The sequence below is a fragment of the Elaeis guineensis genome, chromosome 14 (assembly GCF_000442705.2).
Source record: "Elaeis guineensis isolate ETL-2024a chromosome 14, EG11, whole genome shotgun sequence".
NCBI classification, from domain to species: Eukaryota; Viridiplantae; Streptophyta; class Magnoliopsida; order Arecales; family Arecaceae; genus Elaeis; species Elaeis guineensis.
This window is the reverse complement of record NC_026006.2, coordinates 68,850,083-68,922,171: the sequence shown is the minus strand read 5'-3', so window position 1 is coordinate 68,922,171 and position 72,089 is coordinate 68,850,083. Positions and strand designations below refer to the sequence as shown.

The following is a 72,089-nucleotide window of genomic DNA, read 5'->3' as shown; positions in this document are numbered from 1 at the left end:
CGGAATCTTCCTGCAATTAAAATCAGGGGCGAAGTCCGGCTCCCATAGGAGTCCGGACGGAGCTTACCAGCAGTTGAAGTTGGGGACGGAGCCCGGCTCTCGTAGGAGTCCGGGCGGAGTCCACTTGCAGTTGAAGTCGTGGGTGGAGTCCGGCTCCCGTAGGAGTCCAGGCGAAGTCTGTCTGCAGCCATTGGAGTCGAGGACGGAGCCCGACTTCCGTAGGAATCCGGACAGAGTCTTCCTGCAATTAAAATCAGGGGCGAAGTCCGGCTCCCGTAGGAGTCCAGACGGAGCTTACCAGCAGTTGAAGTTGGGGATGGAGCCCGACTCCTGTAGGAGTCCGGGCGGAGTCCACTTGCAGTTGAAGTCGTGGGCGGAGTCCGGCTCCCGTAGGAGTCCGGACGCAGTCTGTCTGCAGTCGTTGGAGTCGAGGATGGAGCCCGGCTCCCGTAGGAATCCGGGCAAAGTCTTCCTGCAATTAAAATCAGGGGCGAAGTCTGGCTCCCGTAGGAGTTCGGACGGAGCTTACCAGCAGTTGAAGTTGGGGACGGAGCCCGGCTCCCGTAGGAGTCCGGACAGAGTCCACTTGCAGTTGAAGTCATGGGCGGAGTCCGGCTCCCATAGGAGTCCGGGCGAAGTCTGTCTGCAGTCGTTGGAGTCGAGGATGGAGCCCGGCTCCCGTGGAAATTCGGGCGGAGTCTTCCTGCAATTAAAATCAGGGGCGAAGTCTGGCTCCCGTAGGAGTCCGGACGAAGCTTACCAGCAGTTGAAGTTGGGGACGGAGTCCGGCTCCCGTAGGAGTCTGGGCGGAGTCCACTTGCAGTTGAAGTCGTGGGCGGAGTCCGGCTCCCGTAGGAGTCTGGGCGAAGTCTGTCTGTAGCCGTTGGAGTCGAGGATGGAGCCCGGCTCCCGTAGGAATCCGGGCGGAGTCTTCCTGCAATTAAAGTCAGGGGCGAAGTTCGGCTCCCGTAGGAATTCGGATGAAGTTTACCAGCAGTTGAAGTTGGGGACGGAGCCCGGCTCCCGTAGGAGTCCGGGCGAAGTCCACTTGCAGTTGAAGTCGTGGGCGGAGTCCGGCTCCCGTAGGAGTCCGGACGAAGTCTGTCTGCAGTCGTTGGAGTCGAGGACGGAGCCCGGCTCCCATAGGAATCCGGGTGGAGCGATGGGAGTTCACCAACAGCAGTCGAAAGTCGAAAGAAACTTGCGAGGGTCAATCCCATCAAGAACTTCGGTCGAGGGTATTTTATACCTAACACCAGTCCCCCTATTTTCGAGTTTGAATTTTGAATGAAGGAAGTACAGAGAGGTCGTCGCAGCCGAAGTTCTCCCCCTGACGCCCGCGCTCAACCGTCCTCAGATATGTTGGCATTTAATGCACGCATGCTGGAGCCCTTTTTTCGATTAGGATGATCCGAAGAGTCTTTTCAGAACTCCCACCGGGATGTGATCCCAAGCATCGCGCCATGAAAGTTTGCAAACAGTCAATCCCAGGTAGCAGCGAATGGGACACGCAGGACACGTGGTGAGCGCCGGTTGGCCTAGGGACACCCACCACCATAATTGCGCTAGGCTCCGTTGCCTATTTAAACCCCCCATCCTTCCTCGAGGGGCTTCACTTCGCCTGAGGGACGACATCTTCCTTTCACCTGAGAGCTTAGCCACTCAGCCACTCCATCGGTGCCCCTTCCGACTCCGAGCGTCCTTTGCATCGGTTTTTGCCATCTCCGCCGGCTCTCCGCCATTTCTAGTCCCCCGATTCTCTTTAAGGGGTTCCCCCGCCAGGACCTCCGCCCTGGAGGCCAATCTCAAGAGGATGCCACGGTCTTGGAAGGGTGCAAGAAGGAGAACAGCAGTCTGCGAGCTCTCCGGTCGTGCCGCCGTGGGTTCCCGTCGTTTTGAAGGGGGCTCGAGGGAGAATCTCTTCAACAACAGGGGTTTAATAACGAGGACAACCGGTGAAGGCGTTCCGCCTGAGAATTTCAGAGTAGCTGATCGGGGCGACACCGGTAAAGGAGGCAGAGTTGTCGTCACAAGTCATGACAGGATCCTTGATGTCGTCGGAGCCGAGGGACCAAAAGCGGTCGGCGCCGACGGTGGGGCAGTAAAACTTATTGTGGGGACGGTGGAAGTAGCGCACGCCGACCTTGCCGGATCGTCTAGGACGGCGGTTGTCCTGGGGCATTCGGTGATGGCGCATATCTCCGACGCCATTGCTGCCCCCGGGGTAACCTCGGTTCTTCTTGAAACAGGTCGTCGTCGCCGCTGCCGTTGCCGTTGCCTTTGCTGCCTCCTGAACTCTATCCCATTCTTTTCCCCCTAGGGTTGGGGTTCTGGAGATGGAGCGGGAGAAAGCCGAGCATGTTTATCACATGCACTGAAAAATGCGGTTGGACAGAACCGGGAAGAGAAGTTTACAGCCTGAAGTGGCCTCTGGTGTATCTCTTCCGAGTCGTGTATCCGAGCCTTGTAATAATGTATTCTTTTCTGACTCTCCGGATCTTGTAACGTACATCTTGTTGATTGAAAAATGAGAAGGAGATTTTGTTACCTCGTCCACGCTTTGCGTCGAATTGTTGTCTGCCGAACTTCTTTCCTTTGTCATTGTCGTTGTTGTATTCCCTTCTTTCCTTTTCTCTTCTTTTCTTTTTCTTCTTCTCTCTTTTTTTTTTTTTTAGCATCGTCCTTAGGTTACCGGTGGTTGCCACACCGGTTCGCCTTTTAGTTATCCCTTTCCTTCAACCTTAATGGCTCTATAATGCATACGAGAAGGTAATTTTTCACTACCTCTTTTACTCATATGTCGAATTGTCGTTTGCCGAGCTTCTTTTCGGCCTTTGTGTCGTTCGAAGGTACCCAGTTGCTATCGTATCGACCCATCTTTTTCGTCTGTGGCCGTAGAGTCGTCTGGGGCCACTCGGGTTTGGTGCCCCCATCAGAGCTCGAGCTCGGAGGTCTGAGCTTCTGTCACCCTGAGGAAGTTGTCTTATCTTGGACTTGCGTTGAAAGCTTCCTTGAAAGTCGGGGTTCTTGATGAGAGCCACAATCCTTGCTGAGACAGGGTTCTCTGCATCTTGGACGCTGTTTGTTTTTCATTCGTTGCTGATGTGGTCCATCGCCTTCCTTTTTCTTTTTCGCTTGGAATTTTTCCTCCGCTCTTGGTTAGGTTACGGGAGTTCGGCTCCCGTAAGCGAAGTCGGGGCGAAGTCCGGCTCCCGTGGGAGTCCGGGCGAAGCCTTTTGGCAGTTGAGGTTGGGAACGGAGTTCGGCTCCCGTAGGAGTCCGGTCGAAGTCCACCTGCAGTCAAGGTCAGGGACGAAGTCCGGCTCCCGTAGGAGTCCGGACGGAATTTTATTGCGAGGGGGCCATTGGGGAAGGTCCCCCCCTTTCTCTCTTCTGGTCTTTGAACGATCAGACTTTAATTGATGCCGGAACGAGGTTCTTCCCCCATTCCTGTCGTAACAGGTTTCAGCTCTGGTTAGGACGAGGTCCTCCTCTTGTCTCTAACGCGGCCGTGGGCGTACATATGGGCGTTGCTGGGCCCTTCCCACCTTCCGGCCTAAAGAGAGCCGGGCCTTCGACTTTGCTCGAGTTAGGGCGAGGTTCTCTTTCTGTCCGTAACAGGGCTGTGGGGGCGCATATGGACGTTGCAGGACCTCTCCCCCCATCCGATCTAAAGGGAACCGGGCCTTCGACTTTGCTCAAGTTAGGGTGAGGTTCTCCTCCTGTCCCTAACAGGACTGTGGGGGTGCATATGGGCGTTGCAGGGCCTCTCCCCCCATCCGGTCTAAAGGGAACCGGGCCTTCGACTTTGCTCAAATTAGGGCGAGGTTCTCCTCCTGTCCCTAACAGGGCTGTGGGGGCGCATATGGGTGTTGTAGGGCCTCTCCCCCCATCCGGTCTAAAGGGAACCGGGCCTTTGACTTTGCTCAAGTTAAGGCGAGGTTCTCCTCCTGTCCCTAACAGGGCTGTGGGGGCGCATATGGGCGTTGTAGGGCCTCTCCCCCCATTCGGTCTAAAGGAAATCGGACCTTTGATTTTGTCGAGATGAGGTTCCCCTCTCGCTTCTGATACAATTTGTTTGGATTGTCCTGTAGATGTAGGATAGTGCCAAAGACATGCAGATATACAACTTTTAATTAAAATGAAGTTATTGGTAGTACATCCGTAAGTTTTTCGAGCTCCATGATCGCGGGAGGTCAGCTCCTCCTTGAAGCCCTCTGGTGATGGAGTCGATGGTCCCGATTGGAGGCCGATCCCCGGGCTGCTCCTCCCTCCTTGGCGGTTCAGGTTGCGGCAGGGCCCTTGGCCGATCTTCTCTACCCTCAGACCGGCGTCGGATGAACCTGTCGAGTCGACCTCGCCGGATGAGCTCCTCGATCTCGTCTCAGAGCTGGATGCATTCCTCCGTGTCGTGGCCGTGGTCGCAGTGATAGAGACAGAACTTGTTGGGGTTGCGCTTCCCGGGGTGTGTGCGCATCCTTTCTGGCCTAGGGAGCTGCTTCCTGACCTCCATCAGTACTTGGGTCTTCGACGCATTGAGGAGGGCGTAGTTGCAGAATCTTCTCGGTGGAGAACCCCGCCGAACCCCACGATCCGGACTTCTCTGCCTACGTACTCGGGGTGGAGTATGGGCGCGCTTGTGCCCAGGAGGGGATCGAGAACGCGGCCGAGCTTCTCTCGACCTTTTTTCGACTGCGGGCCTACTCGAGTCTCCCGTCTGCCGCTCTCCCATGGTCTCCTCATCCTTCATTTTGAAAGTTTCTTCTGCTCGGGCGTACCCTTCAGCCCGAGCCAACAAATCAGCAAAATCTCTGGGGTACTTCTTCTCCAGGGAGAACAAAAGGTCATTCTTCTGAAGGCCGCCCTTCAGAGCGACCATTGCTACCGATTGGTCTAAATTCCGGACCTCCAGCGCTGCGACATTGAAGCGGTTGATGTAGGCCCGAATGGACTCCCCCTTCCTTTGCCTGATATTCATGAGGGATTCCGAGCCCTTCCGGGGGCGCCGGCTGCTGACAAAATGGGCCACGAATTGGTGGCTCATCTGATCGAAGGAAAAGATGGTACCCGACTTCAGCGTCGAGTATCAATTTCTCGCCGCTCCCTTCAAGGTGGATGGGAAGGCCCAGCACAAGATGGCGTCGGGTGCGCCATGAAGCAGTATCATCGTCCGAAAGGCTTCCAGATGATCGACTGGGTCCGAAGTCCCGTCATAGCTTTCAAACTGGGGGAGTTTGAAGTTTGGCGGGATCGGTTCCTGCATGATCATTTGAGAAAAGGGGGGGTCAGTGCAAATATCCTCACCATAAGTGGGGGGAGCATGGCGGAGTTCTTCGATTCGCCGGTTCATTTCCTGGAGCCTCCGGTCCAGGAAATTCTCTCGACTTCGGGTCTCGAGGGTCCTCTGGCAGAATGGGGGCAGGGATCTTCCAGGGGTAGAGTTATGATCCGATTGAGGGCTCTCCACCCTCGAGTTCGTCTTCCTGGGAAAGACGGAGCGGCTGGCCCAAGTGGCCCGCCCCACTGCCAGATTCTGACGTTCCGGTGACATCCTTTCCAGGCGCACTGATGCTTGCGGCTGCTGCTGCTGCTGCATGGCCTGTACGGCCTCAGTGAGACCTCTGACCTGCTACGCCAGCAGATCAAATTGCTCCGTGCCGACTGCCGTCGTCGTCGGAGGAGGAGGAGGCTGGAAAACTGGAGGTGAGGCCGGAGCTTGAGATCTGACCGCGGAGGCCGTGGATCGTCATGTGGATGCCTTGCGGGGAGGCATCGGGCAAAGACCAAGTAGTGGAGGGAGGAGCGGACGCCGGAAAAGATGCCCGGGGGCGGTCCCGTTGAGCGCCCCTTTAAGAACAAGGGTACTGCGAAGGTTCAACCCCTTCCTCTGGCGCCAATCCTGTTGGTGCAAAAATCCACTTACATCGGAGAAGCTGGAGTCGCGGTCGCCGCCGGGACCTGCAAAAGAAGTCTAAACCGAAGGTGGGGTTGCTCCGGCAAGACCCTCCGATGCTCAAGTCAGTTCTCTGCCTCAACAAGAATGGAGTGCTCGAACGAAAATTTTAGCAGAGTTTCTAAGTAAAAACGAGAGCTTATAGAATAACGTATCTGGGGTTCCCCCTTTTATAGGCGGAGGAGGCAACAAACTGATGGTGATGCTTGTAACCGTCTGGCAGTGGGCCGCCCATAGTCAGGAGAAGTTTGTTGCGGAGAGTAGTGGGGTGGACCCGTGGCTATTACCGGGGCGTGCCACGTGGAGTCTGCCACGAGGAGCGGAGCGGCGTCCGTTGTCGCGACTTGCCAGAGGATAGAAGAATCGCGCGGTATCCATCGCAGGAAGTGGAGCATGACCGTGGCCATTATTACGGCCTGCCAGGGAGTGATGGAACCGCGTGGAATCCGTCGCAGGAGGTGGAGCAGGGTCGTGGAGTGATGGAGCCGCGTGAAATCTGCCGCAGGGAATGGAGCAGAATCGTGGCTGTTACTGCGGCGCGCCAGGGGGTGAAGGTCTGCCGGCTGAAGTCCGGCTGGAGTGTCTGGCGGAGAGAGGTAGTTAGCCATCTGTCCGAGATGAGCTCGGAATCCGACTTTCGTAGGAGTTCGGATGGAGTCTTCCTTCAGTCACGCCGGGAGTAGAGTCCGGCTCCCGTAGAGGTCTGGACAGAGTTTCCTTGCTGCTGGAGTCGTGGGCGGAGTCCTGGCGAAGTCTGTCTGCAGCCGTTGGAGTCGAGGACGGAGCCCGGCTCCCGTAGGAATCCGGACGGAGTCTTCCTGCAATTAAAGTCAGGGGCGAAGTCCGACTCCCGTAGGAATCCGGACGAAGCTTACCAGCAGTTGAAGTTGGGGACGGAGCCCGGCTCCCGTAGGAGTCCGGGCGGAGTCCACTTGCAGTTGAAGTCGTGGGCAGAGTCCGACTCCCGTAGGAGTCCGGACGAAGTCTGTCTGCAGCCGTTGGAGTCGAGGACGGAGCCCGGCTCTCGTAGGAATCCGGGCGGAGCGATGGGAGTTCACCAACAGCAGTCGAAAGTCGGAAGAGACTTGCGAGGGTCAATCCTGTCAAGAACTTCGGTCGAGGGTATTTTATACCCAACAGAAGTAATCTGATTTCACTGAACAGACTGGATTCGAGCAGTTACAGATAGAGAGCTGATGATGGAATCCTGAAGGTTGTGTGTGGCAGTAGAATTATTATGAAGAGGAAGAAGTATGGAGGACACTATCTCTTGACAGAAAGCTCAGTGCGAACTGGAGCTTCAAGTGCCAGTGGAAGCTCAGTATGAGGTAGAACTCTAGGTATAGATAGATTGGGCACGAAACAGAAGACTCGAGAGGATGACAAGCGACGTCATAGGATGAAGTTCCTATTGCCACAAGAGGCTATCCCGAGTAGGTCTCAAGTCAGATTGGTCATAGTATATGATGGAGATGGAATCTGAGCAGTCTAGCTCGACTCTTATATTTGTCCATTCATGAGCAGCCAGATATATGCCCTAAGGCATAGGGACAAGATCATACAGAAGCTCTCAAAGTTATGTGGAGCCGAATATTGAGTCGAGATAAATATTATTAAATTTTAACGTCTCGAATTCGATCCACAGCAATGAAACCCACAGCAGCGAATCTCATGACGGAGAAGCCCACGGTGCAGGCCCACAAGGCACATGCCTGCTTGTGTGGCTTACAGCATGTAGTCCAGATGAGATGCACAGACCACCATGTGGTCTAGGAGAGGGGGCAATGCGGTCCAGCACGCGGTCCACTGCGTAGGAGCACCGCGCAAGCACCACGCAGTCCAGGAGGTGGCCCCATGCAGTCCAGGGCCGCGGTCCATGCATGCGTGCACGAGATCAAGTTGCCTCAGGTGTATACGGACGTGATCCAACGGCCAAAAAGATTTTTGAAGCCCTAACAAGAGTCAATTTTAGGATTTTTTAAACGGTCTGACGGCTTATGGAACTTAGAACAATAGAGAGAAAGTATAGCGGCAAAGAGTCTCCTAGGAGGTTTTTTTTTAAAAGCTTTGTGAGTTTTCTTTTATGCTTCTTGTTGAGGGAGAGATTGATGTATGGGATTGAGAAGGTATGATCTCATTTTGTATTTATTTTTTTATCTCATAATGAAGCTTGTTTGTCCCATAAAAATAAGCTTAATCTGATCCACATTATTTGATTGTATCTTTTGTATATCTCTCTTCTTTCTTCATCCTGTAGTATTTACATCTATCACCTGCATTTATGATTTTGGACAGAGATCCATATTTCATGCCCGTGAGGGCTGCTCCCAACCAACAGAGCAAATTATGACTGTTGAATTGCAATCAGAGAAAGCCGCTGCATCGCAATGAAAATCCGTTAAGACCAGTCAAAATATGCTGCTTTAATGCCAACAGAGTGCATAGATATGGATGCTCGACGTTTGAACAGTCTTTTGGGATGCAGAGGGTAGAGCAGTACTGAGTCCATGAATTAATCGAGCTGTAGAGGCGTGGGACTACTCTTACGATATCATTGGTCGGCCGCAAGAGATGAGAGCAGATCTTTATTTTCACCTAGAGTCGCGCGAATCCAGGCAAGTCTGTCTGGTTGCATGACAGAGACCAACCAAAACAAACAGGGGAAATTATTCTCTAGACCCCATCAACGGCCGGCTCGGATGTAGAGCAGGACTACAGCATTTGTTCAAGAAAACTCTTGAATTCTTCTCTTTCCAAGTAAACCCAAGACACTGTCAAGATAAAAATGAGGACCGCTGCAAGCATTTCTTTAGGAAATTGTTGCAACCTCTATGTGGAGAAGAGATCTGTGGATGAGTTTTGCTTCTTTTTGTGAAAGAACTACTAGAGATCATCCCAAACCTCTGGAGCATATGTGGCACCTCCAGCCAGATCCTTGGATGGAGAGCTAAGAATACCCGATATATATGCACGGTTCATAATCTGGATCACCGCTTGGAGGCTTAGGGATAGAACCATCAACGAAGCTGGACTTATTTTTGGTACTTAAGGCCATCAACATGGCACGGCTCCATGTTGCATATTCCGCACTACTAAGTGGTTGAGACACACAGACTGCCTGGATTGGCCGAACGATGGAGATGGAAGGGACACTATTAATTGCATCTCATGCTCACGTCTGAAGGCCAGGTTTTTGATATCAAATACTTTTGACTCAGATGAAATTTACGGAATAAAGGACTCATGATAAGACTTCTCGGCTAGAAATGTGCATCGAGAGGACCATCATCCCACACTAGCAAGATCGTAAAGTGTTGAGTTTGATGAGAAGCAGGCTCTAGATATTTATTTATTTATTTTAATAGGAGGAAGTGCAACCCGTATGATGGTAAGGGCTGTTGATTTCTTTTGATGGTAAAGGAGGCAAATAGCCACCCGGAGGCCTCTAGATTTCTAATTACATCGACATGACATGTGGACTAACTCGCGAGAGTTCAAGGGCTCTGCTTTGCATTTGATGTATCCTATTTATCTGTGCTCATGTAGCCGTTACCGTCTTCCTTTACACATTCTGTGGGATCTCCTCTCTCTCTCTCTCTCTCTCTTCTCTCTCTCTTGTTTGATGTGAAATGAAGTGAGAAACTTTCCCCGATTTATTGATCAAAATAATGTACAAAGAGTTTTTCTTTCTGATACTAAAGATTGCAGAGCAGAGGTTCTTCCAAAGCCGGAAAGAGTTTAGGATCTTTTGTAGAGGCGAATATAAAGCTCTTCTTCTTGAGTGATCGCATTATCATTTCAATCGACATCAAGTTTTGTGCAGACCATCTCTTTCCAGCTCTCTGCTCACCTATTTCGACAATTACTCCACTCTTATTATCTGAAGCTGTTTGGCAATTCACTCAATCTTTTCCATGATGCCCTACTACACAATATTTACACCATTCGGAAACAAGCAAAATCCATGACCACTCCAAATCCGATGTTTTTGACTGGTAAACCTAGCAATAATTCCCATCAATTGAAAATGGGGATAACTTGTCGCTCATCAATCTGAAACTACTCGCGGTCATTTTACGAATAAATAATTAAAAATTACACTTCTTTCAGAAAAAAAAAATAAAATAAAAGTAAAACCACAAACTAGTACACCCTTTCTCCGTTCACAATTGAATCCTCATACAACGCACAAAGACTATTTTTACATATATTTACATTTGCTTATCCACCTTCCTCAACACATTCATAATTACCACAACGGATAGCAGAGCGCCTTTGGCAGCCCTTCATACCTTATTGAACAGAAAAGTGAAGATTTAAAAGTCCCCATAATTGCGATCCACAAGTCACCAAAACCACAACACTCAAATTCGGTACCATATATAGTAAGAGAATTATGAAGCCAATCAGCAACCCTGCCCTTCCACTCGCGTCAGGAAAGATAGGACATGATCAGCTTTGATCGCTTTCGTGGTCATTAGGCTTGCCGGCGGGAGGTGGACCGCCGGAGAGGAGACTGCTTCACAGAGGTGGTGGCAGGTGTGGAGGAGGGTGCCGACGAGGTGAAGAATTGGATCTCCGAGGACCGGAACCTCCCGGAGTCACCACTCGGTAGACGCATATACTGAGCCGAAGGCGACTCATCGAACCATGAATTCCTGAGAGGAGCTTGGTCGCCGTTCCTGTACTGGACTATGGCCTTGTAGATAAATGGAATGAGGCCTTCCATTGTGGGGATGGTAAAAGAAGAGGGATCCTTTTGATTCTTGCTTGCTTTGCTTGGGAGGAGGGGGTTGTTGTTGAGGATGAGAGGGAGGTGCGGGGGAAGAGGAAGAGGAACTGCTTTAAAAAGAGGGGAGTTTGAGGCAAGGTGACGTGGAGTGCCGGGTGGAATCCAGCTCCTTGGAGGAAGCTACGCAATTGGGCAGAAGGACGACTTCAACGCAAAAATTTGCTTGGTGTGGGGAGAAAGAGCCAACCGGAAAGCCTATCCACAAAGAGAAGTCGCAATCCACCTATAACATCTCACCAAATCCTGTGAATATGATGTTATATGTACAGGCTAATCGGCAGATTTTTCTCTCCTTATAATCCCATACTTAAAACGGGGCTTCCATGCAATTTCCACTGCCTCCTCCATCACCACTAACTCCCATCATTAGATTAATTACGATCAAATCACGACTCATCCATTGTTGGTAAAATGTTGCTTTCGACAGCAGCGGAGGGAAAAAGCCTTGGGATGATATGGAGATATCCGAAGGATTTTGATTCGTACACACTCGATCTGGTCGGAAATTCTTAGCTCGGCAGTATTACATGACTTCTAGAATAAAATACAGAAATTGAACTGCGCAAGCAACTGGTTTAGAAATTATAACAATTTTGAATAATTCAGAAAAGGTACGTAGTATTGTGTCAGGAAAGATTTCTGCAGCAGATCAAATGTGGGCAAAGGATAATGAAAATATTGATTATATATTATCATTCTATTGTTTTTAAAGTTTCTATAATTTTTGAATAAACATAAACTGGAGACAGCTAATCATTCATATAGAAAAACAATTAATATAAAGGAGAAGTCATCGTATCGTATGCCTTTCTCAAGATGAGCACGCGTTGTTCCGAAACCTTTGTCGGCCACGCCCATCGAGGGAGACCGTTTGAATTTTCTTGACCATGGAGAGAACGTGGGAAATGCAAATACCGCGGGCTAAATACCGCAGCGTGTAGGACGTCACGGAAGTCATCAGTTACGTCATCTCATCGTACACTTTTTGACCAAAAGTGGGACCGAAAGAAGAGGTTGATGAGCTTGCGAGTGTTTAATCCAGCTTGTTCCACAATAGTGGTCAAGGAAAGATGCGAACCGTTTTGATGACAAAAGTAGAGTTAGGAATTGTTTTAAGGAAAGTTATAAGGGAATTGTTAAGGCGAATCATTTAGATGCATGCTTTTGAAGGAAAGTTAAAAAGAAAACGTAAAGACCACCGAATGTGACTCTCAACATAGACCCAATCTATTGTGAACTTTGATCTATTTAGGTATTTTGATTTTTTCTTGTTGTTTTAGAAGTTTATATATATATATATATATATATATATATATATATATATATATATATATATATCGAGCAATCATATTTTTTATTATTGGAGGATCATTTTTTGTTATTTGAGGTACCGCACACTTTTTGTATTTTTTTTTTCTTTTGATATAGTGAATCTATCACATCTTTTATTATTGAAGGGTGTCTTTCATTATTTGAGGCATCGCATACTCTTTATATATATATATATATATATATATATATATATATATTTTTTTTTTTTTTTTTTTTTTTTTTATATAATGAAATCTTTCTCCATCTTCGCCAACAGACATAGCCAAAGGCTAAGTAAATTGTTGTGCCTATTTTTTCTATATGTGATTGTTTGTTATTATTGAGATTTCACACTAATCAATAGATAATCTTGCAACAAAGACAAATACATGCCATTGATCGTGTGTATGAGAGATTGTAATCGAATAGAGGTGGGCTTGTGTTTTTCATGTACTCGCATGAAATGACACATATAAGATCCATAGGAGAAGATGGTCGGCAAAAGATATCATGAGAATTTTTGAAGAAGAAAATATTGCATGATGGAAATCTTAAAAGCATAAGCTCTTTTTTTCCTAGTTTCAACCATTGCTGTAGATCACAATTAGGCTTTTATTTGAGAGTGTACATTTTCTCTTCACACCATCAAAGATAACTGAATTCTCCAGCAATTGATCATGCTCAAGATGGATTATTATCTGAATTTTAAAATTTTATTTTCAAAATTGAAGAATGATTATTATTTGTATGGAGGGAGTTTAAAATTTTAAATTTTAAATTTTAAATTTCATCTGCAACAATAGATAGAAATAAAGGAATTTTTTTTCTTTTTTTGTATTCTTTTCTCATTTATATTTTTTTAATCTTGTAGGGTGGATCCTCCCTTTTTTGCCATCAAAAAAACATCATCAAAGATCTCCTTCTATGTGAAAAGTCAAATTTCTTAATAAGAATTTAAAAAATAGAAAGAGAAAAGCTAAACTTCAAGATGAAGTAAAATTTCTAATGTCTAATATATGTATATGAAAATAAAAATTGAAAGAAAGTGGAGTGGTCAATTAAGCTATCCATGTAAGTAGCAAATTTTCATCTATGAATGATATGTAAATCAAAACTAATTTTCAATATGCTACGTATTTGACCTCTCTTACCTAACAATCCTTCCTGTGTTAAATGAAAGTATTATATTATTAATGGATGGAATTGAAATCTACTTATATATATTTAATTATGCTATTAAAGTCCACTGTTATTGATATTAAGAATATAAATGGACATGCTGTTACTATTTATAAAAAATATTTTTTAATAAATAATCAATTCTATGATGTAGAATTTGCACGCAACATGTGAGCTCACAACTAGTTTATTTTATAAGATTTTTTACATATATACCCTCCCAAACATTCAAATTTACATAATTATCCTTTCAAAATTGATATCTGTATATATATCCTTATAAAATACTTTTTTTGCATATGTACCAATATAATCTAACACCATTAAAAATTAATGATTTAAAATTAAAATGATTAAAATATCCTTATGGATAGATGTACAAAAAAAAAATTTAAAAGGATATATATACAAATAGTAATTTTATGAAGATATTCACGTAAATTTGAATATTTGGAAGGGTATACATGCAAAAAATCTTTACATAAATATACCTCTCTCAGTTTGTTAATTCTTTTTTATTCTAATAAAAAAATTAATATATATATAACTAAAATAATAAATTTACTTAATTTATTAATTTATATAGATAAAATAATTTTTTTATCAAATAATAGATTAAAATTATTTTATCTAAAAAATAAACAGTTGTAACCATTCATGTTTCCTCTAATATATAATAATATACTTCTAAGAAAGTATCTAAACTTAATATTAGATGAATAGTTTATATATTTATATCGAATAGATATAATTATGGATTTAGATATTATGTAACAATAAAAATTTATAATTTTATTATATTTTATTTTTAAAATTTTTATCAAAAATATCTTTGTGAAGTATATAAATATATCATATTATTATAAGATGGACATAATCATCCTTTCTTGCATAAAAATAAAATAAAATATAATATTTTATTATATAAAATATTATATAATATCGTCATCATATTTTTATATTATATAATATGTTACTACATTATAGAGTAAAAGGACTTGGATCCATATAGATAAAATATAAAAAAATTAAATTAAAATTTTTTGTGTGTATATCCTTTTAAGCATTCAAATTTGATGAATATCCTCATGAAATTGCTATTTATATATATACCCTTATAAATTTTTTTTTGCGCATATATCCATAAAATATTTTATTCATTTAAATTTTAAACCATTAATTTTTTAACGACATTAAATGATATAGATACATATACAAAAAAAAAGATATACATGCAAAATAAATATTTTATAAGAATATACATACAAATATGAATTTTGAAAGGATATTCCTATAAACTTAAAAGTTTAGGAGGATGTACATGTAAAAAACTTTATTTTATAATAATAGAAATAAAGCGGCGTAAGTGGTTGGAACAAAACGATATTTTTCCTCGAGGAACAAAACTATAACTTATTGAATTTTTAACTTCTAACAAGCATGGCGGAGAGAACTCATGAGAGTTATATTTTTAAATCCTTTCATCACCAAATACCCTTCGAGTGGCGTCAAATTTCGTTGATAAAAAAGATAATAAAAAAGTGGAGCTGAAGCAGAGTCTAACCTCATAGCTCGTAGAGGTGAAACAATGCAAGTGCTTGGAATACAACTATATTGTGTTGAATTCTTAATTTTTACGAGAAGGGGAAGGAGGAAGTAAATGATACAAGAACAAATATTTTTATGCACATATTAGGACTTAAAAGAGGGGGAAAAACAAGTACACACCGCAGAGCATGTGAGACCTGGAAAAGAGTTAACAACATGCATGTGCATACGCACATGCATATATTGAGCAACAGAAAAATATTTTGTTTTGGGTGAAATCTATGTACTCTTAACAAAATCTGTGAAGGAAACAAATCCTTGAGAGAATCAGACAAGTATGAGATTCAGCTAGCACCAACGTATATGTCTGGTACCAGAGAGGAGAATTTTCTGTCAATTGCATCTCCCAACTCCCAAGCCAACCTGTGCCAAAAAAGAAACATTTAAATCTCTGGACACTGTAAGAGGACACAGATGATTGTGATAACCAAGATGTTACCGGGCCATACTCGTTCCAACCCCAGCAAAACAACTCCCATCCTCTGCAAAAAATGGAAACCATGTCACTTGGGTTTTGGCAAGGTTCCAAAAATATCAAGAATGGTAAGAATGGCACCAGCCGTATTGAATGGCTGCCCCATCGATGCTGCTACTGCAATGCTGACCGCAGAAACAGCACCAGCAGTAACTACTGTGATATCAAATATAAAATGCTGGAGAGTTATGGTTTCTGCTCTGACGACTGGAATATTAATATAATAACTGTAACAGAACAAATATGCCAATAATGAGAGTATAGAGTATTGCAGCTGCTTTTTGCGTGTGCACGCGTGCGTGAGGGAGAGGGACCTACCTTACCCAGGTCTAGTCTTTTCACTGATGCACCATCAGAGAATCAACAATCACAACCACAACAATAACATAGAAGGCTTGCAGATAAAGCTATGAAAATTCTGTATGGTGTTGGGGATAGATAATGTTATTTATTAATTAATCATATAACTTAATCATAAAATAACTCCAGAGGCTGACCAGACTTTTATTTAGAAAATACAAAATTTATATATTTAATACACACGGTAATGAATAAAAAGTGGTGGATAACTGAAAGTAACCAGGAATTCCCAGGGATTATCCAAATGAACAATGATAAGATACAGGTTTTGCCTGTGATCATTGCGCTATGGCGTGCACTGCAAGAAACCAACTTGGCATTCTTGTTTTCTAAACATGAAGCATCCAGCAGCTTGGGACGAGTGCATACAGAAGCATTTCAAGAATGGTAGCATTAATATCTTCACTCAAAGAAAAGTAGAATATTATTCATGTTTTCCCAAAATAGGGTTCTCAAATACTGAAAAAAAGGATGGTCAGGCTCAGCATCTGGTAAACATATTTATGTTACTTACGATTCAAAATTTCATATTGGAGTTTGGTAATAAGCTGTGGGTCCAGGCTTCATTGCATTAACTGATCGGCAGCCAAAGCTTTTGTATCTCACAACACTGGAGGAATAATGAATCCGTTCCAGTTGGAGTTCTCACAAAGATGATACCTCAGCGGCTCAGCCTGATCAGAACCTGTTTCCAGTTGTCCAACGTGATTCCCAACAAAAGAATATACACACAGCAACAGATGTGCAGATAGTGTGCCATAAACCGAGCAGCAATGCCTTGTATCTTGACACCCAAAATAGAGGACAGGCATCCTGGATTCAGCTCATCATCTACTATTTCCTTGCCTACACCGCACCAGAATAACAAAATCCGAAGGAAAAGGCAGAAAATGAGACAAAAGCAACAGTGAGTCAATTGAATCTATTTTCTGGGCATTGCAATATAAATCCACTGCAGAATGGAAAGAGAAATTGCAAATAGTTTCCCTCATATTGTTGACTTTATTTTTTGAGGGAGTTTCAAAACTTCTCGCGCAGAACGTCGAATGCGCGTGAATATTCCGCGTTGAGTACACGTGAACATTCTGCCGTCTGGCCGTTATGCAAGCTGTACGAGCTACGCGATTGTTTCACGGCCGTTTCGCAGGAGCTCCACGCGCGAGCATCTATTCTGGAGACGGTTCTCGCACGCACAGCTGCCGCAGCTGTTTGGGCCTATTTAAGGCCCCCCTTTCCTCGGTTCTCAATAGAAAAAAAAAAAACACCAAGAGTCTTCTTTCCCAAAAAAAATTCTCTCTTCGCTCTCTCTCTCTTGTTTGGTTTTTAATATTATTTGGGCTGAGGACGAGTCTGATCGGCATCCGTTCGAGATCATGCCACTGATGAACGTTGGAGTACTTGACTTTCGAGTTGTACTTTGGAGGAGGGTGTGCGGCTCAAGCTTTCGCACGAGAAGGGGCCGAAATCTCCTTTAGGGCGTGATTTAACCGCCTCCTAAGCCAGATCCTGCATTTTATTTTTTGTCACATCACATATACTATATCACACATGTTCAAAAAAAATATTTTAATATATATATATATATATATATATATTTTTTTTTTTGATTGGCATCTAAATTACTAACAAATTTTTTTTAATTAGTTCATTTCTCTGTAATTTCTTTTTTTTATTTTGTGATTACATTATATATATATATATATATATATATATATATTATTTTATATATTTTCAATAACAGTCTAAAGGAGATTTCGTAGTTATTTTTGTAGTGCATACATATTTAATTATTTGTACATATTTAGGACTTATGTTCCTTGCATATTTATATATTGTTTTATTTTTTTTTAATTGACCAGCATTATTTTCTATAGTTTTGTGTTGTACAAATTAATTAAAGATCCCTCAAAACTTGTATTGCTACATGCTCAACGTTAATAAAATTTATTAAGTCCACTAGTTTAAAAAAAACTAATAAATTTTCTTTAAATGCCAGTTTTCCTCTCTGAACCATACTTGAACCAAATGGCTACTCTTAGAGATGAAACCTTTAATCTTAAACCTGACAAATTTGATGGAACCAATTTTAGGAGGTGGCAAAGCCAAATAAAATTTTGACTAACCACTTTGGAGCTCTGGTCGATTATTGACCAATCCTCTGCCTTCTCTAGTTCAACCTCTCCTGCCATCCCTGAAGAAGATTATCTTTGTAAGGATAGAATTCTAAGTGCCCTTTCTGATTTACTTTATGATATTTATCTATCTGTAGAAAGTGCAAAAGAATTATGAGATAACCTAGAATCTGAGTATGGCCTGGCTGATGCTGGTGTTGAGCGGTTCAACATCGCATCATTTTTTAGATATGTTATGGTAGATGATAAACCTATAAATGACCAACTCCACCAATTTCAAGAATATCTTAGGAAGCTTCAAACCAATGGAACCTCTCTCTCTGAAGAATTTAAGGTCTCAAGCCTTCTTGATAAATTACCTCCTTCTTCGGATGGCTTTACTAAAGGTCAGCTCCATAAGTAAGAAAAACTAATCCTAACTCAACTTCTCAATTCAATTAGGATAGAAGACCAACATAGGTCCAAAATCCAGCAAACCAGAGTCCCAGATACTCAAGCTAACCTGATCCTTACCAAATCCAAATCAAAACCTAATTTTCAACCAAACCAACAACACCAAACAAACCATCCTAACTGATCCTACTCAAATAAGTTCAAACCTAAGGGTAAAAACTTCAAGGCAAATATCACTAGATCCATCAAGCCTGCCCAAGGTCCAAGTAATAAGTTTTGCTTTGTATGCGGAAGGACCAATCATCTTGTAAGAGATTGCCATCATCGGAAGAGGGAGCCCTTTCGCAAGCTTTCTGGTTCCTCAGGACCTCAAGCTCATGTAGTTGAAGGTCCAAAAGATACCATCTTTAGGTCAGGAAGCTTTAACCCTGAAATTAATATTACTTCCTGTAACTTTGATTAGTGGTTGGATTCAGAAGCTAATGTTCACATTTGTTTTGACTACTCCTGGTTCACTATTATTCAGGACTCAAGCGGAGAAGGCGTAATCTTTGGGAACAATACAGCCGCCAAGATCAAGGGATAAGGACGAATTAATTTGAAAATGACTTCTGAAAAAGTTCTTACCCTGACGGATATATTGTATATTCCAAACCTTAGGAAGAACCAAGTCAGTGGATCTCAGCTGATCCAGAAAAGATATAAAATTGTCCTTGATTGTAATAAAGTTGTGATAACTAAGAATAATGCTTTTATAGGAAGAGGATATGTAAGTGAAGGCTTATTCAAATTAAATATAATAAATTATTTTATGAATAAAGTTGAGAATCAAGTTTATTTTGTGAATAAATCTAATCAAAATTTATGGCATAATAGATTAGGTCATGTACACTTAAGAAAAATCAAACATATGATGGATTTAAAGCTAATTCCCAAATCAATCTTAGATACATCTAAGTGTTAAATATGTACTGAATCGAAACAACCAAAAAAACCACTTAAATCAGTTGAAAAAAATTCTTCAGTCTTAGAATTGATACATAGTGATGTATGTGACTCTTTCAAAACTGCAATCCGTGGTGGTAATAGGTACATAGTAACCTTTATAGATGATTTTTCAAGATACTGCTACTGTTACCTAATGAAATCTAAGGATGAAACCTTTAATAAATTCAAAATTTATAAGAGTGAGGTAGAAAATCAACAAGAAAAGAAAATTAAGATACTTAGGACTGATAAAGGAGGGGAGTATAATTCAAATAATTTTTTTTCTATTCTGTCAAGAACATGGAATAGTTTATGAAGTAACTACTCCTTACTCTCCACAGTCTAACGGTGTGGCTGAGCGTAAAAACTATATCCTTTTGGATATACTGAATGCTATGTTGATTAGCTTAGGCCTACTTGAGAACTTGTGGGGGGAAGCTCTTCTGTTTTCTTACTTCATTCTAAATAGAATCCCTGTTAAGGATAGTGGTAAGACCCCTTATGAATTTTGGAAAGGCAGAGCTCCTAATTTGAATTTTCTCAAAGTGTGGGGGTGTCTAACTAAGGTGAATATTCCTGAATCCGAAAAAAGAAAACTAGGATCTAAAACTGTAGATGCTGTCTTTATTAGCTATGCCCAAAATAGTAATGCTTATAGGTTCTTAGTGATTAAATCAGATATTAGTGATATAAGTTTTAATTCAATCCTAGAAGTTAGAGATGCTTCTTTCTTTGAGGATATATTTTCTTTTAAGACTAAAATTTTTAGATCCCTAGAATGTGAACTATGTTCTTCTAGATCTATAGAACTAAAACTTGAAACTGAATTAAGAAGAAGAAGATCAGAATTGAAAAGAATTTTAGAGAAGAATTCTTTATATACCTTGTAGAGGGTGATCCTTGCACGTATAATGAAGCTATGTCATCATCAGATTCATCATATTGGAAGGAAGCTATAAATAGTGAAATTCAATCAATCCTAGAGAATAAAACTTGAATTTTATCAGATTTATCTCTTGAAAATAAAGCAATAGAACCTAAATAGATTTTCAAAAGAAAATTAAGATCAGATGGAACAGTAAAAAAAAAAATATAAAGCTAGATTAGTAGCTAAGGGATATAGCCAAAAGAAAGATAGATTATTTTGATACCTATGCTCCTGTAGCTAGGATAACCACCTTATGAACCTTGGTAGCATTAGCATCAATTCATAAATTAATGATTCATCAAATGGATATAAAAACTACATTCTTAAATAGAGAATTAGAAGAAGAAATCTATATAAACCAACCTCAAGATTTTATAGTTAAAGGACAAGAACATATGATATATAAATTAATTAAATTACTTTATAGATTAAAACAAGCTCCTAGATAATGGCATATTAAATTTGATGAAATTATCCTAGATAATAACTTTAGGATTAACAAACATGATAAATGTGTGTATTATAAAAGGAATAACTCAAATTTTATCATTTTATGCCTGTATGTAGATGATATTCTATTATTTGGAACATCACTAAAAATAATACAAGAAACTAAAAATTATTTGTCAAATAATTTTGATATGAAAGACTTAGGAGAAGCTTATATAATCTTAAGAATAAAACTTAAAAGAATAAATAACGAAATAGCCATAAACTTAACACATTCAATAGAAAAAATGCTTAAAAGGTTTGAATATTTTGATCTAAATCCTGTCTTTACCCCATATGATCATAGTTCACATTTAACTAAGAATTTAGGAAAATCTGTAAGACAGTTAGAGTATTCCCAGAGGATAGGGTCACTGTTATATATAGCAAATAGAACCCGTCCTGATATAGCTTATGCAGTAGGCAGGCTAAATCGGTATTCTAGCAATCCTAGTGAAGAACATTGGAAAGCCCTTGAAAGAGTCTTTAGATATCTAAAGGAAACTCTATTACTCTCTTATTCTTCGATTATCCAGAAGTACTAGAAGGATATAGTGATGCTAACTGGATGACAGATAATTTAGATGTTAAGTCCACCACAGGTTATCTCTTCATGTTTGGAGGAGGTGCAATATCTTGAGGTTCATGTAAACAAACAATAATAACAAGAAGTACGTTAGAGTTTAAATTAACTGCTCTTGACACCACTTGCACTAAAGCACAGTGGCTAAAAGATTTAATTAATAATATTAAATTTTTTCATTCAAAATATCTGCAGTACTAATAAATTGTGATTGTAGAGCTCTAATAAATCTATTAAATCAGCAGATATCAAATAAAAAGATGAATAATCATATTCTGATCAAATACAAAATTGTGAGAAATAAAATGAAAGATGTGATATCACTTCAATTTATAAGATCAAAAAATAATCTGTCTAATCTTTTAACTAAAGGTCTTTCAAAGACTTTGGTGTTTGAGACATCGAGGAGGATGGGGCTTAAGCCTGTATATTAGTCACCAGAGTGGACCCCTACCTTTGCGATTGGAGATTTCAGGGTCAAGGTTCAAAGGGAAACGACCTCTGAGGTGACGTCTGGGAGCACCATTTCTTAGACTTTGTCTCCAACCCATCCCTATGGTGTAGTACTCCATATGTAACTGTTAGGCTGAGCATAGCTCTAAATAGATCCAAGACTGAAAATTCAGCGAAGTACGATTTCGTTACATGTACCCTTGAAGGATCTACCTTAGTGAGAATAGTCGTGAGGCCGCGACTATGGGATTAGGGCGAATCTTTAGTAACTCTCATGAAAATCAAGGCAAGCGTATGGCCTAAATAGCGCTACCCCGCATTATGATCAGCTCATCTTCATACTATATTTTTTTTTAAATACTAAATGCAAGTTCAAACCTAGAAGGTACTTGTATTAAGCATAGTAAAAGCCCAATGAAAATTTTAACATGTTTGCTGAATTTAAATATTTTCATGAGTTTTGAAACTTGTGGGGGATTGTTAACCTTTTTTTTTAGGGAGTTTCAAAACTCCTCGCGTGGAACGTCGAACGCACGTGAACGTTCTGCATTGAGTACGCGTGAACGTTCCGTCGTTTGGCCGTTCCGTGAGCTGTACGCGCCGTGCGGTTGTTTCACGACCGTTTCGCAGGAGCTCCGCACACAGGCATCTGTTCCGGAGGTGGTTCTCGCACACACATTTGCTATGACTGTTTGGGCCTATTTAAGCCCCCCCCCTTTCCACAATTCTCGGTAGGGAAAAAAAAAACATCAAGAGTCTTCTTCTTTCCAAAAAAAAAAATTCTCTCTTCGCTCTCTCTCTTGTTTGATTTTTAATATTATTTGGGCTGAGGACGAGTCTGATCGGCATCCATTCGAGATCGTGCCACCGACGGACGTTGAAATACTTGGCTTTCAGGTTGTACCTTAGAGGAGGGTGTGTGGCTCAAGTCTTCGCACGAGAAGGGACCGAAATCTCCTTTAGGGCAGTGGTTTAACCGCCTCCCAAGCCAGATCATGTATTTTATTTTTTGTCACATCACATATACTGTATCACACACGTTAAGAAAAAAATATAAATATTTTAATATATATATATATTTTTTTAATTGGCATCTAAATTACTAATAAATTTTTTTTTAATTAGTTCATTTCTCTGTAATTTTTTTTTAATTATGTGGTTACATTATATATATATATATATATTATTTTATATATTTCCAATAACAATTTCAGTGTTACAGTGTACCTCATCTTCAACATTACACTTTGCTCTTTGCCCATCTTTTCTACCATGACTACATATTAATCCTGGAGAGAATTTAATATTTTGGAACAAAATGGAACAAGTTCAAAGGGCATACATGGAATTAGGCATGTTATAAAAATATAATAGAAAAATATATCACACCTATTAGTTCCTTCAGCGTGCACTGTGAAGTAAATGTATCTACAAAGATTTCATAAACTTGAAAACAATAAATTATAAGAGGGTTAGCAATGTCCACAGGCAATCTGATCTTTAGACCAAACTAACTGAATTTTGTGGAGCACAATAAGAAATCCATTACAAAAAACAGAATGAAATAGTTTTAAGCAATAAACTATTGATGAGCATGTTCCCAATGATATATCTCACAGCCAATGGCTTCTACGTTCCCAAAAGAGGGATTCATTTGGATGCCCAGGGTTATTCTCTACACCCCAGGATATATTCTGTTGGAGTTAAAAGTCCGTGATTCAGGCAACTAAATTTTATCCTTGATTATGCAGATAAGCATGCTACCTAACATGCCACTGTTTTTATGCTCATCTGAGGTGGTGTAGTTACTATGACGTCAGTACATTCAACGAGAGCCTTGTCTGTGTGGATGCAATGTGGTTGTTGCAAGGCATGGTTGTGTTGCCATTGTGGGATGACGAATGGGCTTGTTGCTGGTGCAAGTGATGCGCATATGGGTTGTTGTTTAGCATCCCATCAGCCCTGGTTGGGGGAACTTTCCTTTTGCAAAGTCCACCTTTAGCCTGCAGCCTGATCTAGGGGGGAAAAAAAACTCCTTTGACTACCTACCTAGGTTATTCTACAACAAATCAAAATGAAGCACCAAATCTCCATGAAAAAAATTGGCTAGCAGTGAACATCAGATAGAAGTCCAAAGAATCAGGTTGGGAGATAGCTGATGTAATTGAGATTTGCAACCTCTAAATGATATTCCCTTTGAGGCTAACTAAAAGAAGCAGCTCCCAGCCCCAATATGTACTCTCACAAGTTGGGGAAAGATGCATCAGCTTTTAATACACTATCAGCAGATGTGGGATAAACAAACAGATTTTGGACTACCTGAAAGAGTCATTCTCTTGCTAACAACTATTTTTGGAAACTTGCACATCCATATAGCTTACCTGAGATTTTCTTTTTTTACATTTTATTTGCATTGCCAGTTAAGTAATTTCCCTTATCCAAGACTGAATCATGACACTGTCAAGAAAACAGTCATGCAATCAAACCTTACCGCTCACTATTAAATTTGACATTTTCCCTCTCCAGTTAACCATGTAAAAAAAACATCATAGAAAACCAACGGCTTCTTCCTTCACACATGAACATGTGTAAGCAACTAACATGATCATAAAACCAAATCATATTTGTACTACCCTAAGAGGAACCAAGATAACTGTCACATTCCATATCAGATTTAGCAAAAACTGAATCAGATGATGCTCTGGAATTAGTATGTTTTCATGCACAAATAGATCCGGGTAAATGATTTTAATGACTTCAAGGTTTTAAATACCATGAGATGGGGCTATCTTGTTTTTTCCATGGAACGGGACACCCCTGTACCATTCTCAGGACAGCAGATGTCCCATCCCACCCCAATCCATTTCCCAAATTGTCCTATCACCATCCGGGCACTCGGGTTGATGGGACGCCTCGCCATTCCACCAGTATTTAAAACCTTGATGACTATAAACAAACTCATATTTTAGAAGGTTAAGCATAGTATAACCCTTGTCAAATCCAATCAACTACTAAAAGAAAGAACGACAATGGAGAATTTTTGACATTATTAGTTTAGCTTGCAAATGGATGAGATATGGTTCCAGTAACCTGCTCATAAAGTCCCCAACCAAAAGTAAGCAGTGGCCAAGTATCTGCAAATAGATATATAATCATCATAGACAGGTGCACTTGAAAGAATGATACTCAACCTAAATAAAAGTATAACAATTAAGAGCAGGGAAAAAGGTTGGAAGATCACAAAGCAACATATTAACACCATTTATGATAGTTTCTAGATTGTAGCCAAATGCACATTTTGTTATCTGTGAAAGTCATTGTTGGACCTTGGAAATTTGCAAGGCTGGATAGTCGAGACAGGAAAAGATAAACTGTCAGGAAAAAGTTCCAGCAAAAGGTGAACTAGAATATGGAGCCTCCTCAGGGACATCTCCAGAGAAGCATTTTCTGTAGCCATCACCCAACATACAGCACTCTGTCCATCAATATTACCATAAACAGCTTTATTCCATTACATGAAAGCCAGTGTGAGTGCTCTTTGACAACTTGCTCTCTCAAGGACTTGATCCTCTATATCAAATACTTCATCACAACTTTAGCAACAGATTTTCTCAACTCTCCACCTCCAACTTTTAGCCATTATATACACATCTGAATCACCTCATTAGCCAGTCTTGAATGTTCATGAAGTTACATTTTTACTCAGTTACCCATTATATTGTACAATAGTACAAAAGTCCAAACTTTCCTACCCACTTATAACCACATCATCCTTGGGTTTATCAACATTAACAATTTCATCCTTCTTGTATTCATAAAATGTTCTTGCCAACTTTCTGCTGGACTTTGTCATATGTCTTAGTCAATTGTACTATTGTCTCATAATGTTTACCCGAAGCCACTTGCAAGAAACAATTGCACAATAATTAAAAACAGTGCTTTGAAAACATATCTCAACTTATCCACATCAAATACGACAAATGCCTTGATCTATCCTCCCATACTTCTGTACAACTGGTCCAGGATAGTGAAGATAATCACTCTGCAAATTCCATGGTTATTGATTCTGAATTCATCCTCAACAGTCACTCATGTCTACCTATCCACTTAATAATTTCAGCCATCTGATTGGAAAACACAAGTTCTCATAATAATCATCCCTGTCCCCTCAAAAAAAATAAAAAATAAAAAACACCCACCTGCACAGCCGGACAAGCATGCACAATCAGGATATATAGTTCTATAATCAATGATGTTCCTTACCGAAATAGGATTACATTTGCTATAAATTGCTTTGTATTGTCTCAGCACCTCCATTAAAAAAAAATTAAAAAGAAAAAAAAATTCTAAGGGCATAGACAGAGTACTAGTTTAATGATATGATTTGGAATTAACTAGAAAAGTTAGTAACATGCTTTGTAAAGCTAAAATGAAATAAAATAAATGTGGATTGTATGGTCTATTCTGAAACAACCAAAAGCTATACAAGAGCCAAGCCATCCGATACTGACCTGTGACTATGGTGCTATGGCAACCTCCATAAACAATGACCTTCACATGGCTTCTTGTGACCCTACAAACCCGACCTTCCAAAATTTTAATCCCTTTTGAAGCCCTTTTGAAGATGCTGATGGCCAATCCCCATGACAAGCAGTTGACTCAATGCAATGTATAGGATGAGGAGTAGAGAATGTGCAGAGATGAGAAACCTAAACCCGATTGCCCTTTCCCTCCATGTCCCACCCCCACACCTGACCAAAATCTTAAGCTTCAGAAAAACATAGAATGCATTGGTATTTTCTACCCTCCATGAAGATGGAAGATAGAACTAGCAGAATACTGAAAAATTTGGCAAAGAATGCATTATCCCACATTACTAAAACATCAAAGAAGTGAAATAACCTGACAATGCTAGCATATGACATCCACTGCAGCTACCATAGCAATCCTAACTCCTGTATTAAGAGTTACTAGACATGGTGGTGCTGAAAGAAATTCATAACCTGATATTGAGCATTCAATCCCACTTTAGCTGATAATAATCTCCTATGCTTTGAGCTCTCATCACCACCTCCGCTGAGATAACCAGATGAAATATTGCTATTCTTTCTTGAAATCTGTGACTTGGGAGACTCCGTCACAAATCTGCCAAATTATATCTGCCAACAGTTCAACATGGCTTGTGTAGTTCTCCTTTAAATTGTGTGTGTGTGTGTTTTGTGGCTTTTTTTTTTTTTTTTTTGTGAATGGTTAGGGTGGCTGAGTAAAACAGCCACCCAGAATTTGTTAGATAAAAAATATTGGTCTCCTTTAAAATTGTGAAAGAGATGCAGTAACTATAATCACCTCGATTGTTCAAAGTCCCACTCTATCCCTCATCCATTCCCAATATCTCTCCAAAGAATTGGTGTTGAATGAAACTCCCAACTGGAATACATTCTTGCCTGCCCCACTTGTAGACTTCACCATAAGCTGGTTAGAAAAAAAATCAAGGCTAAGCTACTAGATAGCTACAGAAAAATTACTTATTGTTACACTTGTGAGATAATTCATAGTACTCTCCTGACAAATGTCACCTATTATTGCAACAGAGAGAGCCCGCCCTGCAGCTGCCTTCATTATGACTACCTCAACTGGAGGTGGAAATGCTTCTGGAGGCTCCTAAGTAAACTAAAAAAGAGAGATCCATCTATTCAAAAAGTTCAAATTTTAGAAAACACGGCACTACCGGAGGACAACTTTGAGCAGCAAAGATTTATTAGTGGCTCATGCTTCACCAAGGTAACATAGCTTGGAACCATATCATCTGCTGAAACCCATGTCAGAAGTTTACCTGATTCTGATGAGGGAAAAAGGAACGCAATGTGAAACAGTCATTACCTGATTAACACTTAACATAAACCAGAAAAGCTAGAAGCCAAGGGTATTAAATAGTTGGTCGGCACCCCTTTCTTGCTGGAACAGGTCCTAGGTTTGACCTCACATGGTGGCATCGACATCATGTTTCTTAAATAAATATTTTAAAAAAGAAACTATTAATGATCATCGGCTTCCAATATTACCGGTACAAGACTCGGCTGAATGATATCAAAGGATCGAAGTACAAAAACATTTCCATAAGCAAAAGGCTTATGCCAACTATCCGTGTCTGCTTATAAAAAACATTTCTAGCCATTAGTTTCAATTAAGGGCCATAAAACTTCTTTCTGCACGTATCTACGGCTTGTGCTTTAAAAAATATAAAATTATCAAAAGAAGCCATCAGCTCTTCTTGACTTTTTTTTTTTTTTTTAAAACAAATGTAGCAAATTTGCAGATCAAAAGTTGAAGTATCCAACGAGGCCTTAACTGGCATAATCTTGTAGTAATCTTATTTTAATCACACCACAATGAAAGAATTAATATCTGGAAAAAATATCGAGAGCATAAATTATTTATCCTTCCCTCCGAGTAATTAAGGAATTCAAGAGAGAAAAACAGCAATCCGGGTCATCTATAAATTTCCAGAATTACCAAAATAAAATTTAAAAAGAAAAAAAGAGGAATCACCAGATTCAGAGATGATAAGTACCTACAGATCAAGATTAAAAAAAGGAGAGGAGGGATGGGAGGGGAGGGGTACCGGAGACGGCCATGGCAAAACCACATCCACCGCCGCAGACGTTCCTCCATTCATATCCGGCCAGGGGTTCGGCATGCAGACGGCCACCGGGAAAGAAGCGGCGACCTCTGGGGCGAGACACCGGGGAGGTAACCACACATCAACACCACCTTCCCTTTCCTTTCCGTCTTCCTCCATTTCCACTCTCTCTCTCTCTCTCTCTCCCCCCTCCACCAATCACTTGATAATCTCTTCCTCTCCCTCCTTATCCGCCGCCCCTTTCAAGTGTACTCCGTATTCTTGTTACATTTCGCCTTCCTCCAGATTTGAAGACAGGATTTTTAAGCTGTCTTCAGCTAGTCGTTTGGTAGGTTGGAAGAAGCTGCCTCTTATGTCTTGGCATTGTGCTGTTTCCTTTAATAAGACTAGCAGCGCTCTTCAATCGGACATCGCTCTCAATGATATCAAGCCTACCACCGATTAAGGCATCTTTCTCAACAAAACCAAGCGTACCACCGATCAGGTTTTGTGCTTCTCTCAAGGATCCATAATACACCCCAGGAAGATCTCCACCCCCATCAAGCTTAGCATATGCCATCAAGTTCTCCTCTAGCTAGTTGCTGAGCTGGAGGAAAGAACCCCGTCAGCTACCTGTTTCTAGATCAGCTCTACAAGAACAAACCCAGTACACGTTGCTGCAGAACGCTAACTAGAAAATATGAATTAGTGATCTGCAACAACATATACTCTTCACAGATTAGAAATGGCAGGTCTGGGCGAACAGCCCTCGTGCAATCCTTGTCGATCGAGCACATACTTAACAAAACAGCATTCAGCTCACAGAATCATATATTTCATATGGCCACAAAAAAGCATCGCACTGAGGCAGTGCGGGGAAAAAATAAAAAAAAAAAAAGAAAAGGGGCACTCCCCAGTCCCCACGCGGCGTTGATGGAAGACAAACATGCGAAGTTAGCCACCTAACAATCTGTAAGCATATATATTTATATTGCACGAACTCAGTCGAGCAACATTCCGATCCACCTGTGGATTGCAGCAAAGACAAGTCCATAACCCTGGTTCATGTGACAACACATCAAAGACAACTTCCGTTGCCTCGGCAACAGGATCAGGTAGCTCTCCAGGCTCCGTGCCTGCAGATAAATTTTCGGAAGGGTGGACCGCTGACTACATGGAACCAGGTCATACGATTCATAAGGCGCGCGCACCGGCACAATTTTGCTCAGTTCACTGATAACCTTTGGCTCAAAAACCTTCATGGCTGAGAAATTCAAAATTTTTGCTACATTCACTAAACATTATATGTCGATTTAATTTGATAGAGAGACTAATTATTCATATGTTACTAAAATCCAAATCAAATTTAATCAGGAATGCTGCTTCACACAAATGTACATATCAGAACAGTCAGCTGTCTTGTGTGCAAAAGGCAGCAAAGACTTACAAGACTATGGACAGGGTTATAATTAGTGGCGAGTTACATCCGCCTCCGCGTGCGCCTTCCCCCATTCAGATCAACGCTGTCAGCTATATTGAGTCCTATGTTGCTGCTACTGCTCCTCTTCCGGCAGATCGGACTGGGGTCATCATCCGCCTCAGCCACAGTTGCCAACAGGTCTGAAAGTAGTGACGGACACGTCTCCTCCAAGTAGTTAAATCCTTCAGTCTGCATAACAACTGCAACAAGATAATCGACAAACTATGGAATATGAGAAACTCAAGGAAGCAATTTAATCTTCCATTTCGAGCAGGATTTAATAGAGGAGAATTGGTAGCATGTAGCTTAACGAGGGATGCATCAAAAGCCACTAACTAAAGCACCAAAACATTTTCAGCATCAACTTTTATGACCACAGGATCTGGACAAGCCAAAATACTGCCATGGTTCCATCATGGAAGTTCACAATGAAACTGTCGCACAAAGGGTTAGATAAATCTGCTTCAAAATACAAACCATCTGATTGTCAGGGTAAAACTGCAGCTACAAAAGAATCACAGGAAGACAAAAATTGATGCATTGCACCAGATTGGGAAATAAAGTATTCTGCACTTCGTTGTTTGTCAAATTACACAAGGATGTAAGATAATAGTTTAGGCACACCAAAGCAAATTCATTGCTTGATAAAGAAGTATCCAAGCTAAGAAAGTACACAGTTCACTACCGTCCAGTTAGTTAATTCTAAAATCACTGCTGCCAACTATGTTCCAGAAAAGCACCAATATGCTTAAGAACTTATTCAGTTAGGGGTCTTATGTAACACTAATGCAAAAGGCAACAGCCCAACAGGATCATTCCACTCAGCAGCTTCCTCCACATGAACCTGACATGCTTCTTAATTGCAAAAACTCTGATCATTAATAATTAAAATACGGATGTTTCTGCTGAAGGATCCTTATCTTTGAAAAATCTGCCCTGATGAAGAAATGACCATACCAGCTCTCTATAGGCGAGTTCAACAGAGGAATTCGCTGACGACCATCATTCTTCTGGAAATATTCCAAGCTTACAATCAGCACCCTAGCTAATATTTTCCTTTTATTACCTCACTATAAATTATTCCACAGCTTATAACTACCACCACTTACGATTAGCTGTGATATAACCTAATATAACATGAAAAATAACCTAATGGCTCAAATGCTGTTCCCCAATATAGATCCAAATCATCGGACTTCTTACAAGCACAAAACCATAGCAAATATCATAATTATAAATATCATACCAACTCGATTATTTGAAACAACACATGATGCAAGTCAAAAAGATTCTTTTAGACCTTTAATCCAATATGTTTGGAAGCTCAAGAGTCTAGGTCACTGAAAGTAACTCCGTACAAACAGCAACCCACTGGGAAGGTCAAAACCTACTGGCATACATGCAGAACAGCAGAAACATCATATGATCATACTAGAATATAGTATCATTTGACCTTACCATGCATTACATCATGTATCAATACAACATTTAAAGAAATAAAAGGCCAGCACAGAGATGCAATCTATGTAGCTGCAAAATCACATTCAATTATTCTAACGATCACATATATATATATATATATATATATATATATATATATATATTTTTTTTTTTTTTTTTTTTTTTTTTAAAAAGTCAACCTCAAAATGGCCTAGTTGATCTTCTGAATCAAATTATGACACTGTGTAAAGATTGTTTGCTACATGAGCATGTGAAAAAAAGTAGAATACATGTTGTTTGATTTCCTCTTTTTTTTTCACCTTTCCTTCTTTTCCTTTTGGTATAAAATGAGTTCTCAGCAAAATTAACTGGTAGAGTGGCGGTATAGTATAAATGCGATCCCTAATAGACAGAAGAGATAATCACCACTTAAATTAATCCAACTTGATTGAACTCTAATCTACATTATTTCTTACCAGGCCTTCTTTATGTTTTACTACTATCCCTACATGCTGAAATTTGAAGAGAAAAATAAACACAACAAGATCCAATGAACAGTTGGTTTCCAATGGTGATTTGCTAGGCACATTCTTTCCACAAAACAGTAGCACAAGCTAGAGTTTACTCACAAGATGGACTTCATGAATGATAACAGATAAATCAGCACATAGATTATTCATGTGAGATTGGCATATGATAAATCTTGACTTTTCATTAAAACCAACAAAAAACGGGCAGCATAATAAATTTTTAATATCATTTCCCAAAATGTAATCCAATATTTTCTTCACCTATAACTGACATTTATAATCCACCAGTTCTTGTGTTTTATACTTTTTCATAAGCCATAATCTAACCAAGAGGCCTAATCCCTCCCCCAGGAGTGGTTGGCCCCCCTTCCCATCTAAATTGGATCCCTCACCTAGCCATTTTCAAACTGCTTGATCTTTTAGTTAACTTCCTACTGATCTTCACTTGGAAACATTTTCCAGCATTCTAAAGTACTCTGTATTCACTTGAGGTCCTAAGACCAATCCAATAAACTACCACCTCCAGTTATATGTATGAAAGTTCCACTAGCATAATCTAATCCTATTGCACCAAGGTAGACCCCCATCTCTCCTATGAAACATTTTTCCCAAAGTTAAAACTTGTTCTGTGCTCATGCCAGTGTGGTAGAAATGCAAATACAACTTAAGTATTTCCCAGGGCAAAACAGATATTGTCACCAGAAATCCTAAATTTCTTTCACAGATTTCATAAACAAATTAGGTGCAGATATCCAGGGCATGTTACAAAATTGCAAGATGTAGGAGGTGTATGTGAAAATAATAAAAATAAACATGAGGTTACCGTACCTATAATCTTAGACAATTATTATTATTATTATTATTATTATTATTATTATTGGTTTTGGGGTGTGTGTGTGTGGTGGGGGTAGATAGAATTATAGCAAACTGGAAAAAAATGCACCCAACCTAGAGATGACAAAACTGACCTCCCAAGTTCTCTCGAGCGGCTGTAAATTTTAGGCATACGGATTTTAAGTGAGAACACTGGTGTTGCTCTGCAAGGGCCAAAGTCGCTGCTACAGTATCAGCAGTCAGTTCTTCACATAACTTTGATTCACATAACTTCCTCAATCGATCTAGACCATATCTATCAGCTGCTGCCAATAGATGCTGCACCAGTATTGTGGATGTGCACAGAGAAACTGATCCAGTCAGTTCATGAACATCCGGAAATTCATCTGAGTATATGAATAGAAGCATGGCCTGCAGCAAACAAGGAACTTGTCACGAAAAGAATAAGCGCATGCATCTCCTGGCATGTCTACTAACCATATATGTGCACATAAGGACATGTTTTTTAAAATCTTCTGTTAATGCCATTGTTTTTTAACAAGCTCCAAATTATGTAATGAGTAACTAATTTTATATGATTTGCATAATAATTCAAACAATTTCCAATAGATTAGAATATATGTTCTACTTCAAAGAAAAAGAAGATAGGTCAAACAAAAAGAAGATCCTTGATCATCTTTTTTGTCATGATAATACATTGTAGCAGAGGAGTATTTGTTTGAAATGTTTGTTATGCTCAATACGATGTTACAAAGAAGGGCACATGCACTAAAGACTGGAAAAGTCTCCATTATACCAAACTGCAAATAGATTTTTAGATTATACCAAACGGCAAAATAGATTTTTAGATCAGATCAGCGCTTTCCTTTATACCAGCACATGCAATAAAGACCGGAAAAGGCTCCATTATACCAAACTGCAAATAGATTTTAGATCAGATCAGCACTTTCCATTATACAAAACCACCAATATATTTTTAGATCAGATAAGCACTTTCTTCAGATCAGATCAGCACTTTCCATTATACCAAACTGCAAATAGATTTTTAGATCGGATCAGCACTTTCTTCTTCTTCTTCTTCTTCGGGAGGGGGAGTTACTTGCAAAGGTAGCTCTGAAATATGGAGCATTAAATGTACAATATCACAGAAATAAAAGAAAACCTGAAACGCTATCTTTACTGTGATTAACTTGAAGCATATCACCTGTGGAAAGAGTGGAGCACTCTATCATTCTAAGTTTGGAAGAGTCCATAATCCAAGAAAGGACACAAGAATACCTGGCTAAAAATTGTGAGAAGGATTTTAAATAATTTAAACTGCTAAGGATGTTGAAACTAATAGAAACCAATGGTGAAGAAGGGCTAATCTAAAATATGTCGGCTGATGGTTATGGTTACCTAAGAATCCACAGATTATTAGACATAACATGACATTTCATAAAACACAATATTCGGATGATAAAGTACATACAAATCATGACTCAGCTTGGAGCAAGAAAGGATTTTAGATGCATCTTACAAAGCAAATATATTTTCCATGCAGTAAAAATGAGTAAAAATATCTTCTTTTAATAAACAGGTCAAACTTTATAAAAGGTAAATGAGCTGCATGATCATTACCTTGAAAACAGGAGGCTCAACATCTTGCACAACCACTCTATCCATCTTTGGATCCCCAATTAGACCAAAGAATTGGGCATTAAATACAGGTGAGCGAGCAGCAAGAATCTGCTTATGAGCTTTGAATGTCTCGTCACCAACTTCAAAAACAATGTCAGAGCCCATCCCAGATTCCAACAGCTCCTTAAGACACTTACCCATGTCTGGTGGTGGCACAGGAATAGAAAATTGTCTTGATGTTTCAATGCGATTTCTAACAACACCTACTGTGCAATTCATGACTAGACAATCATCCTTAAGATAATCTGATGTTTCCAATGCTGTCCTTCTGTAAAAACGCTTGTAACCCCTAACAGCAAATAGCCAGAATAAATCTGTAAAACTTAGCATCAAACAAAGAAAAGATACTTGACAGAAAACAAATGTATAGACAGCAGAAAGAAAGGTTAAGTGCACAAGCTAGAGATCCAACATAAATAATATAAAAAAGAACCCAATTTTGACAAAATCCCAGCCAGGTGAGGACTGATAGAAGATTGACACCAAATTTGACCCACAAAGAACACCTTTGATTAATAGGTGACACTGTAGGAATTGGGCAGTGGATTAATCTCACACAATGACATGTTTTTGACAGCATGTAAAGTGGCTAAATCATTCCCCAAGTTACAAAAGCAAGGTATGCTATTTATTTCTTCAGACAATATCGTTATAGAGTGGTCACAGGATTCATGTTTTCGACAGCATGTTTTGCCGCACACAGACGGCTAAATTGATGAGGCATGAAAGCAGAATATAGTCCCTAGTATTAGTTTCTTCAAATAATGGAGGGAATTATCACAAAAATGAGGAAATATTGCACAACATTGCATTCTATGACATACTTTAAATGAACCATCAGCCCTATCTTCTTCTTTGGTCCAAGCTGCAAAAGCTTACTTAAACACCAGGCCAATTTGTAGGCCTGATGGCACCAGCAATTCTCCCCTTTATAGTTTTCTTACTAGCTCGTAACTCGAAGCGACCCATACTGTATGAATTTTATACAAAATTCAAAGAGATAAGAATATTTTTGACCATAAAATTATCATTAGTTACCTCCATGTATCCTTCTAAGGTCACACCCCTCCAAGCATGACTAATGGAAACAAAAAACAGCATTAATATAAATGTATGGAAAATACATAAGTCAAAGATAAAACTTAGCATGAATTTATAAAATAAGATCATCATCAACTATCAACTAACCCTGGTTATTAGGTTATTGGCATAATTTAGTAACATTTTTTGAATATCATAATTATCTCCAATAACTCCAATAAATAATGAATTTTAAATAACAAGTTTAACAGGAAATAACACCATTTGATAGGGAAGAAAAAAGTAAATGTATCACTAATTAAGAAGTAGATGGTTTTGCTCAAGGCAGGGTATCTAACACTTCTTAATTTTTAAGGTTTTTCTGCTATCTACTTAGTTTCTCAAATTAGTCCTCTGTCACAATACCCATCTTTATATTTATAAATAATATAACCTTAATATTATTAACATCCAAATGTTTAACTTGCATTTGTGCATGTTCAACAGGATATGTGATTTATTTCTACAGTGCTTTCATTTTTCTTTTTCTAGTATCCTATATTCAATTTTGTTCCTTTTATCTCAATCTTTATCTTTCTTTTGTACTTCTCATTTAGTTTTTTCAACTTATGTAATCATGCTTTCTGGTCTTTTCTTTTTATGATTAGTTTCTTATGGTTTAGTTTTAAATTGATAGTATATGTTCCTTATTTTAGACGTCATTCACTATTTTGAGAATGTATATACACACTAACATGTAGACATATTAAGTTTTTTCTTCTTTTTTTTTTCAAACTCTACCTGCCAAACTCATTTGAATCACCGATATTTTTCATTTCTAAAATCTGCATTTGTACACGTTTGAGTGGTAGTAAACTTTAAAAATAAAACAGAGATAAATCCGATAAAAGACTGGAACCTCTGATCTGACTAGCTACATGATTACCCAACCCCATCCTTATCAAACTACAATATATAACAACAAAGAAGTACAAGACCAGGTTGTATATCAGAGAAACCAATGTTATCTCCATGGCTCTCATCCCTCGTGTTTCATCAGGCTTTAATCTGGAACCAATCACACTCCTGCTGATTCCCTTATTGCTGGGCTGCTATTTTAGAAATTTTCAGTGCTCCACCTGTATTTGTAAGTAACTTGGCTGTTTTCGCTGCTAAAAATCCCCTTTTTCAACATCACTGCATTTCTATAACATAATTGAAGTTAGTGGATCTTGTTAAGTAATTACCTATGAGCATCTGTGACAAAGAAATCAAGGAATATCATCCCAAACCTCCCACACCGTATATACGTACTCATATCTCTGACTGCCTAAAATGGCATAGATCCACGGTTATTGCTCCAAGAACCAATGCTGACAAATGCTGAACTTAGTAGGACATAAATTAGAAAATAACCGTCAAAACATCATTAAGAATATCAAGCACTCAAATTTGAGCCTGTACTATCCTCTTTCAAAATGGTTGGTGCAATCTATGCTCATTACCACTTTAAACACATCCAGTCAAGAAGCATTATCCGTAAATCTTCCAGCATGCGCAATTTAAGATGAATTCTTACAAAAAAAAAAAAATCATATCATAGTGGCACATGATATCATTATGGAAAAGGAAAAAAAGAAACAAAAGATAACTAGAAGCATATCCAATTCTCCAATTCAAATTGAATTCAACCCACCAATAAGATAAGTAAACAAAAAGAGAACCCCATAACAAGAACGTGAAAGGAAGAGAAACAAGAAGCATGGCAAGAACCAAACGTTGTGCTGGCAAGCAAGAAACGTACCACATGCTCCCCCGATATTTGAGAGTGTAGGGCCCCCCTTCCAGCGCCCGATCGAAGTGGCTGTGCACCTTGTGCTTCCCCTTGCCACTCTGGTCGAGCAGCGTGAGCTCGAACAACGCCCTCACATCGGTGCCCTCACTTGCAAGGGCGATGAACACCGACACGTACAGGGAGTTGTCCTCAGGGTTCTTGCCGTCAGGATAGAAGTAGACCGCCCACTGGTAACCGCCGACGCTGAAGGTGTCGCTGGTTATGTACTTCCCGAAGCCCATCCCCTTCACCAGGGAGTACCCCTTCACTGTGTACCGATGCGATCCATTCACCGTCTCGCACACCGACTTGGACTGCGAGACGCTGGGGCGATGAAGCAGGTCGGCGGTGGCAAGGTTGTGATTGAGCCCCCCTTGATCCCCTTCGGGCTTCGCCATCTCATCGGATTCTTGGACCGCTTCCCGAACCACGACCGCCGATCCCCCACAAATGTGGAATCAAAGAAAACAGATATCGTGAAATTCGTCCGGGATCGGCTCGGGGCTCCAAGAAGCGGAGGAACCCTAACCCTAACCCTAACCCTAACCCCAATTCTAGATCGACGAGGGGATGAAAGAGGGAGAGTCTTGCGAAGGAGATGGGCTTCGAGGCGTATGGGGGTGGAGGCTGTTACTCTTCTATGAACAGGAGACGGCGTCGGACAGAAATCCAAGAGCTTCTCGGGAGGACATTAGACAAAGGACAACAAGGGGAAGGAGGGAGAAATTTGGGAAACGGATCACAAGGTTAAAGAGAAGGGGCGCATATTTATAGACGTTATGAAGGAGGTGTGAGTACTTTACACCGAATGTCGTTGTATAGTACCTCCGATGCATCGGCCGACCGGGTACACATGAAGTACGGACATGCCGCATAGACAGTTCTGTGCAATTACCCATCACTTTCCATCTCTGCCGCTTTTTTTTTTTTTTTTTTTTTTGTGTGTGTAACCTGATATAAATATTTTATTTTAAGAATGCATGATAAAAATAGTTTATTATTATTTATTAATAGAAATTTTTTTGGGGGTAAAATGGGGGAGCATGGCTATATTAAAATGAGGGCCGTAACCAACAAGTACATTTGACCTCCAAAAGCGATAAACAAACAGTTAGCATACCTTCGCACCAATAAAACCAAATTACCCCGGTGAAACAAAGATGACTAATACATACAACTGAACCCAAGCAAACAAAGTGATAGCAAACTTTAATATACACCACAAAATTGGGTACCCAGACCTTCAAAAATATGTGAAACAAACCTGGACAAAGCCCAAAAGTTTATGCCGCTGAGCTATCACTGTGACAGATCCAAGTCACTTGCCAGTCCAAGTAAGGGATAGAAAACTTGGCCAACAACTCCTCAGCAATAAGCATTCAAAAAACTGACTCAACATAAAGCTTAAGGCAGCCATCAGCAGAATATTGACAAGGCATGTACACCCACTAAAATAGCAAAGCAAGATAAAAACCAGCTATTCAACAATAAGTCTTTCTACCAAACAAAAAAAAAAATTATAAGTCTCTTGGACCAGTGATCCCTTCCCCTGGTAGAGAACAACCTCCCACTGTCACTTCAGTGCCCTGACTATGTAATATAAAAGACTTCAGAAGACAATCTGTAATGGTACCAACTAAAAGAAGAGAAACAAGAAGCTCATACTTCCAACTCAATCCACAACAAGAGAACATAGTGACTAGGCTTATAAAAAAGATAAAATTCATAATCAAACAAGGCCAGAAGGACCAGTCACCCATCTGATAACTCCACAAAAAGAAACAGAATTCAGAATTGTTCATTTCTGCTTCCAAGATAGCATCATGCTTGCCTGTTCCCACTGAAAACAGTTCAAGTACGCAGTGCTTGTCATAGCATGATCAATTAGCAAGAAAGTCCAGAGTGTCTAAGCTCCAAGCAAACCACGGGAATTTATTTATTAATAGAATTTTAAGCCACCTCTTTTGAGTCTTAAATAAAGAGATATGAAAGAAAAACTAAAATAAAAATTTGTGAAAAATATAAGAAGTATTGCTGTAGATGGCAAGGGAATGATTTTACACGTACAATGAAAATAATAAATAAAGTGTGTGTGTGTGTGTGTGTGTGTGTGGAAACCTTATGTTGACCATTTGAACTCAAATCTAATATTATACATGAGAAGCATCTCATATCATTTTTTGAAAATCCTGACTTGCAATATACGCAATTCATTTGTTTATAATTGGAACGAGAAAGGGGCCTGAATTGATAATGGTATAGTTTGTGTCCAAATAAATTCATGAATAAATTGCCTCATACTAAATCTTTTTATGTTTGTCTTGATTTGAGCATGAATCATATACTTTAATTGATTACAATCAACACAAATTACCAATGGCATCAATTTAAAATTTTAAAATCAATAAGAATATAGAGTTTTTCTTTGCAGTTAAAAGGTTATGGATGAAAGGTCCTTTACCCCTTTCCCTTGACATTACGAGAAATCACCATTTGAGAATTGTGATATAAGAAATGAATAAAGTTCTTGAAAAATGACTCTTCTCTTGGTCCTCAAATTGTTTGATAGTAATATCCATTTATTTTCTAAAATTATTTTGGGATTATGTATTTTTTCTACTGTTTATAACTATGGCTTGATTCCTAATGAAAAATCAAAATATTTCAGTAAAAATTGTGAAAATCTTGAGTTATCAATTTGATCAACAATACATATATAGTGTCACGGTATGCAGATTAACTAGCTATCTAAAGGTTCTTATGGGCTAGACTAGACCAAAATAGAAAGAATTAAATCGATAATGTCAAAGGTTTGGCCTAAATTTATAATTGTTTTGCTTACTCAACTTTCCACCCTAATTAGCCTTAAGAAATTATAAGTATGTTGCAACAACCCAGAACCTCATCCAACAAGACTAGCCAAAAAATGTTATTTGGATTTTTTGATTCTGTATAGGTATCCAAGATCCTTTTGGCAAATAATCGATATAGGACTAAATACAAATCTACATGAATCCTCACATACTCTCTCCGTTTAAGCTCTATCATCCTTGCCAAGTTAAGGATCCAAATCCATATATCTATTCATAAACACCAAAATCTACCTGTGGTCATCCTCAATGAATCCATATTGTAATATCTCCTAATCTATATAGACTATAGACTGGGTCGGCTCTGATACTATTTGTAACAATCCAGAATCTCATCTAAAAAAATTAGTCAAAAGATGTTATTTAGATTTTTTGGTCCTGTATAAGTACTCAAAATCTTTTCAGTAAATAACTGATGTGGGACTAAATATACACCTGCACGGATCCTCATATAAATCTTATAGCTTATTGAGTGATCCCGAGGTTAGGAGTTCGAGCCTCTTTCGTCCCTGTGTGAGGACTCGTATGGATGTGTAATAGTCTTACATTGGTTATTCATTGAGAAGATCTTGGATGCTTATATAGGACCAAAGAATCAAAAAAAAAAAAAAGGTTAGCCTTTTGGATCCAATCTATATCTTATATAGATTAGGGAACACTGCAGTATGGATTCATTGGACTGACCATAGATTGATTGTGGTGTTTATGAATCAATGTATTTATTTAAATCTTTAGCCTGGTGAGGATATCAGGGTGATTCGTACAAACGTGTATTTAATTCCATATTAGTTATTTGCTATGAAGATCTTGGATACTTATACATAATCAAAAAATCTAAATAAATATCTTCCAATTAACTTGTTGGGTGGGGCTCTGGATTGTTATACATATAAATCCATATACTGGATTCTTCCAAAAAATAGTTGATTGCAATTGGTATAGGATAGCATAGTTGTTTGGAGTTTCCATGTCTCATGCAACCTTGACATATAGGCATGGTCGCCAAAATATTATCCCACGTTGTCACAATAAAATAGGCATTGTCAAATCATGAGTCTAGCATTTTTATGTGCTTTTGTGTGCACAAAGCTGATGTAAGTACTTGGCTTGAGAATGATGGAATGAACTAACTCACTATAATGATCAATAATGTATGAGCACAAAAAGGAGGACATCAAAGAATCATTATCAAAATCAGATAATCGAATCATTATTCTAGAAAATGTAGTGCATAGTTCATATCTATGACTGTTGCTATAAATTGTATCAAGCAATTTCTGATACAGAATGAAATTGCTAAAGCCTAGTCAATATTATTGATAACTAATTGCATGATTTTGCATTTCTTTCACCTTTTCATCTCCAACAACCAGTCGATCACTCCATCATATTTATTCTTTGTAGACAGAGTCTTAAGACTCTATTAAGGTTTTCCTTAGGGAACTTCATAAGTTATATTCATAGACTATAAGTTATATTCAAACAAAGATACGATTTTTCGCGCTCCCCATATGATTGCGTGGGGACCCCCTTGAATCACTTGAGGGAATGAAAAAAAGTTGGTACTTTTTAAATTATTGGCTGATACTTATAAGCGTTGCATATAAGTTGTACATATTATTTAAAAAAAAAATAGAAAAAATGAAATAAAACATGTATATATAACAACCAAGCATACATAACAAACTCGCATCGCAACACTTTATCATATATGAAATGGTAAATATGTTCATTGTCAAATATTTTTGAATGTCCGTTGCAACCCATAGAACTCAAACAATACTAAAATATACATCAACTGATTGACCGGCCTCTTAAAATAAATGGTATATCCAAGAACGTATGAGAAACTCTCCAAGAACCGTGGTATACCATTTATTTTAAGAGGCCGGTCTGTCAGTTGATGGGTTGGCCAGCCCAGACAGTAGTCAACTCTTGGATACGATTGTACTTTAATATCTTGAGCTTCTCATCATTGTTGAGGCTGATTATATTGGATGTAACTTTGTAAGTTGGTGAGGTTCATTGGGTTTACCCATCCATCAAAGTTGATTTTAACAGTCTATCAACCAAATTCATCTTCAAATCTCTCCATAAAATCCATCAAATTATTCTAAGTCTCCTCTGCTGCTCGCCCACGTATCCAATTGTCTCCATGATGACAAAGGCGCCGCATGTCATTGACCTGGATCCGCATACTTAAAAAGGACGAGTGGGACCACCTAACCACTCTATACTCATAGTTCTTCCCTCCATGTTAGATCGCAGATTATCCAAGCCGTTCCAAGAAATCATCGCCAGACTCAAAAATCGCTTATTTATTAAAACCTGAGCCAGCATGTGATCCAATCCAACAGCGATAAACGGGACCGATAGCCAAAACACTCCCCTCCGGCACCTGATTTTCACAAATCGAATGCCGCGTTTAGGTGAAGCACCCCCGGTGGGACGGCTCAAGGCGTCCATGCGGGTTAACGCCCGTTAATCCCCTGGCCACCACATATCACACTTTTTTAATCGTGCCCTCGACGGGGACGTTTTCGAAGTCTGGGCCTACTCCGTTCCTTAAACGTGATCCCAAAATCTACAAGCGCATTAGCTTTTGACGTCCGAGATCCACCGCTGATTGCGGGACAAGAAGTAAGACCCACGCCGTCCCTATCTTCGACGTCGAGCCGAAAGCCCTTCATCCCCTCTCCACGGACGCAGGCACACAGAGAGAGAGAGAGAGCTTTGTCGAGAATAGAAGCATGAAAGGCCTCCGTGAGCTGGGAGTGGTCTTCCACACGCCGCTCTTCGTGAGGATCAGCGTCCTCGCCTTCACCGCCGTCGTCTCCTTCTACCTCGGCCGGCGTTGGTCCGACGGCTATCCCCAGCTTGTCTTCTACACCCACTCCCTCCCCTCCTCCTCCCCGTCCGTCACCGTCTCCCCCAATGCCAACGTCACCCTCGACGTCTCCGCCCTCCTCTCCAATGCCTCCGCTTCCGACGCCGCTGGAGCCCCGCCGCTGCAGGACTATTCACCGGATCCACTTCCCTCCCGTCCCCCTCCCCCTCCTCCTTCCGGGCCGGCGCTGGCGAGGGTTGGAATCGTGGACGAGGATGGGACGATGAGGGAGGACTTCGACGTAGGGCCGTTCGACCTGGATCTGGTGGATAGCGATGGGGGAGCAGGGAATGAAACGGGGATTGGGAATGGGGACGTGGATAGGCGGGCTAGGGTTAAGATTAACAAGTTTCACCTCTGTCCAGAGAGCATGAGGGAGTATATTCCTTGCTTGGACAATGAGGAGGAGATCAAGGAGCTCCAATCGACTGAGAGAGGGGAGAAGTTCGAGCGGCACTGCCCAGCACAAGGGAAAGGGTTGGACTGTCTGGTTCCTGCACCCAAGGACTACAAGACCTCAATTCCGTGGCCTAGAAGCAGGGATGAGGTATTTCCTTTATTTATTTCTTTCTCCTCTCCATCTGTCAATTAATCTACCTATTGTGTTTCAAGTATGTGTTCCTGTATCTGGTTTCCTTCACCGTTGTTGACTTCTTGTAGTTTTGTTTCGATTAGCTGCATTATTGAACCCTGGGACTTTTTAAAGTATGATTCTTTGTGGCCAATTTTTACCATTTGGTTGAGTTCTGAAAATGCCAAGATATCCGTGACTCCAATCAGTGAAATACACTTATTTTGTGAGACTAATTTCAACTGATTGGGTTGAAGTTTAAGCAACTAGTACAGTTTCTGATTGCCTTAATGAAGAGCACTTAAAATCTAAAGGTTGTAAGCTAAACTCACAACAAAACATACAGGACAAGTTCGTTTAATTTAATGAACAATTTATGAAGGAAGAAGAGTAATAAAATCTGATTCCTATTCTCACATTATGAAGTTAGTTTGATCATCATTCTTTGAGTGTTCTTCCGCTTCCCACTTTTCTTTGTTGTCCATTTTTCATACTTCTTTCTTTGCGCACAATTTTTACCAGAACAAAACAGATTTTATGTAACTGCCATGTGTCAACATGTTTGACTACAGTGCCTCCAAATCGCACATTAACCTATTTCATATGGAAAGGTCTCTGAGCATGTGTCTTCTTCTAATGAGGCCTCCAGATTGGAATGCAACTGACCGAACTTTGTACATATGCTATACACTGACAATGTGGCGCTCATGTATAATTTCAACATAGACAGATCTATTGCATATGACAATTACAGCATAGGACACAGGACCTAAGTTGTTATATGCACATATTTTTTTGTTTAAATTATTCAGTCATGGGAAGAAGTTCTCTAACTTTCACAAAATCATTTCTGCCATCCGTAGCATAATGCAAACGGGGTTAGCCTTCTCTAGCAGGTGACCTTAAAGTTGTGATTTAGAAGAGAGAAGTTGAAGAATCTGGTTTATACCTTAGCACTACATAATAAGAGGAGCTGGTAACACTGCATTACAAGTTTTAGAGTTTGGTTTTGTTGGAGGCAAATGCCATCTGCAATGTTTTTTTTCTCTTTGTTTTTGTTAAAGTCCTCATTTGAGTAACAGTTTCTTCTGAAACCTAAATTCACCTTTTGGGAGTATAAGATCCAAAATTGGCAAGTGAACCAAGAAGATGGAATTTACAAAGTCTGTAGAACAATGGATAGTTGTATACAGAAGGAAACTATATAGTCCAAAGGCAGTCAACTACCCAGTTCACCGAAGTCTTCATCAAAATACTAGGTCAAAGAAATATGAAAAGTTGTTATGCTCAATTTGACAATTTCTTTTGCTTAAAAGGTCGTTATTGTCTTGCCTAATTTTTCTGGCTTAAACATCTCTGACACCATACAATTAAAATCATCAATGTCGCATTTTCCTGCTGCCAACTAAAGCTTTATCAAGACAGTTTGCAATTTGCTAAAGGAAAAACAAACTTTGTTTCGTGAATATGATGAGAGTCACAAATTTTTAAAATCTCTATATCTCAGGGTTTTAAATGTCTTAGAATCTCTTTTGCTTTTGAGTACCCTTAAGCAAGCTACTTCAATTAGTTCAAACAATTTTCTGCTTTTTTGACCCCTAGGTAACTTTGAAAGTGGCAAATGGAAATGCAATACTTTTACCCCCCCAAAAAATAATAGTGGATAGCTGAAACTCGAAGCCCAACCTTCAAGTCAAAGTGACATTAAGACAATCACAAAGCTGCATGCAAGAATCAGTGGTCTTTTGTCTCTTTCCTCTATAAGATAGATCCTGCAGTCCACATCATTGATTGAATTTACTTTTGGAAGATTTTGCTGTTATCTGAAGGTTTTACTCTGACATACTATTATTTTTCTCTTGAGTCTTGACAAATCATTTTTTCAATTTTAAAATATTATCTCAGGTATGGTATAGCAATGTACCACATACACGCTTGGTGGAAGATAAAGGAGGGCAAAACTGGATCTCAAGGGATCATAACAAATTCAAATTTCCAGGTGGTGGAACCCAGTTTATACATGGAGCAAATCAGTACTTGGATCAGATCTCCAAGGTTACATAATTTCCAAAATGTCTAGTTTCTAACTTATATTCATCTTGTGCATATATGAGTGCAGTATTTCTTCTTCCTCCCATAACATGCAGATGGTTCCAGATATTGCATTTGGTACTCATACAAGAGTTGCCCTGGATGTTGGGTGTGGTGTGGCAAGTTTTGGTGCTTTTCTACTGTCACGTAATGTCATCACCTTGTCCATTGCTCCAAAAGATGTTCATGAAAATCAGATTCAATTTGCTCTTGAACGTGGTGTGCCAGCCATGGTAGCAGCTTTTGCAACACGACGGTTATTATATCCAAGCCAGGCATTTGACTTGATTCATTGTTCAAGATGTCGAATAAATTGGACCTGTGATGGTATGTCATCTCCCATCTAAAATTGTTACGTGTATTCATAAGATACAAGCCTGCAGTGCTGGTAGTGTATTCTGTTCTTCACATATCCTACTTACTGTATGGATATATATCTTTGCTACCTCAAAACTTGCTGAGATTATGTATATTCTCTGCCAACTTTCAATTGCATGACATGTTCCATGGTATATTCACATCAAGGTCCACCACTATGTTAGGCATTTTTTTTGGTGCTGAGTTTAAAAATTTGTACCTCCTTTTTTGAAAAAACATTTAAACATATAATTCTAAAGAGTGTGATTGCTAACATCTGCTTGGCTTCATTGTGCTGATCAATTTCCAATTTCTGGTGAAGATGGAATTTTGCTCCTCGAGGTTAACAGAATGCTTAGAGCTGGAGGATATTTTGTTTGGGCTGCACAACCAGTTTATAAACATGAAGAGAGCCAACAGGAGGCATGGAAAGGTATCTTCCTTCAAAATTGTTATTCAAAAGAGAGCATGTTTACAGTTTTGTGATGTAATTGGTTCTTATACATGGATAACATGAGGTAATTGCCAAGTTTTTGAACATGGTAAACATGTCTAATTGTCTATGTTTGTAAGCTCTTGTATATCATCTCTAGTTATTAGTTCATATTGATCTTTGTTATAGTCACTTGACAATATGACCATATTCAAGTTTTTTGTACAGCAGATTCTAATTCCTATTACTGGTTTTCTATTATAAATTGGATAGATGGAGTTTAATATATGCAGCATCTGCCAATGATGCATAGTTTTAATAATGCATTTAGTGTATTCATATATTTAGCCTTTTAACTTTGGGGGTGTTTGGTACATAATGTTTCTTGTTCATTGTTTATTTGACTATCTACTGCATAAGAGACTGTCATCTACCTGGACATTTTTGTTTGAATAACTTTAACAAGTTCACTTGTTCCCCCTATCCTCTATTTGGTCCCCATTTTAGAGTAAATATACTATCGTCTCGCTCCAATGCCATGGCTTTGTGTATGTTTGATGCATGAACATTCAATTTGAGATCATCTAAGGAATATCCTGTTGTTAGTTCTTATGCTATTTCGGTGTCCTATTTGTGGTTTTTCAGTAACCCTGTGATTTTGCAGCGTACTAGCAACTCTTTTATTAAAATAGGCAATTGCCCCTGGTATTATTCATTTAATTATGTAACTAGTGGTTTCTTAAGTGAAACCCTTCTGCATAAGATGATGAAATGGTTGATGAAGTGTTCCTCTAATTTTTTTGTTTCAGCAAACAGATCCATCTGTTTTTGATTGGCTGCACAGAAATCTTCTTTTTTATTAATCCTGTCAGTAACAGTAAAAATTCAGGATAGGTGCACCTCTGCAGAGTGGGTTTCCACATGTTGAGCTGAATAAGAAAATAACCTAGATTCCATAGTTATCTTTGTGATATTGAAACATCAAGTTTGATTCTTTTAGTCTCATTGTGGAAAAAAAATTACATAAATAATGCCTTTCCCTCTCTATTTTATCCACAGATGTGTCAGGTTTTGGCATAGCTATATTCAGAATCAATAACTTTCCTTACAAAATTTTCAACTCCTAGTTTATCTGCAGAAATATTAGGTTCCAGTATATCTATCTTTAGAATCAATAGTTTTCTTTTGTCCAGTTGTATCTATGAATGCTTTGATGAAGCTTCTTTATTGTTTCTCTGCACATGGATCTGAAATCTGATTTATATGTATAGAGATGGAGAACCTTACTGCTCGTATATGCTGGAAACTTGTGAAGAAGGAGGGATATATTGCCATATGGCAAAAGCCTTTAAACAACTCTTGCTATACGAGTCGCAATTTTGACATCCAACCTCCACTTTGCAATGCAGAGGATGACCCAAATAATGTTTGGTATCTTCAAGTCCTTTATGCTCAGTGTTGTAAAAAATGACCCAGAATTGTTTTTATAGATGATGTTCTTCCTTGTTTGATATAGGAATTTTAAACAAATAATAGGCATTGTAGAAGCTTCTTTCTGGGTGTCCCCACCTTCTCCGCATCCATACATATATCACCTTGTAAAGCTTATTCTTTGTCCTGTTGCCTCTAGTTACTTTACTAACTATAGTGTGAAAAGATTATTGTTATCCCCATTAATGCATGCTCATGATATTTTATGATATTCACGTTTTTGACCCGTCATAACTTTATCCAAATTGAAGTCTGCTATGTTCTGGAAATTCACATAATGCCCAGATCCTTCAATTGGAGATTTATTTTATTAATTTTGAAAAGCACAAGCCAGCTGGATTTAAGTTCCTGATCTACAGCCCTCTCCTTGGAGCATGCCCCAGGAGAGATTCTGTTTGAGCTTAGATTCTGGCACTCTCACCATATTTATTCTTTAAAAGAAAAGCCAAATTCTTTCATTCCATCTCAACCTTCCTTCCTTGGGTTTCTCTTCCTTACAACCGGAGACCTCTTCCTTAAAACTTAAGTTTTTTGTTTTTTTTTTTTTGTTATTTTTTTTTAATAACAAGAAATATAAAACATGAAATTAAACTAAAACATCCGATTACAGCCTTAAATCTTTTGGGGTAGCAAACTATGCATTCTTGGTGCAGCAACCCTTATAGACCTCTGGAAATTATAAGTTTTAAAAAAGATCTAAAATGATAACTGAATAACAAGGTTCTTTTATTTAGAAAGAGATTTTGTCACTTCTTTTCACCAAAATGCACTGCCTGATGCTTGCTGAATGTATTTTTCTTCAATTTATTTTTCGATTTCCTTTGTTGTGTTTTGTAAGTAGCTCTTTCTGCAGGTATGTTGATCTGAAAGTGTGCATTAGCCAACTTCCGGAGAGTAAATATGGAGCAAATATTACAGCCTGGCCTGCTCGCTTGAATGAGCCCCCACAAAGGCTTCAAGGTGTAGAAATGGATGCTTACATAGCAAAAAATGAGCTCTTCACGGCAGAGACAAGATACTGGAATGACATCATTTCAGGCTATATCCGGGTTTTTCATTGGAAAAATATGAATTTGCGGAATGTGATGGACATGAGAGCTGGATTTGGAGGGTAAACTTTTCCCCTTTCACACTTCCATTTTGAAGTGTTGATAAGATACTTGACATATGGTATCTTAAGATGTTACAAGCATATTTGTGTGATTTGATACATTTATACAACAATTGAACACTTAACAAAGGAGTAAAACTTTCAAATAGCAAACATATTATAATTTAACTTGATTAATGTACCATTATCATTATGTAAGGTGCACTCTTGTGCTTTTGAAGCAAGAGAAGTACCTCAATAATTTTCATGTGTAGACTGCGATATTAATTGGATAACTAGTGATATATTGACCAAAATAAAGCAACTTAGGACAAAATTTTGGAAGCAGTGATCAAATATATTATTCAGATAATACTTCTACAGACTACCAAAAAGATATGTCTTATATAGAGTAGATAAACTTGGACCATAAACAATGTGAGTAAGCTTTATTGACTTAACAATTGAAGAAATGGAGCTTTTTAATCTGCTGATCTTTCCCCCTTAATATTAAGCTGATAATATTGATAGTTTTATTGATCAAAGTGTTAGCAGACAAAAGAAAATTAGGACCTGGAGGTACTTGTTACACTGAGCTCAACATTGTGTTCTAAATTATCTCAGTTTTTCAGCCAGTATATTGGCTGAATTTTTAGAAGATCCTGTAATAGTAATAGTAAAATAATATCTCTAATGAAGGATGATGCCTTTTTGGATTAAATATCTCCAGATTGTTGGTCGTATGGTAGTGTAATTTGATTTCTAACGTTGACTGGTTTGAATTGAACTTGAGTACTGGTAGAAAAAGATTAATTCTCATAGTGGTTGATTTGATTGTTTATTTGGGCCCTTGGTTTAATGAGTTGGGGGTGGGTGCAGCGTGGGAAAGCTTTCAAAACTTCAGTATATTATACATATCTAGTTATCATATATTAAAAATTATCAAAGACAACTAATCTGTAAATTCAAAATATTTATAGAATAATGAGTGGTACTTTTTATACTATTATAACTAATTCTAGTCTGCTCTTACTGATGAAAGATACTCGATATAACTATAAAGCACGACATAGAAGCACTAAGAAACTGAAGCAAAAGTGGGAACAGGGTTCTGAGGTGGGTTCAATGTAGTACTGCCTATTGCATTTGGAACCTTGCTTTTCCTAATCATATATTAAAAACCACTTGTTTGCACACGTAGAAATATTGCATTAGATGACATGATGATTCAGAAAACTAGTTGGTCTAATCATAGTGGAGAAATCAATTCACTTAAAATTTAATATGGATCTCTACAGCAGAAGCTATGTGGAGTGTGTAGATGGTAAGAGGGCAAACAGTAAAGTGATGGTAGTGGATCATTTTGTTGAAGTGTGACGTAGGCACACCCTCTTTCTGTTAAAATTTTTGCCCTTGTATTACTTTGGATGTAAAATGGCCTTCTTCCTCATATCATCGTTTCTCTGGCTTGGACCTATTCTTTTTAATATGTTAGTTTTTTTTTTCTGCTTCATGACTACTCTAGATCTGGATAACTGACAAGAAAAGAAAGGAAAAGACCAATCAATTCTGTGCTTATGCTCCCCCTGCTGCACCATGCTGCTGAGCCGGCATTCCTTTGTTATATGATCATGTATCACCATCTTGTGGCAGGTTTGCAGTGGCATTAATTAACAATCAAATTGATTGCTGGGTGATGAATGTTGTCCCAGTTAGCGGACCCAACACATTGCCTGTAATATATGATCGTGGACTCATAGGGGTGATCCATGACTGGTATGGTCTATCCACCTTGTTATCTCTATCATTTAATGGATAAAATTGACTTGCTATGATAATTCAGTTTTGAGTTCTAAACATGGGAAACTTTAGGCTATTTTCTTTCTTCACCATTTTATATATGATTTGCATCTATATATGTCTATCTAATTCATCTGAAAAGCTGAACTATACTAGCTTTGGTCAAAGAAGTATGTCAACTAACTGGTATGTCAACCGAAAAAACTCTGCACATGCTTTGCCTTTCAGATGCTAGATTGATATCATAAACAGCTGCATTGGTTTCTCTACCTAGGCCTTGAATCTTACCAATCTTTTTTGTTAAAAATATGTAATACTATTTCACAGCATGGAGCCCAATCTATAGTAAAATATAAGAGTGTTTTCAGGTTTAAATATATGACTGGTTGTAAGTCAGCACTCTGAATATCAATTATAAATCTGATGTTAAGTCCAGCAGTGGAAAGTAATTTGAATAAAATGTACAAAATGTAAAGTGAAGAAAGGTAGGCTTCTAGCCAGTCTATTTGAACTTCTTATTATTTTAAACCTGATAATACTTTCTTCTACAGGTGTGAACCATTTGATACATATCCAAGAACTTATGATCTACTGCATGCTTTTGGTCTGTTCTCCAGAGAGCAGAAAAGGTGCTGAGAATTTTTTGTAGCAAGCAGTTTTAATTTGCACAATTTTATATTTATGTCCATTGTCAATTTTATTTGTCTTTCTACACGGTTGCTTTCTGTCTGCCTCTACCTACACCAAGATATTGGGGTAAAAGAACCCCTTACATTTATTCTAGTTGGAAAATATGGTGACCCTTGGTTGGTGACGGTCCTATTATTGGCTTTCTATGGGCCTTCTAACATGTTCGGAAAGCAGATGGTCTAGATGAGTCATGGTAGACAGGATTTGGAAGCAGTTAGGCTTATTCCATTGTAAGAACTGGCTGAACTAATGTCTCTCCTGTTGTCAGGTGCAACATCTCAAGCATCTTACTAGAGATGGATCGCATATTAAGACCTGGTGGGCATGCTTACATTCGTGATTCAAAATTTATTATAAATGAGATTCAAGAAATCACAGAGGCCATGGGATGGAGGACCAGCCTGCGCGACACATCCGAAGGCCCGTATGCTAGCAGGAAGGAATTGTTATGTGATAAACCGATGCTGCATTCCTGAAGTTTATGCAGTTATCCCTGTTGTTTTCAGAAAGAAATACACTTCCCTCTTGCTCTCTCTCTCCCGGATCCAGACTGAAGACTTGGTGAGGATAATTACATGGATGATGGTGCTTGATTGGCGCAATGTTGTGTTGTGCATGTTCTTTGGATTCAGAGGAGTGATATTGCATGATCTAGCAGTGTTGCAATAAAAAATGCCACAAAAATACCATTCAGCTGGTGTATACTGTCATTCATTCCTTTGAATTGGTATTGTGAAACGTGCCATTTTTATCAGTGATTGGTGCAGTACACCTGAGTGAACTTTTTTTGAGTGATTTTCTCGATCGAAGAACGGTTCAATAGCAATTCTTTGATGAGTATGTTTAATTATGATGTCATTTATCAATGGCCTATTCATTGTTCCATTAATTTAAAATCTCAATTTATGTTGCTTTAAACATTTTATCATAGGAGTGGATGTTTTGTGGGTATGGACGCTTCTGTTGCAAAGTTACAGTGTGATCAAATGTATATTTGTGGAGGCTATCAGGGTTGCAGCAGGAATGACTCAGAAATTTGTGGACAAAGGTGATTTCCAGCCGGTCAAACACCGCTTAGTAAAATTAGATCGCTTTCACTTACAAAGCCACAAAAGATAATTTTTTGAAGCAAGGATTTATTGGTGCTTTGAAAATTTGGTACCATCCTGCTCTGGTGAAATTTATAAATTTATTTTGAAAGTTTTCAAAAAATTTATATATTTTTTCAATTTTTCATTTGGAGTTGCCCCGGACGAGGCCTTCTTTTCCCCCCTGTTTGCTGGTCCATACTAAAGGAACCCAAAGGCTGAAACTAGCAAGGAGATGATCATTTTCTCATGCAATACAAGATCCTTATAGATTGCGGACTATTCCATGAATTAAATTGACTGCTAATATATGTAAATTTTTTGCCTTGAAGGATCTAATTGTACGCATAATCTCAGTTTTGGCATTTTAAAATATCATTTTAAATAAATGGATCTACTAACAAGTTTCGATGATGAAATTTTGATGCAGTATGTTCTTAAGATAAGGTTAAGATTATTGTTTATTCAGAGATCCGTAATACTAACATGTTCTTAATAGGGATTGCTGGTTGTTCATTATGTCAGAATTTCCTTGACGCGTGACATATGTACGGTGGGAAAAGTAACAAAGGCCATTCATTGCACTGATCGTTCGTTGAAGTATTTTTTCTGTAAGTTTGAATTTATTTATCGATTTGATATAAAAATTTGAAAATATCATTTTGAATGACGTTTTATCATCCACGTCATCCACTTCCAATTTTTACGTAGATCATGCGAAAAAAAAAAAAATAAAAACGCCATTCCAAATGGTGTTTTTAAAAATGCTATATTATTTGACGTTTTTAAATTTTTTCAAAAAAAAATAAAAAAAATAGTCAAAAAATAAAAATAAAAATTTTAAATTTTTAAAAAATAAAAATTATGATTTTGATAAAAATAAAAATTAATTTTTTATTTCAAATTATCTTTTCAAAAAAATATATGAAAAAAATTATTATAAAAAAAATTAAAAATATCATAAAAAATTAAAAAAATAAAAATTATAATTCAAAATTTTAAGAAAATAAAAATTTTAATTTTAATTCAAATAAAAATCATCATTTCAAATTACAATCTCCTTTTCAAATTAAATTTTTTTAAAAAATATCATAAAAGAAGAAAAAAATTAAAAAAATAAAAATATCAATTTTGAATGGATTTTAAAAAATAAAATTTAAAATTTTAATTAAAATAAAAAATAATTTTAAATTATTTTCTTCATTCAAAATTAATTTTTTTTAAAAAAAATATCTAAAAAAATCTTTAAAAATTTAAAAAATAAAGAATACCATAAAAAATGAGAAAAAAAATAAAAATTATAATTTTAAATATAAAGAAAGAATAAAATGAAAAATAAAAAAATGAGAAAAAAATAAAAATTATAATTTTGAATATAAAGAAATAAAAATTTTAATTTTAATTCAAATAAAAACCATCATTTCAAATTACATTCTCCATTTCAAATTAATTTTTTTAAAAAAATATGTAAAAAAATAAAAAATAAAAAAATAGCATAAAAAATAAAATATTTTAAAAAATAAAAAATTTATAATTATAATTTTTAATTTAAAAAAATAAAAATTTTAATTTTATTTGAAATAAAAAATATTATTTCTAATTACTTTTCTCATTTCAAATTATTTTTTTTAAAAAACATTCCAAACAAAGAAGTAAAAAATGAGAAAAAAAAAGAAAATGTCCCTCACTTGAAATAACTTTAGCATAACTTTATGTTATAATTTCTATAGCCCTTTTAGCATAACTTTTTCTCTCCTAATATTCTGAGACACATTCGAGTATATGTATCCATATCCACAAAGTATAATATATGATCACTTGAAATTAAATAATATAAAATAAAATTAATATTTAATAATATTAAATAAAATAAAAATATCAAGCATACAAAAAATAGTACAATAAATGTTACAAAAATACTAAATACAAATCTAAAAAAGACTAAGTCTCACAAAGACGTCGTGGTGCCCGTGGTCGCTTGGACCTTCTCAGGAAGGTCCTCGCCGGCTGCTCCTACTCCTATTATGACGGCTCCTCCCTTATATCAGTGGAGGAGGTCTGCTGGTCATACTACTCAGGAATAACTGATGCTGTCGGATCATCTACGGACTGAACGACCCGCTCAACCCTCTCATCTGGATACACGGATGGGCCTAAAAAAAAAGTATCATACTCATGTGGCCAACTGGTACCCGGTGATGTCATCTGGGGGATGTAGGAAGAAGAAGACGCTGTCATCTGTGGATCAAAAGGTGGTGGCATCTGTGCAGCATCTAATGATAACATCTGCAGAATATGCGGTGATGGCATATGTGGAACATATGGTGACGGCGTATATATCATATCTGGCGCATCGGTTACTCCATACCAAGACGCACAGCTATATGGATCAACATCAATCGCCACCAATATTTCAGAACTTGTTATCTCTATCTCATGCAGTATCCGAATCCGTTCGTCCTCATCAGTTGTAGATAAAGCACGACGAGCATCCAACACAAGATCCGATATAGAATCAATCTACAAAATAAAAATAAAACAGTCAATATACTATAAAATATAAAATAAAATATAACATAAACAATATAAACTAATTTTTATAGTCTTACCAAAAGACGCACAGCAGAACTCTCGCCTTCGTATCCGAAAACTGCATACCAAGACTGTCCAATGACTCGCACTGTAATACTAAAAAATCAAGCCATGTAGTCATTGGTATATGAACGACCTCTCAAAATGGGATCACCATGAACAATGTGATCTCGACGTGCATCTCAAATATCGATATACGCTGCATATCTGATACGCCAGTCAATACGAGCTCTACCTCATCGATCAATACGATGAAGTCCCTGGCTGGTATCAAACTGCTCTGGGATGCTCTGAATCTGACCAAATTGTCGTAGGACACGATTGAAAAGATGCCACTCTACCACATCAAAATAATTAAGTGGCACCCTAGCAGTCCATATGTCATGTCCAACTGTACACATCTGCGGCAATATAGCCAATATCTCATCTGTATATGGCTCCCACAAAAACTGATAGAGTTAAAATAAAAAAAATTAGTAAGCTAAAATTTTAATAGATTATGACAACTGTAAAATGATATTTGTAAAAAATTTGAAATTTACCTGTCTATATGTATCAACTAATGTATCCAACTGGCACCTATAAACCCATGCCACTCTCGTCGATACGTGATGAACGTTGAATACAACGTTCCATCTATTTCATAATCTTCTTATGTTAAATAAATTTTATCGAATTTAAAACAGTAAGTTTCAAATAATAAAAATAATATTTTTATACCTATATCTCAATGATCCGTCTAGTCTAAATGGAACATCAGGATCATGCTGCTCTGATGGCATCTCGAGCAACTGGCATCGTAATAGACTGATAGTCGACATACGCTCCCATACCCAAATCTGTAAATTTTAAAAAAATCATACACGATATACCCAATGTGAAATATGAATATTAAAAATAAAAATTTATAATTCACATACCTGTAATAATACAAGATAACCATCAATCTCGCTCTGATCAGCATAAGAACCTCGACACATAGCTCTGTATAGGCAAGCTAATATTGCACTACCCCAACTGAGTCTACGAGCGAAGTCTAAATCTTCTAATAATGGCAAAAATATCAGCTTCATCTTATTCGATGAAATATCGGGTAACAAGACACCACCTAACAATGCAGCACCTGACTCTTAACATACTGCTACACCATCTCCTCTGGTGCATCATCCGCAATATGAAAATATCGATAATGATCATCCAAACACTCAATCCTGAGTCGTGAATGATCGAAAAAATATACGTCGGGCTCAAACCCTAGCAATCGCAAGCACAAAGCCTGCCACTCCGGAATGGTAAGTATGGGATCAACTCCGGTAATTAGATCACCATCAACTGGTAGTCTAATAAGGATGTTGACATCCTATAAAGTGATGGTCGCCTCACCAAATGGAAGATGAAATGTGTCTGTCTCTGGATGCTATCTCTCAAGCAAAGCAGTAATAAGACCAACGTCCATCTGTATACGACCGATCCGATATACTCCATAGAATCCAAGATATCGTAAATAATCCAGCACTCTATGTGAGATGTCCTCTGTCCTCCAGAAGTCAGCATCGGATCGTCGTAGACGAAGGTGTCTGGACTCCTGCAATAAAATATAATAATTAGATAATATATATAATTTTTTAAAAAAATTAAATAGTAAATAGGATTTGAATGCTTATGCCGTCATCTAAAATAATCTGTGATCGATGGTACTCCTGCAATGTAAGAATACTGCTGTCTCGAGGATCGGGATACCACGGATCGTAAGCCATAATACGCTAATGAATCTAAAATAATGATATTATCACAAGTGTATTAAAAAATAAGAAATATGATATGATAGCCATTCATTTATGAGAAATATATTTTAAACACAATATTATCACACAATACAACTTAAACACAAAATTCAGTTCATCTCACATAAATACATAAAACAATGACGAAAATACATCTTCGGAGCCTTTAATTTCTTCTACTTCTTGAAGTTGAAGTGTGTTGAAGTATCCTAGGACAGCGGCGGCGGTCATGACCCTGTTCCTTACGAATACTATAGTGATTCTTACTTCTTATTTGCCTATCATCTATCTCATTTCGTAGTCTTGTTGATTTTAGTCTACCTTTCTGCTTGGGTCTCAAACGATGATGATCAGGAATACATTTGAACATACGTATTTGCATTCAATAATCTTCATGTGGTAATGGATTAAAGTCACCGCTCCAAGCATTCATATATGCTGTAATTGTATATGCATCATCCACAAAACCACTAAAATGTACAGCAATTTTTTGACACATAGCTAAAACGTGTGAACATAGATATTTGTACATGTTCCACTTTCCACAAGAACATTTTCTTTCAGCTAAAGTAACAGTATGAGAATTTTCTCTACCTCGTAACCCTATACTTACTCTCTTCGTAAGCACATCATATATACCTCTTTGAAGGTTGAATACTGTTACTCGATGCTGGTTAGCTTTAACTTGATCTTCAGCAATCTTAATTGCAACATGAGGAGTAAAAAGATTATTTGGATTCTCCTTTACATATCTTAAAGCTTGGGCATGCTTCGTATTGAAGTATTTCATAAGACGATAAAATGTCATTTGAACACAAGCTATAATTGGCACATTTCTAGCTCCTCGTAAAACACTGTTAAAAATCTCGGACAAATTTGTAGTTAAGACATCATAGCGCAGACCATCATCATGTGCCAAAGTCCACTTCTTCTTTTTTATCTCGGACAACCAGCTCCAAACCTCTTCATTTACTATTCTGATCCTATCCATGATAAAGTTGAACTTGCGAACTTGATGAGTGCTTTCTGCTTGTCATACTGCTCTTTTCAGCTGCACATTTTTAAAATGAGTGTTGAAATTACTGTAGATATGTCTTAAGCAGTATCGGTGATAGGCACGTGGTGGACTCCATCCAATAGACTCATCTGCGATGGCATTTAATATACCTGGATGCCTATCAGAAATTAAGCATATTCTATTTCTATCTTTGACGATATGTGTTCTGAGCTGAAAAAGAAACCAACTCTAACTTGCAGTCGTCTCCTCATCCACAATTGCATATGCTAATGGAAATATCCCATTCTCTGCATCAATTTTTGTGGTAATTAACATCTTACCTTTAAACTTTCCATACAAGTGCGTGCCATCAATGCTGATTACAGGATGGCAGTGCGTAAAATCCTGGATAGATGGTTTAAAAGCCCAAAAAATATAATTTAAAACTCGGACATTGGAATTCATAGTTTGAAAAAAATTCCATGAAACAACTGTATCGGAATTTGCATATTGAAGTGCAGCCATATAATAGGATAATTTAGCATAAGATGGCTCTCATTCTTCATAAATATCAATTAATGCCTTCTGCTTTCTATACCATGCTTTCCTGTATGACACTGTATATTGAAATTGATTATTAACGGCTGCCACAATAACTTCAACTTTGACATCGGGATCTTTCTCAATAATATATTGGACTAGTGTGCCAATCATCCTTCCACTGACATGTTTGTGGTCTCGACTCAACCCTGTAAACAAATAAGTGTGAGGACCCTCATATTTTGTGATTTGAAAATATCTATGTTTTTTCAACAATGCAGCATGAAGCCTCCATTTACAATTTTGAGCATTATCTGATGATGCGCATCGTATGGACCATAATTTCGAATGCGATTGAACTACATTGTATGTCCGATGCTTCATAATGTGATAAAGATCAACTGCTCTTCTTACATAATCTTTACTCTTAAACATTAAACCTTTAGAAAATTCAGTCATCGAGGAGTCTCAAAACTGATAGTCAGAGTTCAATCTTCGACCAGTACTAACACAACCACGATCATCTAAATTTATATCGTTAAAAAATTATGGAGATTTGTGCAAACGAGGTTGAGGTTCTCCCATATTAATATTAGCCTGAACATCTTCATCATCATTCTCATCTTCACCATCATTATCATTACTGCTACTGTCCTCATCCGTCCAATAGTCTTCATCTCCGCTTTCATCTGACTCAAAGCCTAGATTATCAGAATTTATTCCACCGACTACCCAGTCATCGTTCCCTATATGAGTGTCGTTTCCCGCACTTACCACTACTAGCAAAGGAGAAGTCACCATAGCAGAAGACACAGGAGAAGTCACCATAGGACTCTGAATAATTGGACAACTAGGACCGGCAGTAGTGAAATATTATTCTGCAAATACGGTCTCAACACTATCGGTTTGCACCATAGGAGTTACGAAAGGTGAGGAAGGCCCAACATTATTGTCCGTTTGAGTTAAAAGCCGACTATAGTATCCAAAGCTCGGTACATCTTCCTTTTCAATATATAATTCTAAAAATCGACATTCTGCATATTTTAAAGAAAAAGTCAGCATTTCTTCAACATCTTTATCATCATCAATTGGAACTAAGATATAATTATTCTGCATTAACTGTCCCGACAGATTAGAAAATTTTTATTTTAATTTTATTTCATATTTTTTTTGTCTACAGGAATATTGCTGTATAAATGGTCCAATAATTCTTGACGTGATAATGATGACAATACTCTAATCATCCGATTTGCAGGGTGACTATTCTGCATACCAGTTTCATCATTCTGTATCATGCCATCATAATACAATAGTATACGAACTCGAGTACTAGTCATTTTCTCAGAGAAACCTATGATAAAATCAAAATCAAAATATTTAGTATTACTAATTATTTTATCGTTTTAAAAGATTTACATGATAAATGTATCATATCATCAACAAATAGGTACAGATAGATCCTATCCCATTCGAGAATTGCATTAATTCTATAGGTTAACTACATTAATCAAATGATATGTAAAAGAGACCGAAAGAAATTTCGGCAGCATTTCTCTTTAGTTCTCCTCACACGACTGAAAATGTGTGAGGAGAACTAAAGAAAAATATTGTTCGAAATTTTTCTCGAACCCTCCGCATATCATTTGAATAATGTAATTACCTATATAATTAAATGTAATTCTCAAACTGTCCAAACTGGACAATCAATTGATCAATATATATATTTTACGGTATCCGTACAAAAATATATAATCAAATATATATTTTATATGGATATCGTAGAATATCCTACATTGCTCAACTGACAGATCTACGTTTTTATAAAATGTATAAAATTTTTAAATTATGATCGAATCGAATTTTAAAATAAATCATGAGATAAAAATAAAAAATAAAAAATAATGAGATAAAAATAAAAATTAAAAAGATTGAAATAGAAGGGTGCTGCAGGACCGCACGGACCCACCATCGGAGGGCCGTCGGGGCCCGCCACCACGGATCGAAAGAGAAGGGTGTCACAGGGTCGCACGAACCCACCGTCAGAGGGTCGTCGGGGCCCACCGTCGGGGCCCACCACCGCGGATCGAAAGAGAAGGACGTCGCAGGGCCGCACGAGCCCGTTGTCGGAGGGCCGTCGGAGCCCACTGTCGGGCCCCGGTCGGGCCGCCGCCGGCCGTCTGTCGCCGGTGGCCAAGGAAAAAGAGGGAGAGATAGAGAGGAAGAGAGAGAGAGAGGAAGAGGGAGAGGAGGGGGCTGGCTAAGGGAAGGGGAGGGCCAGGGCCCGCCGTCGGGGCGTGCGGCTCGTTGCCGGCCCTCTGACGCCGGTGGCCAACGAAAAAAAGGGAGAGAGAGAGAGGAAGAGGGAGAGGAGGGATCGGCCAAGGGTAGGGGATCGTCAGGGCCCATCGCGGGGGGCCGCCGCTGGGGCACGTCGGCCGTCTCCGGCCGTCTGTCGCCGGCGGCCAAGGAAAAAGAGGGAGAGAGAGAGGAAGAGAGAGAGAGAGGAAGAGGGAGAGGAGGGGCTGGCCAAGGGAAGGAGAGGGCCGGGGCGGGCGGCGGGCCTCTAGCCCTCTGACGTCGGTGGTCAACGAAAAAGAGGGAGAGAGAGAGAGGAAGAGGAAAGAGAGAGGAGGTAACTCACCACCGTCGGGAGCTCGCCGCCGTGCCGTCAGGAGAGAAGAAAACGTCAGAGATTGCCGGAGAAGAGGGAGAAAACGTCATTTTCTTTAGCATTTTCTCCTTTTTTTTTTCTCTTTTCCTTTTCTTTTAATGATTTTTTTAAAATTTTTTAAATTTCTTTAGTTATTTTTATGTAATTTTTTAATAAATAAAATTAATTTAAAATATGGATAGTAATTTGAATGATAATTTTTATAAATTTTTTTTAGAATTCAAATTAAAATTTTATAATTTTATAATTTTAAATTATAATTTTAATTTTCTTCCATTTTTATCTTTTTGGTATTTTTTCGATATTTTTTTCCTTTATTTAGAATATTTTTAAAATTTAAAATGATATTTTTTATTTGAATTATAATTATAATTTTTATTTCTTAAAATTCAAAATTTTATTTTTGAATTAGAATTACAATTCCTATTTTTTTTAATTCTATTCTTTTTCCTTTTTTCTTTTTTTTATGATGTTTTTTTTATTTTTTAGATCAATTTTTTTTTTCTTCAGATATTTTTTTAAAAAAATAATTTGAAATGGAGAAAGTAATTTGAAATGATATTTTTTATTTAAATTAAAGTTAAAATTTTTATTTTTTTAAAATTTTAATTTATATTTTTTTTTCACATTTTTTCTTCTTTTTTTCACTTTTTATGGCATTTTTTCTTTTATCAAAATTGAATTCAAATTAAATTTTTTTTTAATTTAAAATTATAATTATAAAATTTTTCTCCTTTTTTTCATTTTTTTGTTTTTATGAAATTTTTTTAGGGTATTTTTTTATTTATTTGAAATATTTTTTAAATAAATTAATTTGAAATGAAAAAAATAATTTGAAATGATATTTTTTATTTTAATTAAAATTAAAAATTTTATTTCTTTTAAATTTTAAATTATAATTTTTATTTTTTTTAATTTTTTTAAAATTTTGACTTTTTTATGGCACTTTTTATTTTTTTATTTTTTTGAACATCTTTTTTTTTTAAAATTAATTTGAAATGGGGAAGAATTTGAAATGATGTTTTTTATTTGAATTAAAATTAATATTTTATTTTTTTAAATTTAAAATTATAATTTTTATTTTTTTCATATTTTTTTCATATTTTTTCTTTTTCTATGATATTTTTAATTTTTTTAATTTTTAAGATTTTTATTTAGATATTTTTTTAAAAAAATTAATTTGAAAAAAAGAAAATAATTTAAAATTATCTTTTTATTTGAATTAAAATTTTATATTTTAAAATTTATTTAAAATTAAAATTTTTATTTATTTATAAATTTAAAATTATAAATTTTATTTTTTTTCTCATTTTTTTCTATTTTTTTTTGAAAAAAAATTAGAAGACGTCATTTGCCATTTAAATTGATGTTTTTTTTTTTTGAATGACGTCTACGTAGAAAATAGGGGGTGACGTGGTAATGATAAAACATCATTCAAATTGACGTTTTATCATTTTTGCATCAAACTGATAAATAAATTGAAATTTAAATTATTTATATAAATAAAATTTTTTTTTATTACTTAGGAAAAAAACTCTCGTTCATTGCTTGGTTGGTATTCCTCCTGTCATGGGATTTGAAAGCACGGTAGGCATAGGCTTATCCCGTTTATAGGAGTTCTGCCTCCTCTATTGTCTGTCTCCCCTGCTGTGAGGTGCAGCATCTCAGTCATGTTGGAGATGCCTGCAATCTATTGGCTGCTTGGTTCGGCAGAATGAGTCAGACCGGTTGAAGAGATGACGTGACTGGGCGATCTAATCTCAGCTGCGCTCCCAGGCTCAGAGCTTTGGAAATTCAGGAAAACATGTTCAGATTTGGGTTAGGCTTAGGCCTGGCATCAGACAGCTGGGGCCGGGTTTGGACAGCACTCGTCGCCTTTCAAATTTATGTGAAATTTGGCAGGGTCTCATCCATATCGAACGTTTTATGAAATCTGCCTTTGCTTCATCTTCTATGCCTGGACCATGCTTCTAGGTGTCGAAGCAGCTTTCTTTCAGGTTCCCACCACTATGAAGGAGATTTTGCATTGATAATTTCCATTTGATGCTTTAATTATCTGCTCAAAAACTTACAACTGCATGCAGTGCAACGACTGCGTTCTTCCCACACGTTATCAACCATGCACGGATAACCAATAAACAGCTAGCCTAACTCATGATGGCTAATGCATAGGCTAAGATGTGCCGAATCTCTAAGCTGATATTTCTAAAATTAATTATCTCTGCAATTGAAATGCTTGATATCTTTTAGAGAGAGCTTTGAACAAGCTGAAAAATTTTAAAAAAATATATTTTACATGGAATTAATCATATCAAACGGGCTCTCTGCCGGCCATCAAAATTTTTTAAATAATAAAAATTTCTTTCCACGTGTATAGCATGTGTACAATGCTAGTTCATCTATAACGTGCTTGTTTGTGTAACTGATGCATGTCCTACAAACAATCATGCTCCACAGGGAGGGCGTCCTGGTCCATCAAGAATCTTTTCTTTATTTTTCTTTCCGTTTGCCTGTGACTTGTCCGCAGAAAATAATAATAAAACCTACCGCGCACTGAATATGGTAATTAAGTGAAACACCTATGGGCCATCTTTAGGACGAGAGCACGTGATGTGATGTCATTGCAACTTTTTATGTCGAGCCTTGATGCTGCGGCCGCTTGCGGCGCTCGCCGGGGGGTGGCATGGTATCGGCTGGTGGTAAGTTAACGTCGCCAGCAAATAGCTGGCTGGTTGCAAAAAAGATCGAGCTCCTGAGACGACGAAACCCAAAGGATACATTTCCACCAAGTCGAGCCGGAATTAGTGACGGTAGGCCAGCCTTAATCAAAACGAGGGACCGAGAACCACCCCGTGCTCTGCCCGCGTTAAGGTTGGTGGGTAAGCTTGGTGGTGTTATTGTGTTGTCCCATTTCTCACGTGCCAAGTGCCACGCAACGAGGAGTTCTCTCCACGTCGTTGGTATTTCCCTCTCGAAGCTGCGCGGAAACCCTTCGGTTTTTCAGCGACACTCCATTCTAACAGCATGGAGTTACGTTGCACTTAATGCCAATCAGCTGCACTTCTATTATGGAGCGGGCATGGGTTCTGTTCATTGTGACGAGGAGCTTGCACTACGTTGTCCATAAGCAAACCATTCGAGAAATTTTCTACCCAAAAAAAAAAAAAAACATTCAAGAAATTATGGTCCGTATCATGTTGTGGAATCGTAATAGCATAAGCTATAAAAAACTGATCTCAAAAGGGTAGCAAACAAAATGGACGAACACAACAATGATTACATTGAAGAATTTCATTTGCTGCCTAATATTACCGGCCATGGAGTGCGAGAAGTTTTTCAAAAACCACTGCTATTAGAAGCCTTTTTTTTTTTTTTTTCTCTCTCTTTTTTCTTCCGCTTCTTCTCATTATTTTTTCTTTAAAATGAGCTTTAAGGGTGCCGGCCAACGAGGGATGATAACGAATAGGATTTACGTCGGATAATATACTATTCATCTCCAAACTCAAACTTAATATTTTATATTCAAATCCTATCAAATATCCGATCGGATAAGAAAAGAGATACCCATCCTCATACTCAATGGATTCGGAGATATCCACAGATAATCCATTTCTCCATATCCAATCCATACCCATCCTATATCCATCTCATACCCAAAAAAATAAACAATCAAAATAATTTTATGTATATTATAAATCAAAATATAATTACCAATTCAACATAGGACATAATTTATAAGTCCAGACTTATAGAAATCAAACATAGAAATAAAATTACAGTTCAACATAGAACATATAAACAACCAAAATAATTTTATGCATATTATTCATCGAAATAGAATTACCAATATATATTCGGATATGAGTTCGGATATTATTCATACCCATAAGTTTGGGTCGAGTTCGAATTCAGATTTGGATAGAAAATAGCACTATCCATATCCTATCCATATCTGTGTTATAGTTTTCGAATTTTATCCAAATCCAATCAAATTCTATTTTTCGGATTTGATTGGATTTGGATAGGATGTATATTCATCAGGTCAGATCAATTTTGCCATCTCTAAATCGTCAATCTACATTAGTTGCAGCTTGCATTCCAATGCATAGGCATGAATTCTTTCCTCTCTTGAGGCTTATCATTTTAAAGAATATGCAACACATGAGCATTGTTGATGCCTAAATCCTACCAGATAATGGTTTAATAATCTAGGAATGAGAAGGCTGCTAATCAGTTTGCTGCAACATAATACCAAGTGTCAATCTGTCATGGAAAGTCACTGAGTTACATACATGATAGAACAAAAAAAAAAAAAAAAAAGACTCATCAGATAAGATACGTATTGGGAAAAATATGGGAGAAAAAAGAAAGCATGACGTGGAATAATTTTTCTTTTATATACCCAGGAGTCTCAAGCTATTTTTATAGATGAAAAATTCTAATCCCATCAAAGTTGGACTCTTTAGAGTCCGAGTTTGAAGGAGGTTTATTTTATCTAAATCAGCTTGGGAATTGGAGTCCTATTAAAATTGCCTTCTACTATACCACGTGTCGGCCTGTGATAAATAAGTCTAAATTAGCCTACATCAAGCATCTCAAAGTTTTGTAGAAAATTGTAGCTGCTTTTATATAATTTGGCATTTTTATTTTAGATTTTGTGTTAAAATTAATATATAGAGGGATTAGCAACCTTCCATTATCATCTGTCTTGTCAATATCTTTTTAAGGCAAAAAATAAATAAAGCACATCCTATAAAAAATTGCCACGTGGTCGCACAGGATTTAGACTTGGTAGAGCAGAAGATGGATGGGTATTGTGGTTAAAAATTCATTAGTTTCCACTGTATCCATGCCACTAACCTATTTTTAAAGGTACACTAAATAGTTCATGATAGAGGTTCAAATGATCCGAACAGCTCATGAGCTATTCGAGTTTGTTTGGGTACAAACACAATTCAACTCGGTTATTACTAAATTTGAGTAACAAAATATTTAACTTGAAAGCTTATAAATTTAGCCAAATATATATATATATTTAATAATACTATATTTTATTTTTAATATATTATTAATTTAATATTTTAAAATATAATATAATATTTTATTTTAATTATTTTTTTAATTATGATTATGACTTAAATTTGAACTCGAGTATAACTTGGTTGATAAACAAGTCAATTTGAGTTGATCTTGAATATTATTTTTTTCTTAATCAAATAAATTTGAGTTAGGATATTAAAATTCTGTCGATCTTGATTTTTAAATTAAGCTTGAGCTTCTAGTTATTTGATTTGGTTTGATTCTATTGCATCTCTAGATTTAATTCAGTAAAAATTGAATAAATATGTGTCGATTTTCATTCCATTTATACTGCCAGTCTCTGGGCCCACTGAATAGTCTAGGATAGAAGCGCAAATAAATCAAATAACTTGTAAGCTATTCAAGTTGGATTTGGATCTAATCTCGATACGATTCGACTACAACCAAACTCGGGCCAACCTAAGTAGCTTTTCAAAGGTTCTTTGCACCATCCAGCTTGAGAAATATTAATTGCTCGGTTCCCCGGTATCCAACTTCTTCTGTTGTTACATGTATTCACGGAAGTGAATCATGTAGCGAATTATCTGGCATATTTAGCAATCTTCGATCAAAATCTGCAAATAAGTTGCAGCGGATGCGGGGTTCATCCCCCTGTTATCGGAAAAAAAAAGGAAAAATAAAAGAAAACGAGCAACTTGCCTATCGTTGAAAAGGGTCGAATAGCCAGGCCAAGGCAAGTCTGATTTCACTTGAAAATCCCGCCCCACGAGGATTCCTCTTCTCCATATATGGACAGCTTCCCCTCACCACATGGATGACAGTCTGTCCCTCCGGCCGCGTGGTCGCTGTCCGCGCCCGAGCGCATACTCTCTCTCCCACTCTCCTCTCCACCGACTTCCTCTCCTTCTTCTCTTCCTAGTAAATCTCGCTCTCCAGGCGCCGCCCTTTTCCCCCATCCATCCATGGCCATGGCGTCTCTTCTCGAATCCGGCTGGACGGTACCATCTCTCTTCTCATGCCGCATTCTCGGAAGCCCCGTCTCTAAACCCTAGTACCTGTGTTTCTGTGCTTTTCCTGCGATCGGGTCTGTGATTCTGGTTCTTGTCTCGCTTTTTTGCAGAAAAATCTCCTCTGATCTGTTCTTTATTTTTATTTTTCTTGTAGGGCTCGTTCTTGGGCTTTCTTGGATGGTCGTACGTTTTGATTTGACTTTTTGGATCATTACTCGGGTTTTCGAGATTTTTTTTGATCGGGTTGTCGGCGATTCTCGATGTTTGTTTCGTTAGATGGTTTTATTAGAGGGCGGAGTGTTTGCGGAGGAATCGGAGGCTTCTGCCGGGAGGGAAAAAGGCACACCGCGTAACAGAATCAGTGTTTTTACTGGCACTGCTAAAACAATGTCGGAGATTAAAACAAGATCACGGACTCATCGAATATAGAAGCTGCATGGGAAGCGAGATAGTATTCGATCATTTCTGGGTTCATATTTTCTTGTATTTTCTAGAAATTTCTGAACGAAGATAGTCGTATTACCACTACGTTTATCCCTGATTACTGATTTGGCACCTTCTGATGTCTTGGTTCTCATATTATGACATTACATTTGTTCATAATGGGTGTGAGCCTGCTTGCTTATAACTCTATAATAAAATCAACCAATCCATTAATACTGTCTTCGGATGCTACTTGAAGAGTCTAGTAAGTAGTGATATTGCATATCTCGAAAAACATGTTGATGATGTTTAGAGGGCTTCTTTCGTTAAGAATGAGTCACAAGCACAGCTACTAGAGCTAAGCCATAATTTTTGATGGAACAAGATTGGCACTAAAACATCCTTGTTTCCTTCTAGGTCAAGATCAGTGTTTTCAAAAAAATTCTTGGTTAAGAATTCTTTTTTTGCTCCTTTTTTAGCTTCTGCACAAATTTGTTGTCTATGCCATACACCTAATCTCAGATCTATAAGAAGACATTAGAAATAGTCTCACCCCAAACGTATAATTCAAGAACAGTTCCTTTTTGATTCAAGTTGGAACTTTTCTGTACACTTAGCTTGATCTCCCAAAGGAATCACAGTCTCACGAAAACAATGGTGAAGATCACATGAAAAATGAGATTCTCAGTTTTGCAGTATCAAACTATCAATAATATTTAAACAATTTCATATTTCATTTAGTGTCACAAAGATTAAATGCTCGTGAAGACTCTTTGTATTGCCTCAAATATGCTTTGTACAATTGATCTAAGTATCTAACTTGCTATCTTTTGTGGGTCACAGCTGTTAGAATATGTAGTCTTTAAGACTGTAGGTGTCATGTTGGTCTTCAAATGATTGCGCTTCTGTCCTGAGGTGCTTGCCTAGTTCAATTCCCAAATGAAGGGACATGTTCCTCCCAATTACGATGCCTTTCATGGACTGTGGTTTTGCATGAGCTGCTTTGGAATAAGGACATGCTTTAGTGTTTGGGTTTTAGCTATTGGAAGGCGAGGTTTTTTTTTGTTTAAAAGCCTCCGGGTGATTCTTTTTTCCTTTTTTGAAATGAAGTCTTTTTGGTTATTGATCAACTTTATAAAGGGCCCTGCTTTATGCCCTGTAGCTCCTATTGCATATTGAGCCATTCATTATACATGGGAATTTTGCATGTATATTGGTAATAAAAGAATGTGGTCATTATTCATTGTCCATATGAAGAAAAGCAAAAAGATGCTGCTTATACTAATTCTGGTATTGATAAAAATTTAAGGCTGATTTTGTATTTCAAAAAATTATGACATGGTGCTTCTAGATATTGTTACTTATATTAAAATTGTTGTATACTGTTCCCAATGGCTTCCATGACTGTTGAAAATGTTTGTATAAATTTAGTTCTAATACATATTTACCATTTCTGTCATTAAATTTGAATTACGATTTCAACTAATATGTATGCTAAAACTTCAAAATATGTTTAGTAATGTTCAGTTAAAAATAATTCTTAATAGTTATTAATATAAAAAAAAAGGTCTTACAAAAGTTTCTGGTTTAGCAAGACAGACCCTGGGGATCAGATTTGTCCATTGAGCCTAGGCTATGTACTTCGCTAAAAAGCCTATGGTGCAAGCACCACTCTTCATTGGAGCTAGGAACCTAGGAAAGTGCCTGTGATAGCCATGAAATTGTCATCGACAACATTGTAACGTATCTAATTTCTTGATAGCACATTGACAGCATTGTTACCCTCTGACCCATTCATGTTATGTAAGTAATTGTTATGCACATTGTCTAAGGTATTTGTGTTTATAATTCAGTAATGGGTCTACCTGGCTCGAATGACAATGACCTGATCTATTTGTTTGTACTTGTTTATAGTTTGCAGCTGCACTTCTTTTCCTATTGCTATTTATGTAAGTGCTTTCAAGAAATAAATATGTTGGATGGGTAGACTTTGTATTAACTCACAAGATGCACTTCTTTTCTGCATAGAATAGCTGGCAGTTTCAACTCGCAACTGTTGGCAATAGATCCCCATGTTTCCAGAAAAGTTGTAAAGACCCTTGGTGTTTGCCTGAGTTCCTTGTTACAGCTTCTTGACTGGATGCCAACTGATTTTCACATGGATAGTTTCTAACCGTTCCTAGTTTTTGGTTCTGCAGTACCTGATCACTCATTTCAGTGAATTTCAATTGGCTACTCTGGGTACTTTCATAATACATGAAAGTGTTTTCTTCCTATCTGGGCTTCCATCTTTGTGTTTTGAGAGGGCGGATCTTTTCAACAAATACAAAATCCAGGTTTGCTCAGAATTTCCCAGCTTATGTTATTAACTTTTGAACTGTGAAGTTTAATATCTCTTCCCTGTTCATGCAGTGGAACGCGGCAATAAGTTTCAGTATATTGCAACTTTACTTTGACTAATATGTCTTCAAATTGGCACTTCTGATAAGTTCTAGATTCTTGGAAGGAGGGGAAACCCCTCGATCAGATTCCGATGCATCTCCTTCTTGATTTCTGGATTTTGAAAATGGAATAATTGTAATTGATGGCACTAGATCTTCTTTTCAGGAAGTACAAGTTGGTTTCTTGAATGTCATCTGTTCCCCTCTTGTTTCCTTATGGGCCGTTGGATTCTTATCTGTCCATTGGTTGGTTCTACATTATATTGCATCTTATCCATAGTGTCCATTGCACTAGAGTCAATGAGATATTCCACTTCTTTCCACTTGTATATCTAGACCAGGAATTAGTTTCACCTATTATCTAAAGTGTATCATAAAACATGTCTTTTTGATGAAATGCAAACTATTTGGCTTTGGGACCTGAAGAGTATCATGACTTTGTATGTGGTTGAAGACAATGGTCATGGTATAGACAACCCCTTGCCTTGAATTTGGCTTCTCAAATTACAAACTATTAAACTCAACTCGATTCAAGCGAGCCTTAATCCTAAACTTGTTGGGGTTGGCTACAAGAATCCTTTTCCTCCATTTTGGTCGGTTTAAGCTATACTTTCTAAAGATATTGGGATATCAAATTCCTTTCTTACCATTTCATCCGATGTGATTTTTGGTCCTCTACCCCTTTTCATTCCTTCTACATATATGAAATTACTCCTTCATGTTGGTACTTTCCTTGGCTTATGTTATACAAGCCCAAACCATCTAAGTCATCCTTCTTTCAATTTCTAAATAACAAATTATTATTCATATTTATTCTTTTTCATATTCTTCCACCTTTGGGCTGATTGCTGCAAATTTTTTTGCAATAGCTTTTAACCAAAAATGATAGGTAATGCAGCAAAGGGGGAATCTGACATATATTCAAACTGAAGCAGAAAGAGAAAGACGGATACTAGAATGATAACTGAAGAAAGAACATCAAAGAGGCTATTAGGCATTCGACTAAATCTTTTTACCAAGCAGGATATTATATAAATTTCCTCCTTAATAATGGCTTCCACAGGCTGTCTCCCTTTTTTACCTCTTCACATGACATTTGTCATTCAGTACCACCGACCTACTAATTGTCGATGATTGGTGGTGATGACTCTATTGCCTCTAGAAGCAGCTTCTTTAACATAATTGCAATTTATAGAGATCCCTTCATCATTTTGTATGTCTCCAAAAGATTGCATTTTCTCCTTAATGGTATATGATTTGGTGCAATATAAATTTGACTCTAATGTAATACATGTGTATTCATTATGTCTCTTGCTGAAACCATGATTTAACTCCATTTGAAGTTTTATCCCAAATGATGATCTCCACTTATACCTAACCTGGTATAGGCTGATGAGTTGTCTTAACTATATTATGCACCTTACTCTTGGTGCTATCCATTCTCTCATGTCATTGAAAGATTGCCACTCACTCTCTCATATGCTTTTTCGCTGGAACATCAAATTTTTATCGACATTGATCCACAGTTCCACTTCTAGCTTTTGTGCCTCCTTTGAACTCCAATCATCAACTGGAGTAACAAATAGCAAGATACTGTTTCCCTCTTTGAACCTGAGATTGGGTGTTCAGTTGTTTTTAGTGTTTCAAAGTCTGTTTTAGGCTCCATCACATTGCCATCTATTGTTTTGTGTTTAGATAAGAAGGATGCTATTTATCTTGTAATAACCTGTTTTTACCATAGCAATCAAAGCATGTTTTTAGATTTATTTACTTTGTCCAAAATCATCTTGTATGGACAATCTCTTGTCCTTCAATTTTTGCATAGCAGTTGTTCTATGGCTATTATTCTTGTATTCTACCATGAAATATAATTTGATCAGGGAGAAAGAGGAAATTCTTTTTTCTTTAATATGCTCAACTCAAATCTCTCAGAGTAAAAATAATATAGAATACTATAATTTTTAAAAGCAGGTTTTAAGCTCTTTTCTTTCATTAAAGATGATTAAAACTAAGGTTTCAAGAACCGGTACCGAGACTCGTATTGGTTTCTGCTCGGTACGGTATGGTACCAATCCATACCGACATTAAAAAAAAAAAATTCCTATCCACCACCACTAAAAAAAAGAAAACTGCGCTAAACCGT

The 72,089-nt window shown here is 37.9% G+C and overlaps 4 protein-coding genes and 1 long non-coding RNA gene across 9 annotated transcripts in view; 2 read left to right on the top strand and 3 right to left on the bottom strand.

The window, feature by feature from the left end:
• Window positions 1–14,896: 14,896 nt before the first annotated feature.
• On the bottom strand, window positions 14,897–28,864 carry LOC105056892 (uncharacterized). 2 transcript variants are annotated; one of them, XM_073248439.1, is made up of 7 exons: window positions 26,990–28,864; window positions 26,647–26,788; window positions 26,155–26,394; window positions 24,734–24,777; window positions 15,400–15,545; window positions 15,283–15,325; window positions 14,897–15,206 (listed from the first exon to the last, which is right to left on the bottom strand). In XM_073248439.1, exons 4-7 carry the CDS (start codon window positions 24,739–24,741, stop codon window positions 15,128–15,130), a joined length of 276 nt encoding a protein of 91 aa, XP_073104540.1. In that variant the 5' UTR covers window positions 24,742–24,777; window positions 26,155–26,394; window positions 26,647–26,788; window positions 26,990–28,864; the 3' UTR covers window positions 14,897–15,127. The 2 variants fall into 2 exon arrangements, with proteins under 2 accessions (XP_073104540.1, XP_010937558.2); XM_010939256.3 differs by lacking the exons at window positions 15,400–15,545; window positions 24,734–24,777; window positions 26,155–26,394; window positions 26,647–26,788 and having other exon boundaries at window positions 28,266–28,864.
• A 197-nt stretch (window positions 28,865–29,061) lies between these two features.
• LOC105056891 (BTB/POZ and MATH domain-containing protein 3) lies at window positions 29,062–37,832 on the bottom strand. Of its 4 annotated transcripts, XM_029268104.2 has the most exons (5): window positions 37,051–37,832; window positions 34,167–34,515; window positions 32,681–32,957; window positions 29,710–29,942; window positions 29,062–29,526 (listed from the first exon to the last, which is right to left on the bottom strand). In XM_029268104.2, the coding sequence occupies exons 1-4, from the start codon at window positions 37,476–37,478 to the stop codon at window positions 29,743–29,745; spliced, it is 1,254 nt and encodes a 417-aa protein (XP_029123937.1). In that variant the 5' UTR covers window positions 37,479–37,832; the 3' UTR covers window positions 29,062–29,526; window positions 29,710–29,742. The 4 variants fall into 4 exon arrangements, with proteins under 4 accessions (XP_029123937.1, XP_010937553.1, XP_010937555.1 ...); XM_010939251.4 differs by lacking the exon at window positions 29,062–29,526 and having other exon boundaries at window positions 29,553–29,942; XM_010939253.4 differs by lacking the exon at window positions 29,062–29,526 and having other exon boundaries at window positions 29,553–29,931.
• LOC114914772 (uncharacterized) lies at window positions 36,057–37,044 on the bottom strand. The gene is made up of 2 exons (XR_003802461.2): window positions 36,561–37,044; window positions 36,057–36,451 (listed from the first exon to the last, which is right to left on the bottom strand). It is a non-coding gene; the product is annotated as an uncharacterized lncRNA (long non-coding RNA).
• Window positions 37,833–42,551: 4,719 nt separating the features above from the next.
• Window positions 42,552–52,131, top strand: LOC105056893 (probable methyltransferase PMT11). The gene is made up of 9 exons (XM_010939257.4): window positions 42,552–43,384; window positions 45,314–45,463; window positions 45,556–45,826; window positions 46,179–46,289; window positions 47,561–47,720; window positions 48,634–48,891; window positions 50,524–50,646; window positions 51,222–51,299; window positions 51,629–52,131. The coding sequence occupies exons 1-9, from the start codon at window positions 42,701–42,703 to the stop codon at window positions 51,834–51,836; spliced, it is 2,043 nt and encodes a 680-aa protein (XP_010937559.1). The 5' UTR covers window positions 42,552–42,700; the 3' UTR covers window positions 51,837–52,131.
• A 14,672-nt stretch (window positions 52,132–66,803) lies between these two features.
• The window catches only part of LOC105056895 (very-long-chain aldehyde decarbonylase GL1-8), a 10,096-nt gene continuing 4,810 nt past the window's right edge, over window positions 66,804–72,089 (top strand). The window contains exons 1-2 of the mRNA XM_010939259.4: window positions 66,804–67,070; window positions 69,704–69,841. Of these exons, the coding sequence (XP_010937561.1) occupies window positions 67,035–67,070; window positions 69,704–69,841 (174 nt within the window). The 5' untranslated portion in view covers window positions 66,804–67,034. The remainder of the gene's footprint in view (window positions 67,071–69,703; window positions 69,842–72,089) is intronic.

Coding starts and splice junctions, on each gene's coding strand:
- LOC105056892 (XM_010939256.3), bottom strand. CDS start 28,442: ATGGAGGAAGACGGAAAGGAAAGGGAAGGTGGTGTTGATGTGTGGTTA. Junction 15,326..28,265: donor TTTTGCCATGGCCGTCTCCG/GTACCCCTCCCC, acceptor CATTTTTTGCAG/AGGATGGGAGTTGTTTTGCT. Junction 15,207..15,282: donor GTTGGAACGAGTATGGCCCG/GTAACATCTTGG, acceptor TTTTTGGCACAG/GTTGGCTTGGGAGTTGGGAG.
- LOC105056891 (XM_029268104.2), bottom strand. CDS start 37,478: ATGGCGAAGCCCGAAGGGGATCAAGGGGGGCTCAATCACAACCTTGCC. Junction 34,516..37,050: donor AAATATCGGGGGAGCATGTG/GTACGTTTCTTG, acceptor ATTTGCTGTTAG/GGGTTACAAGCGTTTTTACA. Junction 32,958..34,166: donor TTGAGCCTCCTGTTTTCAAG/GTAATGATCATG, acceptor TGTTTGCTGCAG/GCCATGCTTCTATTCATATA.
- LOC105056893 (XM_010939257.4), top strand. CDS start 42,701: ATGAAAGGCCTCCGTGAGCTGGGAGTGGTCTTCCACACGCCGCTCTTC. Junction 45,827..46,178: donor AATAAATTGGACCTGTGATG/GTATGTCATCTC, acceptor TTTCTGGTGAAG/ATGGAATTTTGCTCCTCGAG. Junction 47,721..48,633: donor GATGACCCAAATAATGTTTG/GTATCTTCAAGT, acceptor CTCTTTCTGCAG/GTATGTTGATCTGAAAGTGT.